Source organism: Pieris rapae, chromosome 22, assembly GCF_905147795.1.
Source record: "Pieris rapae chromosome 22, ilPieRapa1.1, whole genome shotgun sequence".
Classification (NCBI taxonomy): Eukaryota; Metazoa; Arthropoda; class Insecta; order Lepidoptera; family Pieridae; genus Pieris; species Pieris rapae.
In genome coordinates, this window is record NC_059530.1 from 7,414,154 (window position 1) to 7,484,272 (window position 70,119).

The 70,119-nt window shown below is 37.3% G+C and overlaps 8 protein-coding genes across 17 annotated transcripts in view; 4 read left to right on the forward strand and 4 right to left on the reverse strand.

Moving 5' to 3' along the window:
* Positions 1–2,926: 2,926 nt before the first annotated feature.
* LOC110992868 (G1/S-specific cyclin-D3) lies at positions 2,927–15,644 on the forward strand. The gene is made up of 5 exons (XM_022258844.2): positions 2,927–3,295; positions 4,955–5,176; positions 9,777–9,942; positions 13,246–13,367; positions 13,445–15,644. The coding sequence occupies exons 1-5, from the start codon at positions 3,074–3,076 to the stop codon at positions 13,622–13,624; spliced, it is 912 nt and encodes a 303-aa protein (XP_022114536.1). The 5' UTR covers positions 2,927–3,073; the 3' UTR covers positions 13,625–15,644.
* Positions 15,645–20,750: 5,106 nt separating this feature from the next.
* LOC110992844 (COP1-interactive protein 1) lies at positions 20,751–31,857 on the reverse strand. 2 transcript variants are annotated; one of them, XM_022258815.2, is made up of 10 exons: positions 31,534–31,857; positions 31,092–31,215; positions 30,344–30,457; positions 30,080–30,234; positions 29,718–29,913; positions 28,407–29,546; positions 28,202–28,309; positions 21,767–28,109; positions 21,545–21,699; positions 20,751–21,433 (listed from the first exon to the last, which is right to left on the reverse strand). In XM_022258815.2, the coding sequence occupies exons 1-10, from the start codon at positions 31,657–31,659 to the stop codon at positions 21,354–21,356; spliced, it is 8,541 nt and encodes a 2,846-aa protein (XP_022114507.2). In that variant the 5' UTR covers positions 31,660–31,857; the 3' UTR covers positions 20,751–21,353. The 2 variants fall into 2 exon arrangements, with proteins under 2 accessions (XP_022114507.2, XP_022114509.2); XM_022258817.2 differs by lacking the exons at positions 30,080–30,234; positions 30,344–30,457; positions 31,092–31,215; positions 31,534–31,857 and having other exon boundaries at positions 28,407–29,548; positions 29,719–29,848.
* Positions 31,858–31,942: 85 nt separating this feature from the next.
* On the forward strand, positions 31,943–33,364 carry LOC110992877 (39S ribosomal protein L28, mitochondrial). The gene is made up of 5 exons (XM_022258856.2): positions 31,943–32,103; positions 32,220–32,487; positions 32,564–32,883; positions 32,952–33,130; positions 33,225–33,364. The coding sequence occupies exons 1-5, from the start codon at positions 32,083–32,085 to the stop codon at positions 33,280–33,282; spliced, it is 846 nt and encodes a 281-aa protein (XP_022114548.1). The 5' UTR covers positions 31,943–32,082; the 3' UTR covers positions 33,283–33,364.
* A 38-nt stretch (positions 33,365–33,402) lies between these two features.
* LOC110992879 (probable phosphorylase b kinase regulatory subunit alpha) lies at positions 33,403–43,024 on the reverse strand. 6 transcript variants are annotated; one of them, XM_045633269.1, is made up of 19 exons: positions 42,622–43,024; positions 41,550–42,535; positions 40,722–40,935; positions 40,350–40,459; positions 40,128–40,275; positions 38,910–39,074; positions 38,408–38,572; positions 37,854–37,977; positions 37,586–37,668; positions 37,331–37,507; positions 36,990–37,246; positions 36,872–36,904; positions 36,612–36,740; positions 36,402–36,540; positions 36,132–36,173; positions 35,527–35,625; positions 35,049–35,164; positions 34,403–34,660; positions 33,403–34,288 (listed from the first exon to the last, which is right to left on the reverse strand). In XM_045633269.1, exons 1-19 carry the CDS (start codon positions 42,878–42,880, stop codon positions 34,073–34,075), a joined length of 3,720 nt encoding a protein of 1,239 aa, XP_045489225.1. In that variant the 5' UTR covers positions 42,881–43,024; the 3' UTR covers positions 33,403–34,072. The 6 variants fall into 6 exon arrangements, with proteins under 6 accessions (XP_045489225.1, XP_045489223.1, XP_045489224.1 ...); XM_045633267.1 differs by lacking the exon at positions 40,128–40,275 and adding an exon at positions 39,435–39,582 and having other exon boundaries at positions 37,839–37,977; positions 42,622–43,023; XM_045633268.1 differs by having other exon boundaries at positions 37,839–37,977; positions 42,622–43,023.
* Positions 43,025–43,237: 213 nt separating this feature from the next.
* Positions 43,238–44,498, forward strand: LOC110992878. Its single transcript, XM_022258857.2, has one exon. It carries the CDS (start codon positions 43,398–43,400, stop codon positions 44,073–44,075), a length of 678 nt encoding a protein of 225 aa, XP_022114549.2. The 5' UTR covers positions 43,238–43,397; the 3' UTR covers positions 44,076–44,498.
* Positions 44,499–52,543: 8,045 nt separating this feature from the next.
* LOC123690134 lies at positions 52,544–54,074 on the reverse strand. Its single transcript, XM_045633004.1, has 2 exons — positions 52,709–54,074; positions 52,544–52,629 (listed from the first exon to the last, which is right to left on the reverse strand). Exon 1 carries the CDS (start codon positions 53,979–53,981, stop codon positions 52,941–52,943), a length of 1,041 nt encoding a protein of 346 aa, XP_045488960.1. The 5' UTR covers positions 53,982–54,074; the 3' UTR covers positions 52,544–52,629; positions 52,709–52,940.
* A 1,610-nt stretch (positions 54,075–55,684) lies between these two features.
* On the forward strand, positions 55,685–67,458 carry LOC110992828 (adenylate cyclase type 9). 4 transcript variants are annotated; one of them, XM_045633002.1, is made up of 8 exons: positions 55,685–55,977; positions 56,389–56,757; positions 56,849–57,855; positions 58,152–58,406; positions 58,474–58,836; positions 62,334–62,689; positions 63,010–63,213; positions 63,932–67,458. In XM_045633002.1, the coding sequence occupies exons 2-8, from the start codon at positions 56,471–56,473 to the stop codon at positions 65,747–65,749; spliced, it is 4,290 nt and encodes a 1,429-aa protein (XP_045488958.1). In that variant the 5' UTR covers positions 55,685–55,977; positions 56,389–56,470; the 3' UTR covers positions 65,750–67,458. The 4 variants fall into 4 exon arrangements, with proteins under 4 accessions (XP_045488958.1, XP_022114487.2, XP_045488959.1 ...); XM_022258795.2 differs by having other exon boundaries at positions 56,400–56,757; XM_045633003.1 differs by having other exon boundaries at positions 56,400–56,757; positions 58,495–58,836.
* Positions 67,459–67,524: 66 nt separating this feature from the next.
* The window catches only part of LOC110992841 (gamma-aminobutyric acid receptor alpha-like), a 7,918-nt gene continuing 5,323 nt past the window's right edge, over positions 67,525–70,119 (reverse strand). The window contains exons 6-10 of the mRNA XM_022258810.2: positions 69,625–69,752; positions 69,326–69,511; positions 68,824–68,952; positions 68,523–68,715; positions 67,525–68,074 (exon numbers count right to left, since the gene is read on the reverse strand). Coding sequence (XP_022114502.2) covers positions 67,917–68,074; positions 68,523–68,715; positions 68,824–68,952; positions 69,326–69,511; positions 69,625–69,752 — 794 coding nt within the window. The 3' untranslated portion in view covers positions 67,525–67,916. The remainder of the gene's footprint in view (positions 68,075–68,522; positions 68,716–68,823; positions 68,953–69,325; positions 69,512–69,624; positions 69,753–70,119) is intronic.

A 70,119-nucleotide genomic window follows, 5' to 3' on the forward strand; every position in this document is an offset into this window, starting at 1 on the left:
TACTGTAATTATGTGCACTATCAAATCAAAAGTGAGCTTCGAGAAGAACACCATTACACCAACTTATCTAGCTTTCGATTTGATCATGGTGATAACTAAAATTACACTATGTGATGACATTGCCCTGCGTTCAAGAGTTTATGTATTTATTTATTCACACTTCTTCACATCTATACAGAAACAAATAACATAATACAAAATAAGTATAGAGATGCAACAGGCGGTCTTAAAAATTAAAAAATAAAGAAATATAAGTTGGGCAAAGGGCAAGAAGTGCATAACCAAATCTTATAAAAAAAATATTTCAATTGTAATACAAAAGAATAAGATAAAAAGCATGTTTAAGAAATGTTAGACAGTAAACGATGTAATGGAGGTAGCCAATGGTATGGAGTCGGGCAGCCTATTCCACAACCTAATGGGCGAGATCCTAAATTGATCGAACTGCCTGAGGATGAGCTGTGAGTTTAGGTCATCAAAAGGGTCCTTTAGGCCTGGTGTGGCGTCATAGTTGACCACGTAATGAATTGAAACAAAGTCTGTTGTATGGTACCTATATCATGTAATAACTTTATTAATTCTGATCTTATCATTAGATTTTGGACGGGTTACGGAACATTTATGGCTCATTAACTGAATACAAAAAATTATAAGATTTATATGTTGAATTTAATCAAATATTGAAGAAAAAGTGCAATAATTGGGTGACACAGCTGTTTGGCAATAAAACGATCGTGTTTATGATAAGTTCTACAACAATATCATTTAGACGTGGTGCACGAATTCTAGAAATGAAGGTATGTATAACGTTGACCCAGTGGTTTATCGACTCTCAATTGTTGTGTTTCCAACCGTCTCTTTCATACAATTTTTTTATAGTGACTTTAAATAAATTTTAAAAACAAAGCAGACAGCAACGTGCTTTATATTTAAATTCTATAAGTTTAGGTGTTTCATATGATAAATGTTTTCTGAAATCTTTAAAAGGTGTGTAATAATAGAGCAGTAATGTTGGTAAATTATTCTTTAAATGTCTAAAATCTTGTAATCGTTAACAATATAATAAGCACTTATGATTTTAATTAAAATATTTTTATATTTAAACTAACGCTACTAATAGCTAATCCTTCCAATCACTCTCACTCTTCTACGCATTTGTCTTTCTCCAATCCTCACAACTTCCTCTCATTTTATATATGTATAGATTTGTATAGATTACTTTCATTATTTTTATTGAATAAACTAAATTTTTCCCAAATTCAATGAATTCCTCTAAACACGTACAACCTGACTCATGTTAGGAATATATGTTTAGATATGTCTTCTATTGATTACAAAAGGCCATCATTAATGCCTTCGGAAGCATCAACATGTCTTTCACTGCCCTACGCTCACTAAATCTAAGCGATCAGGCAAAAAAGTTCATACCTGGTTCGCAGATTATATAGTTATAAAATTATCAAAATAATCTAACGTCAAATATAATTACTATTATTCAATTGAAAACAGCATGAATCGACAAGTTATAAATACAAATTTGTTAATTCATTAATTAGAATGATCGTTACATAATAATAATAAAAGAAAGAATTGAAAAATGCTCAGAGTGAAACAAGGATTAAACTCAATCACTATTCCAAAAGTCTGTACACGAAATGGCTTCTGCGAAAAACAGTTTGGGACCGACAACGGGGCGTATAAAATAAGCAGTAGTTTCTCCTTTTGGTTAGTAAACATAAAATCAATTTTTTACTTCCTCTTCTCAGTTACCAAAGTGCAATTAATGAAATTGTCTCCTTAAATATTTGTGCGAACTGCGATTGCTATTTAGGAGAAAACTTTTACACAACACTGAGAATACAAAATGTAAAAACATGTTTTGGTAGGTAACTAATACCTTTTCTATTACTCTTACAGAGTAAACACATACTAAAGTAATTCTTTTACTTTTCGGGTTGGTTCATATATATATAATCAATTAGCAACTATTAATTTTACGGTCTAGCCGTTGACTTGCGTGGCAACAATTAGGCAAAAATTTTGTCTCTAACGCAACATCTATTCAGGTTTTGAGTGAAATGCGATGTAATTTATTCAAAGCAGTAAGCACTTCAGATGAATTTTGAATAGTAATCAAGGTAGGTTATGATAGGATTCTAGAAAAACTGTTAGAATGCCGTTACGTTGTCACCATGGTGAGTTTCAGTTTAATTACTACGCATTTGCACTGCCGTTGATGATGATGTTTAATGAAAATCATCGCCCCATTGCCTAAAAGAGATTTTTGCTATTGCAATTTTTAATTGGTTTACATACAAATACATAAATTTGTAATACGAAAAATCTAGATGATTAGGTCTAGAATGTAGGCTGCATTTTATTGATGTCAAGGACTTTTAAATATTTTAACTAGTCAAGCAACTTATAACCGTAATGACTAACGTAGTGTAATTTATAGTAAAAAGGCTTTGATGTATGCGTATTAACCCCCGCAATCAAGTAACTCTTTCTGGGAACCCCAGAAAGAATGATTCAAAAAACTTAGTCGTTAGTTAGTTTTAAGAATTTTGTTACGATAAATGATTATTCGATCGAATTTTCTGTCGCCTTACATTATGTAGGTAAGTAACTATAAATACTATGAGGTAAATATGTACATATAATAAAATATTAATAGTGCTTTTAAAGTTACGTCGGATATTTTATCAGCTCGTGGAATTCATTTCATTTTGTAAATAATAGAACGAGAAGCAAGAGTCGGGATAGAATACGAGAGAGCAAGAAAACGTGTTATGTTTTATTATTCGAGCGTCGAATCGGGAGAAACCTGCGTGCGGGCCTCACGGGCCGGGCGGCGCCCCTCCCCTCCCCACCCGCCCCTCGCCCCGCCGATCATATGTTCGGCGGCCGGTCGGTCGCTCCGCCGGCGGCCACTCATTGTGACTCGGGTTGTCGCCGTCGTCGCACCGCAACTCGCACGCCTCCACTCGCGCACTCGATCAGCTGTTCACGATCAATCGACACGACTCCGCGAGGAAACTCGAGCCCTAGATAAGCCGCTGTGCGGTGTAGCATGGAGCTGTTGTGCGCGGAACGCGTGAGCCCCGGCAGCGAGCGGGCGAAGGCCGGCCCGACGCCCGCCGCCGCCGCCGACCCCGTGCTGCTGCGCCGGCGCGTGTTGGACAACCTGTTGCGCACCGAGGAGCGTTACGCCGTCACCGCCAATTACTTCGGCACCGTGCAGACCGAGATCACCCCTCATATGCGCCGAGTGGTCGCCGAGTGGATGTTAGAGGTGAGCTCAGGGCCCACTCGTTCGCCATCTTGTCGATCTTCTAACCACTCGGCCACGTGTAGGTACCTCGGTGTCTGCGTGAGCGCTCATCTGCCACCGGTGCCCGACGATACGTCTAGCTGTATGCCAATATTATGATCCGTTAACCGAGTGTATGATAGAAGCGAGGTCTACAAAATCTTGTGCATTTTCCTCTGGGTAAGGTCAAGCTCAACATGCCATAAGCACTATGGTAATAACTACCTATTTGAAATATGCTAGCGATTATAACATCAGTATCGTCAGTGTTTACATGATCAGCTGATCATGTTTGTAACGTTCGAATTGGAATCTGCTTAGAATCTCAATTCAAAATATCGAAAGAAATATTTAACTTATGTTGGCATTGGTAGAATTATGTTATAACACAAAGTAGTGATTCGGAATGTGGTGCTTAGTGTCTGTTGATTGCGCGAGGGGCCCTGCCGGCCGGCGGGGCGGAACGCCGCGGTCGCCGACCGATGCGAGCGCTCGTTCTATTTGAATAATCAGCTGATTTTGACACGCACACAGCTGACGCCGGACGCGCTTTTATCTATCGCTAGGAAACTTTACAATTCCCATACATTAACAAATTGTAACATGATATTTAATTGTTAATTGCACAATATTCTATTTCCATTGATTTAATAAGCGGAATTTACCTATGCGCTGAAATGAGGGTTTATAAAGATAGGTTCTGCTTTGAAAGATAATGCATCCAGGATAATGTTAGTCAAACCGTATGAGATCAGTCAGCTGTAAATGCGAGCTCGGCCACGTGGGAGCGGCGCGGGCGCTGACGTCACCCTGCGTTGCCGACGCATGCGCCTCGTTGCCACTTTACCAAGTTTGCCGACACATTATGCCCACCATTTATACGTTAAACCTGTCGCATACCAAATTACAAGAAACCCTGCCGAAAAACACCACCTAAAAGGGCAATGACATTTCATAGTCTCTAGTCGCCTTTACAGCGTGGTGCAAATTAAACAATTTTTTAGGTAGATTTCATCATAACATACCTAAATAGAATTATAATGAAATATATTTTCCTGCTGTAGTAAGGTATACGAATTGTTTCTATACGTATTATATACAATGTGATTAACAAACGCCACAAAAACTAACAACGTAATAACGTTGAAGTATTCGCACCCAGTAATCTTGTAACAGAACAATGGCCCGTTCTGCTGAGCTATGAGTTAATCAGCTGACAGAGTCGAGCGTGGGATCATCAGCTGAGCTCCTGCCAGTCCCACTGTGGTTGCATCCGTGTTTCGGATTACACCGTGCGAAACTATGCGCGACCAACTCGAGTCTCTCGTGACATTCTCTATTTACTAAGTAGATCACTGCACTTCGCTTTACTCTCTCCTTTTAAGTACAACCGACTCAACTAGGCAGTATTAGCACGACTACGGAAGAATTGTTTAATTACTTAATATTTAATACGCTGACCGTTACTTCTTCGGAAAGCAACAAGGGTACCCGCCTCGATAAGAGCACAAGTAGGAAAGCACAATTGTATGGAATATGTGTATAGAATATAGGTTATCAGGAATTCTGTGTGATAAAGGCGAGGTGCGGCGCCACGATGCCGACTAAATTAAATGTACTGAACCGTATCGTCTGTTTCAGGTTTGCGAAGATCAGAACTGCCAGGAAGAAGTGTTTACGCTGGCGATGTCCTACCTAGATCGGTTCCTTAGCACCTGCACGGTTGGGAAAAGTCAGCTTCAACTACTGGGTACGGCCTGTTTGCTGCTAGCCTCCAAGCTGCGGGAACCGAGTTCGCGAGGCCTCCCCGCAGATTTACTGGTCTTCTACACGGCAAACAGCATTACGATTTCGGATTTATGCGTAAGTTTTATCATTGAATACTGGACAAAATATTGCGATATGACCTCATCTTATCATAAATAACCGAATGCAATTCAGATTGTATTAAAAATGATATGACGTTCGAGTTGTTTCAAAACTTATCACATTCGTAAGTAATTTTAATTGTAGTTGGCTTTCTGCAGCGGAAGTTGTGTTATCAATCTAGTTATTATACACATAAGAGTTAGGGCGAGGCAAGTTACGTGATTAAGTCACATGTAACATTTTAACGAAGTACCTACTTTTCTTAGTAATGGTTAAAGTACATTTTTTTGTCAATTTCGAGTTATAATAGATGGTTAAATTATGCGGTCATTGCCCACTAACGATTACTTTTTGATCGTAGATTTAGTATTAATTTTATGTAAAGTAAATAAATTAATCATTAGTTTGCTTTGCGTGTTAAATCTTTTTTTAGAAGCTAATCTCTGGCTCGTAAATATTAATTAAAATTTAACTTACTTTTAAAACTAAATGTTTTTATAATATTTTTGATTACATAACTCTCATTTTATAGCACAATACTACATTTTACACTGTGACTAGGAATATATTCAATTAATAAAAACTGTTCTACTACGCGTAATAGTTTAGCGTAAAAAAGCATTTTTACCATAAAGGTTTTAGTAGTACAAACACGTTCCTTAAATAATATTAGAACATTTAGAACTAAAATAATCATAATAAGCGAATGATAAGTCTAAAAATAATAAAATGGCACTACATAATATATAATATGTTAAAAATATGACGTGTGATATGCAATTCGGGCGTCGCGGCCACCCGCCGGAGCCCCGTCCTCCCGTAGATAATAAGTGCACGCCGCATCTTTTAGCGTCATACAATCGAGTTCGTTTGTTTTTAACGCATTCCTCACTTATTTAGCGTAATACCTGGCGATGTTTCTACTTCTCGCATTAGTTTCTACTTGCACTATAACATAAAAATTGAAATACACCAATCCGCCGGTCGCGGTCGATGGAAAAAGTTAGGCCCAAAATTGGAGGAATGCGGCGTGAGGTCTGGGAGGAGGGGTCAGCGGACAGCGTCCCCTAACGAGCCGGCAGCCTTCTTGGAACCGCCGAACGAGAGCCGCGTTTCAATCAGACCAATTACAGACGAAGCATGCCGCTTGTTTTTTCTCACGGCGCGGCTGCTTACTTGCCTTGTCTGACGAACCTACGAGCTGTTTCCCAAAGGTTTTCTGTATGCGAATGATAATCGTTAATTCTAAACGACCTTGAAGTATTAAAATACTTTGCTGACGTACTTTGCTATTTCTCTAAGCATAGCTTAGAATCTACTATTTGTTTTGTTATTTAAAGTTTCCTTATATCTAATCATTTATTCAATACGTTGTGAATGTTGTTATTTGAACAGTTACCTACCAATTACCCAATTGAAATAAATGCTTTATCAAATAAACACGGTTATGGAATTGTAAACAGAATTGATAAGTTTTATATATACACACAAATACATTACAAAAGCGTTAATTAAATTGAGTTTTAATTGTTGAAGCCTTAGTCGTTAGGTGCGTAGCATATTCGTAGAACAACTACGACATTTCGTAGAGCCTAAGGTGAAGATAAAACTGATAATTGATATAATTATTTTTAAGCTTGCATTTGAAACAATTAAATATATTTAGTTGTTAGTTTTAAATGATACAAATATGATTATAAATGTAGGTAATCTAATATTCATATATCAGTTAAAGGCGGTACCCGTCACACTGGTTGAATATAAAATTATGCTCGTTTACAATGGATTATCCAAGTGAAACGAATGGCGGGTGTCTAGAACAGCGGATGCGCCGGCAATTAATATTAAACATCACTATTATGGAAATTCTCAGTCTACCCAGAAAACGATTAACATAAATCGAAGCATTATGAGTTAAACTTATTGATTATCAGAAAGATTATATGGATTTTACTTAACGCAATATTAATTTTCAAGCCGTGGATTAGATACATGGAGCGGTTTCTCTTGTACTGGTTATCGAGCCCGTCAAGGTAGGTGAGCGTAGCACAAGCAAAAAGAGCGACCGAGACAGCTTTAATGCAGGGCTCTCGAATCACAGGCGCCCGCGCCGCCTCGGCACGATCATAAAACCTGCGCGTTCTCACATCCACTGTAAACGCTTATTATAATTGAAGAATAAGGCCGTAGCCTTGATTGAATTTTCTTTTTAGGCACCGCTCAAAGAAAATCCAATGACTCGTTCCCGTCTGTATTGAATGATCATATTTTTTTCATTTTATCGATAGCAGTATTAATTAACACGAGTTATAAAAGCTTAGATTTTCGGGAAGGAGAAAAGCACACTTATTTGCAGATCACACGGCTCGGTTAAGCTTGTTTTCCCGACTAATGAGCATTGCTAAGACAAGCTATGTGCGTAGGCTATACGATGCAATTTTAAATCAATATTTAAAGGTATGTTAGGTGTTATCAAACGGGTTTCCTTATTAAATTTGGCTCGTACTTTCTTACTATTGTTTCCCACGAGAGCAGTCGTTATTCTCGGGTGAGAGGGGCGAAGGGGGTTGGGCGAGTCGCATTCCAGCGCTCGGCTCCTTGCTGCTTGCCAAAGAAACCTCCACGACTGCCAGAATAACTCATATTATCACAGTACCAAACTCCGATAAATATGTAACTATCAATAATAACTTCAGTCAATATTTGATGGCGATAACTAGATTAAAGGGTCCTTTAATTGATTGCATTATTGTCTTTATATTATCGAAGAGCTTTATTAAACTATATACAAATAAAATTGATATAATACCTCCAGAAGCAACAATAATAAATAGAATTTTATTCTAAGTAAAAACCCATTCTATGCGGGCACAGACAATGGGGCAAAGACGAAGACTTTGCGAATTGCGGTTAGACTTGGTAAAACTACATCTTTGGTAAATTCATAAAGATAACATAATATGAAATATTTAGAGAATTTAGGTAGGTAGTTTCGTAAGTTCTTCGTCACAGACATGAATTAAGATTTACGATCGGACTTAACGTTCCTTTTAATGTACAAATAAGTGAAATAAGCCACACGTAATGATTTCGCAATCGCTCACCATAATTTTACAGGAATGTGCTGTGATAACGTATTACGTTAGCTTCACTGTAGCTGTGTAAAAGAATGCGTATCACGTTTTGCATACTCGAGGTAACTTTAGTATTCAACGTGTGAAGCTTCCGAGCAAAACGCCGTCCACTGCCTAGTGCCTACTCAGTTTGGTCATAGCGAAATCTCGGAATAATCATTTACTAACGAAACGAATGGTTTGGCTGGGAACAGAGTGTAGTATGGCACATATTATTTAAATGCTATAGGTTGTGTGTAGGTAGTGCTCGATGAAATCGGACGAAGCATGGGAACAGCTATGGAATTCAGCGAGTGAGGGCTGTTTGCATAGCTCGCTTTATTGGCTGTAACGTCGCTCGATAACTGCTACCGCGCAAGCTTCTAATGAACACCGACTTGGAAATTTATGAGGCGCATTCCTAACGTCTCGAGTTCTATTTGTACTTTCACACGATCGCTGAGACCCGAGCTCCGTGTTTTCGGATCTCAGTTCTTTAGCTGAAAGTCGGCACATCCGCACGGCGTATCAGGTGGTGTCTGCGGTAAATTCTTTACGAGCGTATTGTTTCCGAAGCTTTTCAATGACGGTGAGGCGAGAGACGGAATCCTTTGAGACCGCAGTCGACCCGCATACCACCATCGTTAACCACTTTCGCTCACCTGTTCTTTTTAGTTTCTAAAGCATTATAAGCCATTATTATATGCTTCATATTAACCGGATTACTTAGACCGCACGGTTAGTTGACGCACACCGAGACGAGATCACATATCGTGCGACTTCCAGTGATGATGAGCCTCATTCATTCACAAGTACTGAATATCGAGTACCAATAGGCCTCAAGTCCACTCGAACCGCAGGCAAATCTCGACTCTATCCTTATCGACATTCGGAATATATTTGTTTAGTTGAAAAAAGCAAACGTTTGTCGGCCTGGACGACCCCATCGTTTGAGTTATGTAAACATCGAGTATTATCTGTCAACGGCCATGCATCGCTGACATGTGGACGTGTGTGCGTGAGCACAAAATAATCAAGTTATTCATAAAACTGAATATTCATATCGCAAACTTGTACAAAGGTCGTCCTTATCACGGAACTTATTAATTAATGTAGGTCAGCAAAAGAAGCTAGACAAAGTTTCAGATTAAGAGTTTATTTCTAAGCAAGCCAGCAAGGCAATTAAGGAGCCTTAAATAAATAATAATCGAATAGTATATTGATTTTTATTGAGCTTTAACAATGTGTTGGGGACTACCTACGTTCCGTTCCGGGAAGTCGAGCGAAACTCGGCGTGTTTACGATTATGCAGCGGATGTAACGAGTGGAATGCAGCATTATTATACTCGACAATAAGCACTTCTTTGCGTTTGGCCGGCTTTCGAACTATTATTTTATACACAATTTTTCTGCACGCACAGATAACAAATAAAATGTTGATTTTTAGTTAGCATTCAACTAAGTGTATATTTTCTCAACAGAGCTGGGAATTGCTTGTGCTGTCGAAACTAAAATGGGATGTCGCTGGAGTGACGGCTCACGACTTTCTGCCACTCCTGATATCACGGCTGCCACTCCGTGGTGGACGTGTCACCAGTGAAATGGTGCAGAGGCACGCCCAGACCTTCATCACAGTAGCCGTGAGAGGTGAGCTTTCTTTCTTCACATAACGTCTTCTATAACAATAAATGTAGCTATTCCATATCTCGAGTTCTAAATACGGTTAGTTATTATCAGCGCAAAACCGCGAACCCTCATTAATACTTAATAGGCTGATTGGAGGATACTGTTAAAAGTAACTAAACTAATTACTTAGTTGATATGTAAATACAGTGCATTGTAGTTACGTAACTGTAACAACAATCTATACATTTTTATGTAATTTATTGCGTTATTGCAAATGTTTATTAGTGTGAACGCCTTTTTTGCAAAACCTGTATCAGTTATTATTCCAACTTACTTATGAGCAAATGCTATAAGTATTCAAAAAGCCGTTTAAGCGGCGAATCTGTAATTAGCGCCTCGTTCGCAATATCGGCGATCATGTCATGTCACGATGGTTGCGCAGTCGCCTGAATATTCACCGTTTCTAGCTCGCGGTGTCTGTCATGTGGATGTCACGTGTCACTGAACCTAACGACAAATGAATAGAGAACGAGCACTATGCCTCAAACCGGAATAAGGATCAGATGCATATTCATGTCTTACGTCAGATAGCGCGCATTCCCAATTATATTTTAACCTATTCTATGAAATGGCTCTCACGGTGAAGCCACGATGCGTTTCACGCTATCTCGGCCTAACAACAATTGCTGGAACTGATAGGCAACTGAAATAGGCCGCAGTCATGCAATTATGGGCTGTAAGTAATTTCCTTGTACTTTGTTTTTAAGGGATTTTTAAGCCAAGAATAGTACGGCTAGAACGTTGCGTGCAGATTTTTGTTGGCTTCTTTAGAAAGGTTCGGGATGCTGCCGAGATGTGAATAGGTTTGTTTACAGTGAGGGTTAGAGTGAGGGCGCGTGTGGGGCCAGCACCTCCCACGCGGCTCGCCTGTTCGCCTGATCGCATTCCAGCACGCCTCGGGACTGCCCGCGCCCCGCGCCCCTCAACCCCCTCGGCGGATCATATGTTTTTATGCAACGGTTTTTGTTGTTTGCCGCCGCCGCCGCCTTGTTTTTTTGGCGAAGTTCACGCTTCAACTCTTTTATTTTACATGCTCCTTGGGTATCATCTCGCGCTTGTCAGGCTGTAGATTATTCATACCCAATACAATGCTTTATTACCGCAAAAATATCGCTCTGTGACGTGACATTGACGCTATGAAGTACGCCATGTTAATTATGTAATCGCTAAGCTACGTTATTAATTGCCGTTTATAAACTGTTAGAAATTTGCACCGTACATAGAGAAATATTGAATTGACTTCAGTCTTATTGTACTTAGAACTTTCATTTTCAAATGCATTCAAGGTCCATGGTATATTTATAGCACAGGAGGTTAAGTGGCGGCGGCTGCCCTGCACGAGTGGTAGTTAGTAGTTACACTCCAGGGTATCGAGCGAGCCCGCATTACGTATCATTATTCGAATGGTACAATTTACTCAGCGCAGTCATAACTTGCCGGGATATTAAATTTGAAATGGATTATTTTAGTGCTGATACACACAGACATTAACAAAACGAGTTACTTTTATTCGTTTCATCTTAGCTACAGAATTAATAGTCCTCAATGCATTCATTGACCATAACAAACATCATATTACCTGGATCATTTAGAAGCTTAATTTTAATTAGTCTCACAGCATGGCTAGATTTCGTTATTCGTCCAAGGTGGAGACGGTCAAAAGCGGTGTTGGACGTGAAATATTAATTTCTTAAGTGAGGCACAACGCTCTGGCTCTACAAATCTATATTGTTCTCGTTCTCCTACTACGGCCTCGCGCGAACGTTCACCTCTCAAACACTTCGACATTGAACATCAGAACCGAACGATGTCTCTCGGTATCGCCATACATGTACAAAGGATATCGGTCGATTATGTCATAGGCAAAAATCGTTAACCGCTTGGGTTTCGACTCGTTGCCAAATTTGCTTAGCGAACTTGGGTACTTCAATGTCATGACTCTCGGTTGGATTTCAATATTATCGATAACAAGACTCCGTAAGGTCCCTCAAGTTGGAGCTATCTGGTCGTGAGACCGGTCCGCGGGTCGAACTGCGAAGCGGTAGGGCTTCAATGTTTGATTAACATCAGATTATGCAAATGCTTCGAGTAAGCGGCCGCTCTCGTTGTTTGGTATCTTCGTTTTGTTCCTTCCTTCGAAGCCTTTATCTCGGCTCCGCCGCCACACGAATTAAAAACCCCTTTAAATGAAGCTGAAAGAGTGTTCGGTAACCATACGTCGTTCGACATAAAGGAATATACTTAATCATGAATGGAGAGCTCTCGGATGCTGTCTGTATTGTCTACGTTCCCATACTTTTCAGAATTTGAGATTACGGTGCGCCGCGGATCTTCAATGCCCAATAGAGGCTTTTTAACTTTTTTTGGTGACCGATTTTTAATAATCCCGCTGCGAACTATGGAAGACTGTTCTTTTTATTTATGTCGTGTGTTTTGAGAGGCAGTATTTGACGAATCGCTGAAGGTCAAATAAGTTTTCCTCTTGTTTTATTATATGTACTATTAATTGCGTCTGAGGAAATGATAATAAATACGATGTAACAAGTATGTTCTAATTATATTAAATTTGCCTCATTATATGTTTTACCAACTAAAGCGTGTGGTAACATATAACCTGATCTATTCACTTGGGAGTTGTCAGCCCGAATTGGTCGATGATGCCTTTTAAGGTGGAAATATTGTAGATATAATAATATTATGCCAGGCAAGCTCGTGAGAAATATTCCAGTAAATCGGTTGCGCAGGTACAGCGGAGGAATGCGGCCGCGAGGGCGGTTGCCGGCTCCTTTGAGACTGTACTCTCCAGACAGAGACCAACAACCTGCGGGAACGAAAGAGACGTATTTCATTAGTCGTTACCCCTTTCCTTTGTGCCACCAACTCAACAACAACTACTCGGCAACTTCGCTAATATGCTGACTTTGTGGCCGACCACCACACAGCTGGGAAACCCGCAAAATACGCATTCATAATTATTATTTATGACAAGTTCTTGACGCTCGTTAAATATAAACTAACTTTGTTCCACATCCGCTTTTAGGTACCTACATTTACTGTGTAAGCATTCTGACCCGGTTCTATACTGATATCGCTCGGTGAAGTGCTCGTTCGTTACTTCAATCATAAGCAGCAATTTAAGTACTTTAATAATGCGCCATTTTGTCTACGCCAGATTTTATCAAACTGAAACTTACGAACCATTTGTATCCTGCAAATGTCAAAATGTAAAACGTATTTAAATATGAATAATATTTGTTGTTTCAGATTATGAGTTCACGTTATACTCGGCCAGCACTCTTGCGGCGTGCAGCATTGCGGCTGCTTTGCGAGGCCTGGAATTAGACGGCCACCTGCCTCGATTACATGAACTGACAGGCATAGACTTGGTAAGTTAATCTCCACCACACAACTTCACATAACTAAATCACGATTGGATATTTTCTAACGATGTCGCTTTTAACAGGACTGCTTACAAACGTGCCTGGAGCAAATCGAGGAGCTCGTGCAGGGCCTGATTGAACGTGTAGTGTCTGTCCCAAACGGACAGAGCCGGGAGGCGTCGGGCTGGACGCCTCCTCCGACGCAAGACAAGCCCCACAATAACGCTGCCACACCCACCGACGTCAGAGATGTCCACTTCTGAAACTGTGGTCCCGATTAAATAGAAACGTGGGCCGTCGCTTTAACTTCGGTGCAGTACGAAAATACTTTAAACTAGAACATTTGAACGGTGTACCCGTGATCGAGGACTGATACCAAGACTGACAATGTGTCTAACATAAGTACCTACTACTTATCGTGTATAATTTTTAATTTAAGAACGAAGTTTATCTTAATAGTTGACGTCGTTTTGCCCTTTGTGCTTCTTGTAAAATAGCGCCTAGCCTTAACATTTCTTCCACACGAGCGAGGCGCGTTATATAACGATATAGGAAATGAATCACCGATAGAATTTTCTCTTAGTTCATAATAGGTATCTTGAAATTACGATCTACCTCTTTATTTATAGGAAACAATTTTCATTATCGCCTGAAACGATAATATTATACATTTATTATTTTATATAAGGTTTCGATATGAGATAATCGAAATATCTAATCTAACTAACAATTATACGAAATTGCTACATCATAACTCACGGGACCAAAGTTAATTCCTAGCAGCGAAAACGTACGAGATCCTCTTACTGAAGTTCATCGTATTGCAGTACGTATATAATTATTTTCTTCCCAAATAACTGAAATATTTTCTATTATCGTTTTAAAATATGTATTCTATGGATCACAGTAAAAGTAAAAGTTTTCGGGGGAAGGCAATATATTACGCTTGAATGTTGCAACTTTAAATATTATATTCAAGTTTTAAAATACGTTTAACAGAAATATGATGGTATTACACCATACAGACACTAGCTAAACACAGTATATATATATATAGAGTATTTGATATATGTTAGTAGAAGGACAAGGGCTACATGAAAGTTAAATTATTTATAAGACGACAAAATAAAGATAAAAAAGGTAGTTTTAAGTGCCTAATACATAATGTGATAGTTTAACTAACAGTTTAAACTTGATTTCATAGTCACTTCCAGTCATAATATGTTAAAGTAGGAGTACTATGTTATGTTGTAAGGTAATATAAGCAAAATCTGAAATAAAAGAATTGTGATTCAATTATTATTAATAGAATATATTAAATATGTATAATAGTTTCCATACAATATTGTTCCTAATACTTTGACTTTTGGAAATAGGTAAATTACACACGCCAATAGATATTAGAACTAGGTTTTCGTACTTAATGGTTCTATTCTGTTGTAGATAGTTATAAGTTTAACTTTAAAATGTGATAGTTTCCACAGATATTATAATAGGTGTGTAATTGTAAGTACGGGTGGCGCAGTTAGCTAACTTTAAGATTGCTATAAGTCGTGTGCATTTAAAAGAATTAGTTATTTTAAATAATTTAGTCCAACGTCTTCCATATAGTAAGCTTCGAATGTAGCCGCAGTACGGCTCATATATTTTTGTTAGGTTTCTTCTTTAATTTTTCTATTTTATTGGGTAACTTTGTAAATATGAAACTGTACATATAAAGTATATTTGCTCTAAGCATTTGGTGCCATAAGTAAAATGACTAAAAAGTATTCCTTATGATCGATATTAATGAGCGACCTAACCTTTAAAAATTTATCTGCAGTTTATTTAGTTTCGTTTAACGGATGAGGATTGTAAATATGTCGGTTGTGGTGAACACACAAATATATCGTTTCACAGAATAACATCTTTATATCTTAGTATTATCTCGTTTGTGAAACTGGGGAAACGATTCGCTTAGTCTTGACCTAGATTTATTTTTGCTTTTGGCTTTGGATAGGCTTTAAGCTTTTAGTTTAGATTATAAGTTCGAGAAATATATTAAGACATAAGTACTGAACCCGGAAGTAGGCCGTTCGCCCTTCTCACAACTGACGTGATCTTCAAATTTTGCGCACATGCATAGGTCGGAAACGGAAGATCAAAAATATTTTTAAGCTAAATGTGGTTTGACACTGATTTGATTTTGTGATGTATTTTTAAGTATATTATCTGTAATAAAAGTTCGTTGACTTTATTATGTTGTAGATAATCAAAATCTGCAATAAAAATGTTCAAAATTAATTCTCTTTTATTTTTCTTATCGTGTAGTGAATTTCTGTGGAGTCTAATAACTTTCCACCTAACTCTAGAATCCCTTGCATTTTCTTGACAAACCCAACAGATCCACTCTTACGGATTTTTAATTATATGTAAATATCACTGTCAGCGCAGGTGTTAACTTTTGTGTTCTTCATAATAAATTCAATTTTCAACCGTGGTGGAAGGTAGTCCATAGCCGTGTTAAAAGTATTATTAGCCGTGTTATAAGTGTTATTATTCAATTTTTAACAATAGTGTTAGCTTTTATAAGTCAAATTTGAAGTAATACAGAATACGTAAAATCAGTGAAGTGAATAATAGTGAATCTAATCAAGCTATGAAGTGCCATGGCTGTAATAACGTATTAAATGTCGATCATTTTTTAAAGTGTAATAATTGCAAACGCAAGTTTTGTTATGAATGCCTTGATGTTGCTGCCGGGTCGACTAAGCAGCTCAGTGCTGAGCAATTGGCATCACTTAATTGTCCTCTGTGTCAGAATGTAACTCGGCGTAAAAACAATGACGATAATACTCCTGTCCGGCGGGGTCGCAATAACCAATCACCAAGCGCCTCCTCATATATAACGACGTGTAAAGAGCCGGAGTGTGATTTTGCTACGAAAACTTCTGCAGGCGCTGACTTTTCTAAGCAGCCGGTTACGTTGGACAGTATTAGCAAACTTATAGACTTGAAACTGTCCCCTGACTCATCGTTTATGCTAAATCTACGGTCCGCGCTTAGAAAGGACTTGAAGGACATGGTGACCGACGAGGTTAGCCGAGCTGTTGAGTTGGTAAAGGCTGACTTCACGACGACAACGGATTTTATCATCTTAGAACAAAATGATTTGAAGTCAAATATTGCAGACAAAGACAATCGAATCAGGGTACTCGAGACTGAACTTACGAAATCTCAAAACACGTTATCAAAACTCCAGAGTCGTTTATTTACAGTTGAAAAGATTTCACGTGACTTAAACCTCGAGATTCACGAGGTACCCGAAAGCAAGACTGAGAATCTGATGGAGTTATTCAAAAAACTCTGTGAGTGTTTAAATGTTGTGGTATCTGAGAGTGATGTTAAAGCATGTCGTCGTGTAGCTAAGATGGACTCAAACTCCAAAAGGCCGCGAAACATACTAGTTACCCTCTCAACGCAGCGTCAGCGTGATACACTCTTGTCTGCGTTGACTCGCTTCAATAAGTCCCACCCTGACACCAAACTATCTACTACCGATATTGGTATTGGCGGCTCGTCGTCGAGCAGGATATACTTGTCTGAACATTTGTCTCCTGAAGCTAAAGAGTTACACCGTGCGGCACGTAAATTTTCTACTGACAAGAACTACAGGTTTGTTTGGGTGCGATATGGCCAAATTTATGTTCGTAAGGATGAATCAAGCCCGGCCATTCTAATTAAAAGTCATGATTCCTTCACTAAATTGTCTTAATTGTTATTACTACTACTAATTTGTTTGTTTATCATTGCTTAGTAAGTTACTTGATCAATTTTTGTTTTTATATACTGAATCACACGTTATTTCCACAATGATTAATATATTTTATCAAAATGTAAACAGAATTCGTAGCAAGTTAACTCAATTTTCTTTAAATCTGTTAAATTCTAACTTCGATATTATATGCTTGACGGAAACGAACTTAAATATGAGTGTTTTCGATGGCGAAGTTGTTGACGCCCGTTACAATCTCTTCAGACGAGATCGTGCGGATTCCTCCTGTGCTAAAACCGAGGGAGGTGGAGTTTTACTCGCCGTCCATAAAAAATACCAGGTCATCCGTCAAGCATCGTGGGATAGTGATATGGAGGATGTCTGGGTTACTCTTATTCCTGAAGCACGTGACACTTCTCGCATAAATTTATGTGTTTGCTATTTGCCTCCTGATATTAGAATTAACAAGCTTGAACTCTTTTATAGCCATTGCCAAAATTTACTTCTTAATCGTTTCCCTTTGGATAATTTCTTATTAATTGGTGATTTTAACACACCTGATTACTCTGATTCGATTAATCCCTCTCTGTCAATTTCCCCTAACCCGAGTAAGAAGCTCCTTCTACTAAATGAATTAATGTCACTGTGTAATCTAAAACAGCATAACTTTATCACAAATGCAAACGCTCGCTTGTTGGATTTGGTGCTTTCTAATATAGATTGTATAAGTGTCAATGAAACACTTGCATTAAGTTTGTTAGATAAAAATCATCCCGCAATTTTGATTACTCTTTCTCCGATTCAGATTTCTAAAGGGCTTCAACGCGCTAACATTAAACGGCTTAATTTTGCTAAATGTAATTTTGAAAACATTAAATCTGAACTCCAGTCTGTGAACTGGTCCGAAATCTTATCGTCCCCTTGTATTGATGAGTGCACCGAAGCTTTTTATGAGCTTTTATTTGAAATAATATCAAGAAATACACCAAGTTGTTGTAGCAAATTCTCATCTTATCCAGTCTGGTACAGCAAATCCTTAATTAAATGTAATAAAGAAAAAAACTTATATCATAAACGGTTTAAGAGGTTTGGGAATCCCCGCGATTACGACGTTTTCTCTTTGCTGAGGGAGAGATGCAAATTTCTTACCAAGATTTGTTACGACAAGTATATCGCATCCATCGAGGACTCGTTGGCCAAGGACATAAAATCATTTTGGAGATTTGTGAATAATCGTAAAGGCCATATTTCAGTGCCTCACACCATGACACTTGAAAATACTTCTGAGACAGACGGTCAGGGGATATGTGACCTTTTTTCGCGATACTTTGGTTCAGTTTTTGACGATAAAACTAATAAAACTATATACACTGACCAATCTGGTGCTGTAAATAACACGTATTTTAATATATTATCTGGCTTTTCTATTACGGTAACAGATATCAAACGTAAAATAGATAGTTTGGATATTAACAAAGGGGCGGGTCCTGACCTTCTGCCTCCTATTTTCATAAAAAGTTGCGGAAAGGAGTTGTCCATTCCATTATGTGTTCTCTTTAATAAATCGTTAACTAGTGGTGTGTTTCCTAAGCGCTGGAAAACTGCCCACATAATACCTATTTATAAAAGTGGTGATAAGTCCAATTGTAAAAACTATAGACCGATAAGTATTTTATCTTGCGCTGCTAAATTATTTGAGTCAGTGATGTATACTCATCTGTTCAGCCATTTTAAGCCTGTTCTTTCAGACAAGCAACATGGTTTTGTTAGAAACAGGTCTACGGTCACTAACCTTCTGGAATACAAAAACTATCTCTGTCAAGTGTTTGCCACAGGTGGCCAAGTTGACTCTGTTTACACTGACTTCTCTAAGGCTTTTGACAAAGTAAATCACCATCTGCTCTGTCATAAGTTAGCGTCACATGGTATCCACGGCAGTTTATATAGATGGATCTGCTCATACCTAGACTCTAGAACTCAGTTGGTTGCGTTAAAGGGCTTCATCTCTGCACCTATCGCAGTTACATCGGGAGTACCTCAGGGTTCCCACTTAGGGCCATTATTCTTCGTAGTTTTTATTAATGACCTTATTCAACAACTGTCCTGCAATTGTCTCTTATATGCAGATGACTTAAAAATATTTACTTCTATTACTAATTTAGATGACTGCTTAACATTACAGCGTGATATCAATACCGTATCACTATGGTGCAAGACGAACTACATGTATTTAAATATAGACAAGTGTTTTGTCATATCGTTTACTAATAAACGAAACAAAATCGTATGGAACTACGTCATAGATGGTCAATTAGTTAACAGATCAGATGTTGCAAAAGACCTAGGTATCCTGTTCGATGACAAGCTTTCATTCCGTGCCCACTATAGTCACATCACGTCTAAAGCAAACCATCTACTGGGTTTTATTCTTAGATCCACAAAAGGTTTTAAAAATCCTCGTAGCACCTTGTACTTATACTTCAGCCTCGTAAGAAGTATATTAGAATACGGTAGTCCAATATGGTCGCCGAATTATAAGGTGCACATTGACGATATTGAACGAATTCAGAGGAAATTTCTCAGAATTTTATGTTATCGTATAAAACCTGGCCGGTCTAACTTAAATTATTGCGATAGACTCCTGAAATTTAAAGTTCAACCATTAGAATCCAGACGCATAGTCTTCGACTTAGTTTACCTTTACAAAATCACCCACTCCATTATAGACTCTCCCGAACTACTAGCTCACATTAGCCTTAACATTAGATTTAGTGCCCGTAGAGCTAACGAAGTCAATTTATTTTCCCTTCAAACTTATAAGAATAACATCTCTTTTTACAACCCTTTGACCAGGATGGCTCGTCAATATAACGAGATGGCAAAGAGCAACCACTTACTTGTGGACATATTCTGTCGCAACATCAATAAATTCATTAGTGTCGTTAAAGACATCCTCCATCGTAGGTTAAGTGCTGACCCTTGTGGTCCTGGTTAACGTTACGTTAAATTGGTGTCGAGGAACTTATTATTATTATTATTATTGTTTTTTTTTTTACTATGTTACCTTTGTTAGTTATGAGCCTTTTATTGATGTAACATTAATTTTGCAGTGTGCACATGGTTTTACATTAGAATCCTGTTCATAACTATTAGTTTTAAGTTTATTTTTGTAAAGATTATAATGTGTTTTGTGCACCAAATAAATAAAAATAAAAAATAAAAAAATAAAATAAAGAAGACATCACGCGAGAAGAAATAACAAAGCAAAAAAAAATACCGGGCGCCTACTCTAGTAATTGCATAAGTGCACAGGTTACGCTTGGTCGCGGGACGGTGTCCAAAAATTCAATTGTTATAATAGTTTTTATGTTACTCTTTCATCCACCATCCACCATGAAGTAATTTCAAGCAAGAGCCTACCAATTCTTAAAAGGCCGGCAACGCACTCGCGAGCCCTCTGGCATTGAGTGCCCATGGGCGGCGGTATCACTTAACATCAGGTGAGCCTCCTGCCCGTTTGCCCTCTGTTCTATAAAAAAAACAAAGTATTGCGCGTGTGTGAAATCTTGGGAGGAATCCATAACAAAGTAGCAACACTAGTAATGGTTTGGGTTGTTCTTAAATAAAAAAGTGTATTTAAATTATAATTTATTCAGAATATTTTACAATTAAATATACAAATGCTGCAGATTCACATTAGTGACCATACAATGTGGTAAATATATATATATATATATATACATAAACATGGCAGCGTAACGTGGAAGCTCCCAATACATCAAATTATAGAAATTTATATAACTTACAAAAAAATCGTAACATTTCTTAGCAGTCAATGAAAAGCACCATTTTAAATTTTGGTCAAATGATGCATTTATAATACATACGAGGTCGTTCGTTCGTGATATTTGCATATATTATAATATTGCGTTTTATAATTAGAAATAACAGCTGAAGTAAAATAGCACGATTTAAAATGTTGTGGTTAAAATTATTCTCTAAGAAGACGTGTCGTTACAATTTTACGTTTCGGTGGCAAGTGATCCACAATGAAAAGTTTGTCTCGCAAACTCAATCGAATTGTGCCGAGTGCAAGTGCAACAATTTCTAAACAGCTATTCAAAATAATCATGAATTTGGATTTTTGCAGGAAATAACACAATATTTGGTGAAATTGTATTTTGATTAATGTCATTCGGATCGCTTCTATGTTTGCCTACAAACTACATAACATTCCCTTACATATGAACAACTTTTGGAGTGCTTTTCCCTCGGAGCCAGTTCAGAAGCACCGTGGGAGTGCTTTGAGAGTCACGGGCTGAAAATATAAAAGCGCTTTGTAAAGAATAAGAAGATACACTCAGGCCTCGGCTCAGTCGAGCCATCGTGCGAGAGAAAAGAAACCACAATGCTGCAGATAAAAACTCACAGAGGGTATGTTGAGCCTGGTTCAGTTGCTCTCTTGCCTGAGGAGGCAGATTGGCAACGTCCTGCTGCAAGAGCCTCAGACCGAGCTGCCGCTGCTCGCTTTCGTGTCGGAGGCGCACGTCGCGACTGTGCTTCACGCTGCGCAGCTCGGACAGCCTGCAATTCATTTCTCAATCACGCCAGACTGAATGGCAAAGAATACGACATTTGCGGAGGTACTTACTTGGCTTGTAGTTTCGGTTTGTCTCCGTCGGACTCACAGATACTACTACTCCTAGATGTTTGCGCACGATGTACGTCGGCGAATTGGGATTCCTTTTCTATACTAAAGCTGGGCAGTTCAGATATTGTATCTTCCCTTAGGTCGATCGAATTATCGAGGCCGACAGACCCGTGATGCGACTTGAGTTCTTCGTAAGAACGCAAACTGTCGGACAGACGCAGTTGTAATGTATCTCTTTCCTCCAACAGTTGAGTCAATTCCATCGTCAGTTCTTCGCAGCGTACGTCTCTTTGGTGAAGCATGTACAGAGCCAAATCTAACTCTGCTCTCGGGACCGCATCTAGTAACTCGTTATTCATCGTTGTTTCGCGATCGCTAGAGTCTTTAGTGTCGGAAGCAAAAGTAACGTGTTTCTCTATTCTCGTAGAGGCGGCTCGCAGTGTCGTCTTCATGCTTTCGATTTCATCTTTGAGCGTTACAATCTCTAACTCCTGACTTTCCAAGACTAGTTGAGTTTCAGCCGCTTTGTTTGCGTATTCTTCTAATATTTTATTCAAATCAACTATTCGTTTATTGAGGTTTGTGCATTCGATAATCTTTTCATTTAGCGTTTCAGATAATTTAACTTTTTCCTCATCTGATTCTGTACGTAATTTCTGATAATGTTCGGTGTTTTCGTGCATCTTCAACCTAAGAACTGCCAGTTCAGACTCCTTTTCATAAGTTAAGTCCTCAATTTTTCTTTCATATTCCAAGAGTTGTTTTCGCACAAATTCAAATTCGTTATTTCTATCAGCGAGACTAATTGTATAGTCGTGCGTTTTTTGGAAGATTTCACTTTCTTTTTGCTGAAGAGCTTTACCCAGTTCCGATATTCTTGATTCATAACTATATTTAAGTTCTTCTATGCGTTGATTCAAACTCTCGTTGACGGATCTCGTAGCCACCAACTCAATTTGAAGAGCGTTGACAGTCGTGTCTTCGTCGTGTTTCTCACTTTCGCTCCTCATGTCAGTTATGATCTTTTCGTATTCCTCTTGTTGTACTAAAAGTTTGTTTTCATGTATCATTTTTTCATCTTCCATTTCAGATCGCAATATATCCAGTTGGTGCATGACATCTTCGAATTTAATTTGTAAATTATTTAATTGTATTTCTTTCTCTTGTAATTTATTTTGTAGGGATGTAACTTGTTCTAATATTAAGATCTTATTTGTTTCCTCCTGTGTGGATGACTGTACGCTCTCAAGAAGTTGCTCGTATTTACTCTCAGAGGCATTTAATTGCATTCTCAAATCTTGTTCATTAGATTGGAATTCGCTTTCCCTTTGTGCTAAATGTTGCTTCCACAGTTCCGCTATTTCAAATCCCCTTTGATCCATAGCAGTCGATACTGACGACCGTAACTCGGTGACCGTTGATAATAGTTGATCGTTTTCTAAATTCAACTTGTCAATTTTCGATTTAAGTTCAATTATTTGACCATGATTACTCTCTGTTTTAGAGTTTTTTTCAAGTTCTATGCTTTCATTGCGACTTTTTACTTCCTCTAATTGAGCTTTTAAACTTTCGCATTCTTTTTCAATTATATCATTTCTGTCGGAAAGTGTAATATTTTTCCGTACTTGTTCCAGATTTTGTTTTTCCTGTAATAGTTCCAACTGTAAAGCTTCAAGAGTTTCTCTTAAAGACTTTATTTCCTTTAAATATTCTTGATTCTGAGATTTAAGAGCTACACTTTCAGTTTCCATAAATGTATATTTTTTTATCAAGTCTAATTTATCATTTTCGGCTTCTTTACAAGAAGCCTTTAAATCTTCGTTAATATTTACTAATTGCAGGTAACGATCTTCTGAGGCCGAAATATCACAATGTAATTTTTGAGACGTGACAGATAGATCATTATTTGTATTGATAAGATCCTCTATTTGTTTTTTAAGTAAGTCACGATCGTCATTTTCCAAACATTTTTGACGAAGCGTTATCACTTCTTTGTTCAACATAGTAATTTCACCTGACAGTTCTTCTTTTTCACTTTTAACAGCGTCAAGAAGCCCTTGCAACTCATCGTTTTCTTTCTCAAGTTTTAATATGTCCTCTTCAAGTTTTGAATCTATTTTTGAAGTCTGAACATTTTCATGCTGAACTTCAGAGTGATGTTGTTGATTTAAAGATATTTTGTCATTTGCTTGTTTAAAATTATACTTCCACAGTTCCAATTCATTGTCCATTTTCTCTTTCAACTCTATTAATCTATCATTTGCATTCTTTAGGACTTCATTCTGTTTAGTGAGCGTTTCTTTGTCTTTTTTCTCCTTATTAATAGTGTCGGTAAGTTCTTGTACTTTTTTCTCCAACATCTCAAGATTGCTAGATAACTCACTCTCAATAGCCATATCTAACATCGATGAGTTAGATATCTGTTTTGATATTTTTAATTCATTGGCCAACATATCGTTCGCATTTTTAAGTTCTTTTAATTTTTTAATAGCCCTTAATAATTTATTATTAGAGGCGTCAAGTTCTTTCTTTAACCTATCATTATTATCCTGGAGTTGTTTTATTTCCTGATTTAATTGTGTAACGCCTGGAGTAACATCGTATATCTCTTCGCTCTCTCCCAGGCCCCAGCCTTCATCTGAATTAAATGGATCCACTTCTTTACTATCGCCAGGATTGGAGCAAATGTAAGCTTTCTTTGAGACAATCAAAGGTTCTACAGAACCCTCCGATTGTTGAGTTGGCTTTTCAGAGTTAGTTGCGTCAACTTTTTTGAATGTATTGATTTCTTCATAGTTTATTTCAGCATCTGACAGTATCTGAGATTGCAGCACTGACAAAGATTTTTGTTCGCCGCTTAACTCTTCAATAGTTGACGATATTGTCATTCCTTCTGTTTTAGGTATATTCATCTCAAAAACTAATTTTTTCTTTTCAATCAACTGCTTGATTTGATCTTCTTTTTGGGTAATTAAAATATTAAGCTCACGAATGTTGCTCTTTAGCGATTCATTTTCTTGCGACAAGTCTTGCAGCTGTTGAAATGATTCTTGAAGCTTTGCAGAAAGCTGTGCGATATTGTTTTCTGCTGTGCATTTCAAAGAGTGATTATGGGCTTGCAATGTCTGTATTTTATCTATTTCTTCGGTAATTTGACTATTTTTACTATTAATGACGGAGTTTAATCTATTGATTTCACTTATATATTGTTCAGTATAATCTGGACTTTCGGGATTTTTGTTTGACGATTGTTCCTTCAGTTTTGAATTTTGTGTTGATAGTTCTTCAAGATTGATGTGTAGGTTTTCAATTGTTATCCTATAATCATGAATTTCACTTTCTAATCTTTGAATGTGCTCATTTAATTTTTCAACGTTTTCACTGAGATGTTTCTTTTCTTTTATGGCTGCTTCAATTTGGGTATTAAATTCTGCTTCCACGTCGTCCATTTCCATTTTCCTTTGAGCTAACAATTGTTGATGTTCATTGTGTAATTTTTTCAAATTAGATTCAAGATTTTCAATTTTTTGTTGGAATGAACTATTTTCAGCCTCTAATGACTCTACTTTAGCCGTTTGGTTTTCCAAATTAGAACAATACTGTTGTAACTCTGAATTATTTTTCTGCAACTTCAAGAACTCTTCATTTATGTCGTGTATTTTATATTGTAGGTTTTTATTGTCATTTTCTATTTCATGCATCTCTTTTTCAAGAACCCTATCGTGATCCATTAAAGCGGCTAAACGTGTAATCAACTCATCTTCTTGGACTGTGTAATCGCTGTAAGATTTTTGTTTTTCTTGTAATTGCATGTCCAGTTGATCCGCTTTTCTCTCTAAAGATTGTCGTCTATTTTCCATCACAGAAATACTTTCTTCAAGACGATAAATACGGTTTTTATATTTATCTAATTCAGACTGCAAATTTTCAATATACATATCTCGCTCCTGAACCTTCGCGTCAAGTCCGAATTGCAATTGATTTATGTTTTGATCCTTACTATGGAGTTCCGTGGTTAGATTGGCTATTTGCATTTGCTTTTGATCGATTTCAGACTCTAAACAGGTTATTTTAGTCAGTAGATTTGAGTTATTTTTCAGTTCTATTTCATACTCTACAAGTTTATTCGTTAGACTTTCCATGTTCAAATTTAAGGTCACATTTTCGTCTCGATTAAGTTTTGCTTCAATATTGATGGTATTTAAGGAATCGTTTAATTTTATGATTTCCTCTTGAGCATCATCATATTTTTTTTGTAAAGATGCCAATTCTGACCGCGCACTGAGAAGATTATCTTCGAGAATATTCCTTTCAGTTAAAATTCTATTGAGTTCTTCGTTTGCATACTTTAACTTGTCTTGTAATGCTGGAACAGTTTCGACTTGTATCATCGCTTGTTCGTACTGTTCAGATTTAATTTCAAGTTGTTTTTGCATATCGTTAAACTGATTCTCTAAATCGGAATACATAGCAGTTTTTTTCTTGATGCTTAAAGCAAATTTTTTCAATTTTTCGATTAATTCCTTATTTTTATTTTCTAATGCCGTTAAGTCACTTTTAGATGTCTCTTCGTGAGAAATTATTTCTAGTTTCTTCTTTAGTTCTTCACGTTCGGTCATTAGCTCAGAGAAGTCGTGTTCTTTTTGCTGTAACATTGTTCTAAGCTTTTCATTTTCAATGGACTCTTTTCTAAGTTGCAATTTTATTTCATGGATTTCTTCATCTCGGTCTTTCGCCTGCAACATAACTTCGGCCCACTCTTCTCTATGCTTTTGTTGTTGCCGTTTTAACTCGTCAATTAATTTTTGGTTCTCATTATGAGTTTCTTTTAATTTCGAGAGCTCCGAGTCGAGCAATACATGTTTGTTCTCGAGTTTAGACTTTATAGATGCCAATTGAGCCTTTTCTTCTTCCAGAGTTCGTAACTTTTCTTCGCATTCGGACAACGCATTTTGATAAAGTAATATTTGTTGGTTTAAAGATTGAATCAGTTCCACATTTTGATCATTCGCTTTTTCCTCTTCGAAAAGTTCTATTCTCGATTTGAGTTTCTGAGAGATGTCATTTAGTTTAGTAACTTGATTGACATATTCGTTGATATCTTTATCTTTTTGCTGTAATGTATTACTGTAATTAAATATTTGTTTCTCATATTCGCCCAACAAATTCTCTAATTCCTGAACTTTTGCATCCCGAGAATTGACAGCGGCACTAAATTCTCTTTGGAGGCGTTGGATTTCCTGTTGCAAAGGCTCGATCGTGTCCTTGAGGTGTGTTTGTTCAATTTTGTCATTCATCATGGTATCATTTTGTATCTTAAGGTATTTATTTTCTTCTGACAGTTGTTTGATTTTAACTTCATATGCTGCATTACTTTGCGTTAACTCACTCTGTTTTTCTTGGCTTTCTTCTAGCGATAATATCTTCATTTGACAATCTGCTATGTCGTCCTCTCTCTCTTTAATGATATTTTTTAATTTCAATATTTCTTTTGTCAACTGTTTCACAGATTTCGCTCCTTTCGAGGCTTTGTCGCCCACGGCTTTATCGTCTTGGTGAATTTCGAGAGGATTATCAACCGTGTCTTCGGCTGCGATAAGTTTAACTTCGGCGGCTTCCTTGACTATGTCGAGCCGTTGATTTTTCAACTCTTCTATTTGAGAGTTTAATTCTTTATTCAGATCAAGAAGTTCTGCTTTTTCAAAACTTAACTGGTCGATATTTGTCTGCAAATTACGACATCGGTTTTCTAAGTCTTCGATGTTCTTATGAATTGTAATATTTTCTGTACATATAGTATTCATTTTTTCCATAACTTCTTGTCTCTCTTGCGAAAATAATTCAATTTTGCTCTTTAGTTCTTCATTTTCTTGCATAAGTTTGGCAACACTTTCTGAACCGAGTGGTGGCTCAGTAGACTCAAAATTGTTATCGTCCGCTTTCTCTGATTGAATTCCTTTATTGTATTCTTCTATTTCTAGCTTCTCTTGTGTAGTTAACGATTCGACGATCTCGATCGATTCCGCTGAGCTTACTTTTTCGGCGCTTAGTTTTTCTAATTTGTCAGTTAAATCTATATTTTCTTGGACATAATGCTCTAACTTCTGCAATAGCTCTTCCTTTTCAGTCTTAAGCGAGTCAATGTTTCTCTCTACTTGCTCTTTGTCCAGTTTCAGGTTTTCGACGACCAACTCCAGTTCTTTCTTGGCAGCGACAAGTCCATCGATTTGCTCTTCTAATTGGACCGATTTTATTTCAGAGCAGACTTGTTCGTTTTCAAGTTGACATATATCCGCAATTTTATCCTCCATTTCTGCATTTTTCTGTTGTAATATGTGTAACTCTGAAATAAATAATCACAATGAATACAACTCCACCGAAGAACACAATCAAAGAGAAGTACACTCTACGTGCGTTTTAAAAATGAAATTTTACCTTGAACTAAATCAAACTTTTGAGTCTCGAGCAAACTTATTGATTTCAACCTGGCTTCGGCTAAATTCTCCATCTCTACCATCTTCTTGTATATGTCTGTGTCGGTAACTGAAAAGTAAAAACACAGAAGTCGAATATCGAGAATCTTTTATATGGCAACAAGTGATTTACGTAAATTTTTGAAATAATAAAAATGCGAACTCACGCCTTCCGCTATCGTAATCCACCAGGTGCAATTGCAAGTTGCCTTTCTCCTCCTCCAGCTCGGCCACTTTCTGCGAGAGTTGGTGAATTTCTTCATTCAGACGGACGATCTCGGCGTTCGCATCGGACACCGAACCGAACTTGTCGATCGTCTTCTGCATTTGTTTAAGTTTTGACTTGCAATTGGCCTTAACTTTGATCATATTCTTATTTGCCGAATCTATCTCCTCAGTCAACAATGCGATTTGTTCCTGAGCCGCGTTCAATCTCTCCTCCGGGCTCCCGTCGACACGCGTCGTATCTTTAGTTTCACAGCGAAGGTCCGATTTTTCCGTTTCTATACCTACATCAACTTTTTCGAAAACTGGCTTTTTTTGTGATAAGAGCTCCGACTTCAATTCGTCGATGACGATTTCCTTACGGTCATTAGAGGAAGTCAATTCGCGAATGATCGTATCTTTTTGCGATATAATGTAGTCCTTCTCCAATAAATCCTTACTGAGCGCTTGTACGATCGTTTCTGATTTGGGAATGTCTGACTTTGTCGTCTTCTTTTCGGGATCTTGATTGAGGGCTTCCGCCGAAAGTTTACTCCAAGGCGATTTCATTTTAGAAGCAGTATTTCTGCCTTTTCGTGTCGGTACAGGACTCGCTTTTTTAGAAGGTGAAATAGTCAGGGGTGATTTTGCTTCTTTACTTATTGAAGCGAGTTGAATTTCTAGTTCTTTATTAGTCTGCCTGATTTCAAAATTCAATTGCTCCAATACTTCTATTTTTCTCGTCAGTTCTGTCATATCGGCTATTTCTATTGAGCCTTTTTCTTCCTCAGACTGTTGTACCGGTTCATCTTTGACATAGACTTTGGTCATTTCACTCAACTTGCCCTGTAATTCTAGAACCTCTTTCACCTTCGACTCGAGCTCTTCCGATAATCTTGAATTGGCCAAACTAATTTCAAATCGCGAATTTTCAAGAATAGCGTTGGCTTCTTTAAGACTTTTCAGTTGATCATCTTTGGCTTCTATGTCAGCCAACAGTTTCATCTTTTCCTCTTTCCATTCGGCTTCCATTGCAACAAAGTCATTCTGCATTTTAATCATCTGCTCTTTAGTATCGTCCAATATCTCCATTGCATCTTTTTCTGAAACATATAATATATATTGTGTGGTTAGACTTTGATCATAATTTTCTTAACATGAATAAGCATCATCATAACTCTTTTTTCCTGCTACTAATATAAAAAGAACAAAAGAGCCATGCCACTCCTCCAATTATAGATTTTTAAAGAATAGCTTTTTTAAATTTTATTTACCTTTTTTTGTTAAACTATCTGATATAATAGTAGTTGCTTTATTTTTTGCTTCAATGATCTGGTCTTTTTCATTAAGCTTTTCCTGCATGTCCAGAATAGTTGTCTCCATAGCCTTCATTTTATCTTGCACAATACTTAGAGCATTTTCTTTGTCTTTCACAATGTTCATTAATTTGTTAATTTCTTTGTCAGAACTCTGAAATGTACATACATTTTTAGTAACTTAGTTCTGAAAAGATAAGCATAGAGATATTTAATGTGGTGTGTGTGTGTTATTTGTTGTAACTATTCAAATATTGTTTTGAAAAATACTAAAAATATATTGTAAGTTAAATTTATAATTCTGATGATTATTTGTATACCTTTCTCAATTCTGAACTTTCATGAGTTAATTCCTTTTTAACAAGAGGTACCATCTTGCTCGGCCTCTTGCTTATCTCTTTGTATTGCTTGATCCTTTGCATTAATATCTCTTTTTGTTTCAAAGTGTTTGCTAAACTTTCACTTATTCCTGGAACTATATAAGCATTACATTAGGGAAGATTATGAAACAACATCTACAGCCATATGTATATATCTTTGTTTCAATGTTAATAAGAAATATATATATATAAATGTTTGCTAACTGTTAAGTGCATCTTGGACAGACAGCGTAGTGGAAGTATCTGTTGCAACAGAATATCCAGTCTTTTCACTCATGGTGGATGCCAATTCTGATTGATTGTCTGCATTATCATCTTCTGTAAAATAGAAGATAGAATCAGTGGAGGTTATTTTTAACATAATAACATCTATCTAGCTGGTATGGTAATTTACATACATATTACATATATGATTTCTGGAAGAGTTTCTAAGCAATTCTTTGTGAAACTTGTTGTTGTATACCTGGGACTAGTGTTAGACATGATGAGTAGGGTTCAAATTTAATGATGTGGAATAAGTGATACCTGTCTATCTTTTGTTCCATAATAAACATAATTTATTCTATTTATTTTAAAAACTATGGTGTTAATGAATATAGAAATGAGTCCTGGGCATAGCCAATTGATGCCAGACTTGGGCTATAAAAAGTTTAAAAAACACTAGTAGGGTGTCAAAGGAACATAGAAAAGTAGATGTGCTAGGACCTAAACTATTCAATAAGGTTTTTGACAAAATTCTTACAAAAAGCATAAGAATTAAAGACATAAATATAACTAAAATTGTAACAGACAAAAATAATAAAAAACAACAGACAAGCTTAAATCATAACAATACAGACCGCCCCTTAAATTACAAATACAAACAAGTTTGACCAAAGAAGAGGTGGACATTTGCAGAGATGTGACTCAGGATAGAGACTTCTTAAATGCATCCATTTTAATATAAACTTACCATAAGGCCGGCCCAACAGTTCAGCTGTGGCCTTTCTATGCTCTTTTATCCTTTTAGATACCAGAGCAGCATTTTCCAAACACCTTTGGGCTCTTTCAAATTTAATTTGTCTTTCTGCCGTCAGCTGGAAAGACAAAAGTTTAGCAAACAAGTTATTCATCTTACAGTTTTGTTAGTTTATTTAGATTATTCAATATTAACTTAAAACTAACAAAATTTTGTTAAAATTCTGTTTCAGTTGGATATATAAAAAAGCTACATATGATTAAGCTGTTGCCAACTAGAAATGTAGTGTCCTTAATGGATACCATTACTTTGGGTTAATATAACAATACATTACATTTATATTTAATGAAGTTTAAGCTCATAGATTTCATAATAATGAAGATTTGTCCTAATATCAAGTCACTAAATTTTATGTAATTTAATATGCAACAAATACCTTAGAATTATTAATGCTGCTTTTGCTCGTAATACTTGCCACATCACATCGAGACACTGCTAAATTTGAATCGACCTCAGATTGCTCCTTTTCGCCTGGATTGTCGATGTTTTTATTGTCCGACATATTTGAATATCTAGTGAAATCATGAATACGATAACGATTTTATAAACAGCACCCAATAACTATTTATAATGACTCGGCACTAAATTAAGGCAAATTTAAGGATTTAAAAGAGAGATACAATAAAAAATTAGGAATCAAAATATTTAGCAACCACTTGGCACTCAATCACTTGCCATTTTCTATGATGAAAGATCCACCGTCCACGTCAGCACAGATTGAATTTTCTATAGCACAGAGTAGAAAAGCACAGCAACAACAATTTATATTTTGTACATTGGCATTTGTCATCCTTAAATAACATACTTGACGTTTGTACTGACTAGTGGTTATCGCAAAGTGCAAATTTTATTAAAAAATATTTAGTATTTTGCAGATAGGATTTTAAGTAAATTATTGTTGTTGTTACATGATTCGTTAACTGAAATGGCCACTTCCCGTATTCAGGTATTTTAACACTAGGTTTTGTAAACAAGTTTTATATTATTGTTGCATCACGTCGTCTGTGTTGTCAATGGAACGTGTGACCTTATCAGAATTTATTCATCTTTTTATACTTTTAGGCGACAGCACGCCAGTTGTCGAAGACATTTAAGAAGAAAAACAGATTTGACATAGGTATAGCTGCTGAGCTGCCTGTTGCGTATAAAAAGTTTTGGCGTGAATGGAAGGTTCTGAAACCAGCAGCTGTGCATTTTATCCCTCAGGATAGCAAATGGAAGCGTGATGATCTTACTGGTGAAACCCTGCCAGTGCAAAATATACCTCTTCCCTTGAAACAGCCTCATCAAATTCATGAAGGAATTTGGGGTGGTGAGGCAGTAATTAAAGGTAAGTAGCCTGTTTTTCCCTATTATATATGTCACTTGTTTTAATGTGTGTTGAAAGTTTCTTTTTATTTTTGTAGGATTTCAAAAGCGTGATCCTCAAAAACGAAGAGTTCCTCACTACTGGGTACCTGTGCTTAAAAGGACTGTTGTTAAATCAGATGTCTTAAACACGCACCTGTCTGTCACAGTTACTGACAGAGCAATAAAGCTTATTAATGATCATTATGGATTTGATCATTACTTACTGAAAACACCAGCATGTGATCTGGCTTCAATGTTAGCCCTAAAACTAAAAAAACAAATCCTTATTGAATTAATGAATGGCTGTCCAAGACATGCCTATGACCCAGCCAAGCAAAAACAGATCTATGATGAATATAAAACATATTTGTCATCTGTAAGTAAAAATAGTTATGTGTAATATTATTTTCTAGTTAATATGTTACTGAAATATACATTTTTTAGTATACCCCAGAAGAAATCGAATGGTATGGCTTAACTTGGTACGAGGCTTTGTGTAAAGTTGCAAAAATAAAAGAAGCAGCAAACAAACCAATTCCTCTGAAAAATGTTTATAGAAAAAATTTAGTTGAAAAACTTAAGGCAGCAGGAAATGATGCAAAGTCATCAACGGAAGACATCACGTAAGTTATTTTGTAATATATAACAAGGATGACATTTTCATACTTTTAATTATTCTTACTATTAAAATTTAAAATACAAATGACAATGTTTCAGGTCAACAACATCCTGGCTTTCTAAGATGAATCCATTTGGAAAGAAAGATGAAGCTTAGTATTTTAGAGAAGACAGACATTATCACATGAAAATTGCTGTGTTGTAGAAAATTATATGGAAATAAATAGTTATTAAATTGATACTTGATTTTAATTACTATCAAAGTTAAAACAACAAATAATACAACACATCTTTTATATTTAATTTTCAAAGGATATTAAATAAGTCAAAAAAGAACAATTATGTGAAATTCATTGAAAAAATCAAGGTAAACTATCTCTTAACATTTTTATAAAAGCTCTTACAACAAAGCTTGATATTAACAGTATATTGAATATTAACAGTTTCATGTCTTTTTTTTCATATTAGTTCTACATCTACAGAAGATAACTCAAGGGTCAAGTAAATGTTTGCTAAATATAACATAAGCAGTGTTCAGAACATTTTTATACAGCTAATAAAAGTTTATTCTAAGTGTAACTTAAATTTCAAAGAATATGTTATGAATACATAAACATCATGGAGAAAACTTTGATCACAAAAGTTGGGTTCACATTTGAGTTAATTTGCCAAATTAAAAATATTTTCTATTGCCTTGCCTTGATAAAAAACTCAATTTTTGCTAAATTATAATTTTTAGTAAATCAAGCGACTCTGGGAAATAGGACTTAGATTCATCAATTAAAAAAGCCTTTTCTAAAAACGACACTAAAGTGTGATCGTAGACATATCTAGTAAGTTAATTATCTGCTGTTTATATGAAACAATACTACATTTTTAATAAATAAAATATTCGTAACTGCCGGCACTGTTATAAAAATGAAATTAAGTTGAAATAGTGTTGCCAGTCACGTGATGGTGCACTCGATGGGCGTGTCGGGCGGCATCCTGTCGGCCAGCAGGGTCGCCACGCTGCGGGCCAGGTACGTCATGGTGCCGTAGCTGCCGCTGGGCGCGCTGTCGTACAGCAGCTGGCACACCCCCGCCGCCCCGCCGCACACCTCCGCCCCTCCCCCCCACTCGGCCTTCGCACAGCACAGAGTGGCGTCGCCGTTGCAACGCATCTGCAATTGTTCCGCTGTTAGCGCCATTCGGTCAATAGAAATAAAACTTCTTACTTTACTACGATTTCGATCTCCTGTTAATGAGTGCTACGACCCACGTTATCTCGGTCTCACCTGATCTTCCAGAAATATCTGATTCGCCTTGTGCACCAAGTGCTCCACCGTGATCGTTCCTCCCAAGTTGTCGATGGTTTTGTATTCTACGATAAGAGTCAGGACCATGAGAGCCTCCACCACCAACTGCCGATACTCGGGCTGAGGGATCGAATTGAGCACCGTCTCGACGGCCAACGCGAACTTCAACTCTCCGGGGGTCATCTCCTGGGTCAAGTTGGGTTGAAGTGTTTTTCCCTGGATCACCAGACCTTGGCACTGGCAAGAAACACCGGTGTCGGTAAAAAGTTCACTTTTGCCATTTAATAAATCACTAGCACGCCCACCATTATTTACATTATAATCATGTACACATATTATATATTTTAAAATACCGTTTATGAAAATGACGGCTCGTAACATTGTAATGTTTATAAGAAACTCTTAAAATTTTATTTCTATTAAATTATCAATTAAATTTATTTAGATTGACTGTTCTTAAACGTATTTATACAATGGCAATAAGATTACTAACTTTTTTATTGCATTTTAGATAATGTGCACAAAATAACATGCAATTTGACTGATTGATGGGTGAAAACATAAAACCTGACTTGTAAAAAGATTAAAGATCTCTTTATTATAACAAAAAGAATGGCGAACATACTTTTTCTAAGACACCCCACACTCTCGGATAGAAATCTCTGGGAACTCGATTGAGAGCTCCGTCCAAGCGCCGACGTCTCAACCACTGCCCTTGGCGGTCCGGCTCCACGGCCGGAGCTGCGATATCCAATTCAATACGTCAGACATTATGTCTTAAAAGAACACGATGTCATTTATTTCATCAGAATATCACAAGATATCATAAGTCGATTTGTCAGTAATGCGTAGAATAGACCGGCTCTTTGATCGGACGTGCGCAGTGGCTGTGTTTAAATATTAAATAAATTCGGACGATAACAGTGACACCAATCTGCGACATACGTTTCCTTCGAATACTTAATTCAACCCCTGAGCAGATAAGCGTTCGTTACGAATCCCCACCGTGCTTTGGATATTTAATCGTCGACAGAAGGTCTGAGAAGATAAATAATGAAAAAACTTAATTTCCCTATTCCTATTTATCTGCTCGCTACACTCACCATCTTCAATGCCTTGAAGAGTTTGTCCGTCGAGTACGATTTGTGACTTCTTGCCGTACCGAGTCGATTTGTTGCTCACAATGGAGAAATTACCACGACCTGTGGAAAGACAAGGCTTGAGTCTACAGAAGAAGATGAGAGTTGAAGACTTGTTGTTTCCAGTTTTATTAGAACATTATTTTCATTGGCATTGGTCACTTTCTTCGTTTGAATGTATACCTACTAAGACAAATAAACGATGACAATAATTGACTCTATTGAGACAGGTCATTAGGAAATTATCAGTTAAGGCATAATTTTATCAGACAAAAATGACTCTGAAGCACAGACAGAGTTTAACTGATATGCTTTATTGTTGATGGTCGTCGCGGTCTGTGCTAATGCAATTTATTGTTTCTTTAATCTATGGGTTAAGCTTCGTCCATATTAATTCAATAGAACGTTACTTTGGAACTTGAACGATTCAACTTAACACGGGACGAAGCCGAGATGTTTGGATTATGGAAAAATCTTGTTAAAAATATTAAATATCTAAATAACCGGGACACAGTTAAGACAAACAGGGAAATGTGCAAACACGGACAACACAAAAAGGGAAAACTCGCCTTCCTTCCTAAACTTTAGCGGAATACCGAACACTGAGTTTGCTGAAAAGAAAATACTTTTATATATTTATTTTTAGTATGCTATTACTATAATATATCTTTAGCGAGAGAGAGTTATGAGAAATAAAATTGATTTATCATTCAAATTGAAGCCGCTAATTCGATATTTCTTTAGAATCAGACATCTTTGGCCCCGAGACATTTGGTCTATATTGGTGCATAATTAATTTAGTTAATCTAATTCACTCTAAAAATAGTTCCCAAACTTACCGCTATTAATCGCAAACTCCTTCCCGCTCAGAATGTGATAGAGAAGATTCTTCATCTCGAACGGCGACAGGTTGAGGAGGTGTTCCGACGCCTCTTCGCCGTCGCAGGAGAGGGTCCGGGATAATTCCGTCGCCATCACCTTAAAGAATTATATCAAATCTAGTTTCGATCGTTTGGTGAGTCTCCAAATGACCGTATCCGAAGTCACACCTGAATGATGAGCCCCACCCTCAGCCGCAACATCTCCAGGAACAGCTGCGGCTCCGTCCGGATGAACATGGCCAAGTACACGAGCAGCTCTTGCGTCAACATGGCCGTGCTCTCGTCGTCGCCGTAAGCCTGGCCACATTGGGAACAAACTGTTAAATACTTTAGTCTCAGGGTCGAGTCGAGCCTTCGTGACATGCATCTCTGGAAAATATTTACTATTCCCTTCGTCATCTGCGCTCGAGAGCGAGCCTACCGATTACCTTTCGATCTCCCCCGGGGCTTCGGCGGAATGACTGCATGAAATGGAATTAATTTCCTTAATAAAAAGTACAAATCGATATTTTGAAGCTCAGAACTCAAATAGACCGAAGCACTCACGCAGTGGATGAGCTGCCGCAGCTCGTTCTCGGGGAGCGGCGCGGTGATGGTGTACTCGTTGTTGGGCGGCATCCCCACCGTTATCTGCTTCTGCCGCACCAGCAGATCCGTGACGGCCTTGGCCAGGTCCTCCACCCGCTTGCCCAACATCCCCGCCGAGTGCCGCACCAGGCCCCACAGCTTTTGCGAACAGGCCTTCTCGTACAAGATCTTCAGGAGGTCCTTCACCGTCACGCTTTTGCCGTTTTCGAGAACCCCTTTCATATAAATACACGTATTCGATCACTCCCGCATACTATGAGGCAAATACACAATCGGCAGAGCTGCGCGTGCGCACTCACCGGTCCCGAAGTCCAGGCCGTGAGTGTCGACCAGGTACTGCAGAATGTCCCCTTGCTCGTCCAAGCTCTCGGTCTCCCGCAGCATGCCGATGAGCTCGTCCGTCTCTTGTTCCGCGTAAACCAAGTTCTGGTTTTCGGAGGCTGTGCGGTTGCGCACCACCACGTTCTTGTTGGTGGCTGAAATGGCAAAGTTCTGGTGTATTCCATATGGTTTAGTGAAAATGGATTCGGTTACGAATAAAGGGAAGAAAATACCTTCGTCTTTTGGTGGCGAAGGAGAATTCTCTTTGGTGATCTCGATGGTGGGAGTCACCGCCAAGCTGGTTGTGGACGTGCCTCTGAAATTTGTCGATTATATACTTCATTTTAATCATTTGCAATTAAAATATCAATTAATTCCATGTTATCACAAATAAAAAAAAAACAGGGCGAATTGGTCGATGTGAAGTTCCAATCATTTTCATTGTCATTTTCTCATCTCAAATACTAAAATAAAAGAAATCTTCACTTGGAAAAGGCTCGCCTCTTGGGGTCCTCCGGTGAGGGGCTGCGACCGAACATGGGGTCCACTTCCAGCCACGAAGGTTTCCGTTCGAGAATTCCTTGTTGCGGGCCGACGTTTTCTCCTTCCATTCCCAAAGTCTCCGCTGAAATAAATAGTATTTCTTTTATAATTTAAAAATGAACAATGTGTGTTATAAGATAACCAGTGGCGTTACAACCGTTTCGGTATTTGTTTAACACACATTGTTTTCCGCAGTGAGACATCCGGCCCGCCCCTGCGCTGTTTGACCGGACCTTAAGGCGAGCCGCTTTCATCACGACGTTTTGCTTCACAACTCGAACGAATGTTAAATGCGCACACAGAAACACTATTGTATGTAGAAATGCCGAGGATCGAACCTACGACCTCAGGGATGGGAGTCGCACGCTGAAGCTGCCAGGGATAACAGTAGCTAACAGTAATCATTTAAACGTTATAATACAAAAATATTGATTCGAATTAAAATAAATCGACTGTAAAACTGTTCGCCTACTCGTCAAAACAACTCGTAAAACAAACAAATATCTACTTACAGTCCACATTAATAGACCTCGTCTTCTTGATGGCACCCCTGACCGACATCCGCCTCCTCAGAGTGCGACCTCGTGGTGCAGTGGGTTTCGACAAGAAGTTGAACTTATTGCTGAAGGACTTCAGAAGGTGTTCCTCCAAGTAGCTCTGTACTTGCGGGTTCAGTTCTGTAAGGTGCGAAGTGACAAATTGTTTAAATTTAACACAAAGGAAAAACCTTAGTGTAAAGGAACATTTTGCCTCAAAGTTATTCCAATTGAATTGATAATTTTACTGAAGTATCTAAAAATTCGGTTTCAGTGGTTCACAGTTAAATAGCTTTCGTGTTGAAGGCTATGTCAGTTTATCCTTTACATATTTATAAAGAATAATGTTTAAGTTCATGATCATAATTAAAAAATGGGGCAAAAGTTTGACATCAAAGAGTAAAAGTATAATAAGTGATATTTACATTCACATATCACTTATACCTGAATGTAATATGTTTACAAGTTTATCACATACTATCAGGATACCCGTCCTCCTGGCTTCCCAGAAAACTCAAATTTGTGATGGCCGAAGTGCTCAAGAAGTCTCCGAGGTTTCCGAGAGTCACTCTCGTACCGTTAATATAACCGGATTTCAACTTCTTCATCGTTGTTATCATGGCCATTGGAATTTTACCATGGTCTGAAATTTTTGTTCAAATTTTTATTAAAGTTATTCGATTATTAGATTATGTTTTAGAAAAAGTTAGCGGAAGTTTTAGTTACAAAGCACAATGTATTCGACCACTCAAAGCTCCGTATAGACCAAGATGTTTGAATAAGGGGCTAGGGCCGAAAGCAACCTTTGCCTTTTAGTTAATTGCAACACATACATGCACATTTTTTTAATTTATGTACCTAGATCGATATTGCTTTTGTTCTTAATACATATCTGCGTGTAGCGAGAGAAGTGAATTAATTTGTAATGCCATCTCAATCCTGATCGTTACACTTAAAGTGACAGTATAAATTAAAATAACATCAACTTATTATAATAAAATACCTAATAAATACTGTGTGGCAAGTAACGTAATTGTCGGCCTTCCCAACATTTGTTTCCAACTCATGCCAAGGAAAGCCACGTTCGCCGTAAACGTGCTGGCGAGCAACGCCGGGTCGCGAGTCATGTAGTACTCCTCGTAGTCAAAGTTCTGGGGCATTTCATGCGGGTGTTATGACAACAAGGGACAGGGGAACACGACATTATATGTATTGTATGTAATCTTTGACAATGACTATTTTTATCCTAAAAGTGCAGTCACCAATAATAGTGGAGCAGTTTCATTATGTTGTTGATATGAATTCAATTGCATTATCAAATATTAGAAATATTATTTAAGTTTATATACGTAAGTAATAGACGAATCGCGTATCATTGATTCGTTATCGTCCTCGCGTGTAACGTTTAATTCATTTGTAAAGGTGAAGCCGATTTTCGTTACTAAGGTAAAACTTCTCCATTATCATTGTCGTAACATACAAAAGTCAGGCGGCAGATGATTATTTCCTAGTTGCACACCTACAATTGTTGTAAAACATGTTCGTGATCCAATGTGTTCATAGTATTTTTTCTAGCGCGGGTAAATGCAACTTAAAGCCTGGTCTGCATGTAACCTCATATAAAAAGCCGACAAAAGTGTTAAGTAGTTCAAACGGGGCACAAAGTAAGCAAACAAAAAAAATTTGGAATAAATACCTAAATTCATTTGATTCAAAGTTAATACAATAAGAGGTCTTCCCAGTAGATTTTGCCACGAGGACTTCAAGAAATAAATTTCTGATTTGAGCATGTCTACCATCAGTTCATAGTCAGACGCTATGTAGAAACGCTTCATATCAGAGAACTAACAAACAAAACAATGTCGCTTATTATTTTAACATTAGAAAACATCTTTTCAAAACTATTTACGCGACTTACCTGAGGTGTGAATGCAAAAATTCTATCGTTTAATGAATAAAGCTTGCTCGTACTTAATATTCCCACGTCCCTCGACTTTCTTCCCGACAAACCTAATTTTTTGTTTCTACCTAAAAACAAAGACATTATTACAACTGTCGTTTTAATGTGTTTCGCATTTACGATAAGTGTGAAAGACATTGAAAAAGTTTAAAGGCAGGCAACCTATCATTGAGTTAAGAAGATGATTCTTAACGTCTTTCTTATAATAAAATACAAAACCTCCTTACCAGCGGCCACATTCTTTCTGCCTTTGAATGCAACATTCCAGTAGACCCGAATCATTCAACTGGCTACGAGGGTTAGAATGACTAAAATATTTAAAAGCAATACCTAGGTAAGTATAAAGATGACTCAGCACTCTGGCCGGCTGAACTTCAATCGGAGCTACTTCATTAATGGTTTGAACATGCAGGTCATACTCCATTAATTTGTCTCTGATCTCATTATCCTCAGCCAATATAACTATTTGCACTACGACATCTGGTTTTTTTTCAGAACATAACCTTCTGTTCAATGGATCTAACTCACCGACAGCAAGAAAACCCTGCAAGTAACGAAAGCAGTTTATATTATACGAGTATATTATTTAAAAGAAAATACGACAAAATCGCCCACTGCGGAAATAACCTAGGTTAATCCGCTCCCCGGGAACTTCACAAATGTCAGGGGGCTCAATTTCCTTACTAGTTAGAGAATGCGAAGCCAGCCTTTGTCTTATTACCGAGACTCGGATATTCTCCTCGGCTTCCGGCTTCGGTACTTCCTACCTTTCTTACCCATGGTACAAATAAGAACATTTATTTGTGGCGCGGGCGGACGTTTTCGTTTCGTATTCTGTTTTGACGTCCGATAAGTCAACCTCGACACCTTTAATGTCCGCTATTTCATAACGCGGAAGCAGTTTTTGACACCACCACTTCCACAGTAGGACCAGCTTCCCGCTGATGTATTTGGAACCAATTCAACTAAGGGTCCTTTAAGAAAAGAGTGTGCCTATACTTGAAAAGCTGACACTTGCGGCTTTGACTGCGTCATTAGAGCCTTCTGGCAATGTGAGTGCCCATAGGCCTTCTGCCCATTATTTAAAAAAAAAACAGAAACTCAAAACAACTATTATGATAAATTTAATATATAAACAACACCAAGGAATATACTCACTTCCTGTAACAGTTTTCCAAGAATATATAACGATTGAGCCCAAATGAAAGGACACCTCCCAAGAGGAATCCTTTCCTGACTGCCAGGCTCACTTTGTTCTAAATGTGCCTTATCTGCCGGCACAGAATACAACTCTGGCACCAGCTTCATGCCTTCATCTTTTCTAATCATAATCATTTCTAACTTTTGCATGTATTCAGAAACATTATTTTTATCGCCTTGGAAGCAATAGTCCATTATTAAATAACAGAAAAACAATGGCCATTCACACTCAATGTTTTCAAACATTCTTAATTCCCAAGGCTCATAGTAAAGTCTATTTGGATCTTCTCTAGGTGTTTTATGGCCATCTCTCAGAAACCTTTTGCAGCCATATTTTCCTTGCAACTTAGTTACAATAGTTTCCCTCGTTTTTGCTATTAAATATGGGTCATCAACAGCAAACGCTGGATAACTTATAATGGAGAGAAGCCCTGAATCTAATTCTTTACTATTAGATTCTCTAGGCAGCATGGATTGCAAGACTGCCTGACATTTTTGAGCTTCATCTGCTAAAACATGAATCACACTTGATGGACCACCTCTAGCTCCAAACAAATCCAACTCATTCATTGCCTCCAATGCTGCTTTAGCCATTCCAATTGAACTAGCATTGAGTTCAGGAAGACCATGATTTGTCTTATCACCTCTTTCCCAAATTCCATAATCAGGCGTACAATAAGCTGATTCAATGTAAAAAACTAAATTTTGAATGAAGGCTACTTCATCAAGTGAAAATACAATTTGCAACCCAGATGCTGTCATTTGAGCTAAGACAAGGAGGTAAAGGGAAATGGCATCTATTTGCAAATGACCCCATTCTGTGTCTGTTACAACTGTACGACCCGTGATTGAAGAATATTTAGCATGAAGAGAATCTAATGGATTTTGAGTACTTTTAAATTTCTCAACTTTTTCTTTTTGTTGCATCATAGCCATAAGAAGTCCTAAAAATAAAATATATATTAGAAAATAATGTCATAATAATAACTTAGCAATAATTTTAAAAAAGGATGATTTGTTTTGTGCTTGCCTCTCATAAGCTTTACGCAGCTTTGTTCCAATTCATAAGTTTTGGCCCGATCTTCATCTTGATCTGCTATTTTCTTGAAGGCCATAGAAAGACCCCATACTGCTAAAATGCAATACAAATTGTCTCTTATCCAAGCGTGATCGTTATGAGGGCTAGCTGGAAACAAGCCCGTCACAGGCTGCTGGTGATCAAGAATTAACTTATGTACAATTCTCTGATAGTAATCTAAACGTACACCAGAATTACTTCGAGTGCGCATGGTAAAAAATTAATGATAGACTACTGAATTTAAATCTCTACTTCATGATTTAACATCTCACAACGTTCCTATAATAAAATATAATTCATAATGAAAATCTCAAGAATGATGAAACGCAAAACCGTAATAATATTTTTATTATTAGATATGTCATTTGAAAGTCATATCTGTCAAGGTTTACTTCATAGTTCATACATTAATATCAATAAGCGTCATATGCCAATTCCTATAAAGTAGCTGCCAGTGTGCCAAGTATTGAGTTATGACTTATCAGCTCTGACGTCTGACTGCTGACAACGTCGAGCCTTGGTATTGTTGACACGTCCTTTAACTTACATATTTAACATTACCGTCAAAATCAAATGTCAATTGTTGTGATGTAGTAGGTAAACAGCAAATTTTTTATTTTTACAATAATTATTTTCTTTTGTAGCTTTTTCTGTTAATTTTAATCAGTTTTTAATTTTTTTATTGTGTAGTGATAGTACTTTTTGTTTTATAAAAGCCAAAGATAAAGATGACTCTTATTGGAATATTTTCTGGCGTATTTTTGTTTCTGCCCTTTTCAAACATTGTGTACTCCGAAAAAATTGTAACTACTTCAAAAGATATTAAATTACTTCCCACCTTACCACAGCAATTGAACAAAACATTATTAATTGCGAGTGAGGGTGGCCCTCTAACAAACACAACAGTGACATTACCAAAAGAAAATAACTCTATGGTAATAAATTTAGATACAGATCTAGTGAAAAATAAAACCAATTCGGTAGTTCCACGAAAAGGTGTAAAATACCACCTAACAAGTAATGAACAAGATTCACTTTCTAGTGGTGATATGATCACGCTAGATGAAAGTTCCAATTTAACAAATACTCTTAAACCTATTTCAAACAATAGTGGGTTGCAAATAGAAGAAAAGAATAATAAAAGTATAGTACATAAGCCAACTGTACTTTCATCACAAATTTTGGACAAGTTGAGTGAAAACCTTGAATTCCAACCAGATGCCAAAGTAAAAAAGATGCATGATAATAGTCACCCTGATCTTGTTATGCCTATTGTAATAACTATATTAGTTGTACCAATGTTTGCTGTTGTTGGATACATGGCTCTAAAAAGAGGTCAAGAAGCCTGGAAAAACCGACATTATAAAAGAATGGATTTTCTATTGGATGGAATGTACAATGATTAATATCTAAGGATCCATCCATTTTTTTTATTTATGTTAAAATGAAATTGATTGTGATTTTAGTGATTATTTTGGGGAGTGACCTACTCTACAAGTTGTGTTACTATTATAGTTAATAATAATGAATGTCTCTGTGTAATATGATATTGCATTTTGTGACTAATGAAAAAAATTATACAGATTTAAGGTATAAGCAATAAATGGTGCTGTATTTGTAAAATATATTGTGATAAAAGAATTTTTATGATGTCTGTGTTCAGATTTCTGTTGAACATTGACCAACTGCTGACATGGCTCTTATACATACACCAGCAGCAATAAATTAAAATACACATTTTACAGTCCACTGGCAGCCTGTTTATATTGTACACATATTTTGTTTGTCTTCCAATATATTTGTATTCATAACTTTACTAAGGATTATGTAATATACTAATATTAATTTTTTAAATTAATTAATTTAAAAAATTGCTTTATTTTATAGATCATGTTATTTTATTTTTTTTAACTTATAAACCAATTTATAACACAACCACTAAGCCACTAGCTATATTATACATATAAAGAAGTATATTTGAAATTATAAATTGAATCCTAATCATTTTATCACCAAATTGCAAATACTATATTGCTATTAGTAGAAACTGAAGAAATATAATTAGAGTTTAGATTTTGTCATATTTAAATAGATACAGGTGTTTGAGGTTTCTTGTAAAGAAATATTTTTCATATATCTCATTGATTTTGATAACTGACATTCAGGTTGCAGGTAAAAAATATATATAAAATATTCTCGCCTGTCGCTCAAGCTGTAGCGAATTTGTTTTTTTTTTAAATTATGGTTCCGAGTAAAAAGTTAGTTAATTTTGTGTTATTACTTTTTAATTGATATAATATTTCAAGCAGCGTGTATTTCAGAAAATGTGAAACGAAACGCAAACTGACACTTATTTTGATAGCAATTACAATTTACACTGACAGATTCATGACGTTACTTTCAAGTTACCGTAAGCAACCTACGTGAATAAGTTTCTGCTTTTATTTGAATTTTATTGAAAGGAAATTGCATAGTAAAATCTGAAGTTCCTAGCAATACAGGAACGTCTTTCGAAAGTATTGTAGCGTATCGTTGATACGCACTAAAAATGAACACACTATATGGTGTAGTATTTTCTATACGATTTTGATGTATGTGGCATCATAAATACAGGACACTCAGAAGAGACTTTTAAGACGAGTGAGCATGTATTTTTTCCTATGAACTTTTCTATAAGAATATAAATTAATTACCGTTGTTTGTGAATAAATATATCAATTTAACAAAGATAAAAATGGGTTGTGATTTATAAAAATATAGAACATTCCATAAATGGTGACCCCGACGTGATATTTTTTCTAGATGTGATTTTTTTTTTTCGGAAGTGAATTTTCCGACGTGATGAACAACGAAGAGCTCTTATCCCAAGTGGAAGCTTTAAAACTACAAGTTTCGAACCTAACACAGCCTTCAACAATAGGGGCTGTTAAAGTCAAGCTAAGAAAAGCTAAGTAGACAAATGATAGTATGTAACAATAAAATAAAAGGTACTTAAAAAATTACACAACAAAAATTTTACATTACAAAGTCGCTCCAGGTAGCTCTAAATACGAAGCGTCGTTTGTTGCCATGTCGCGATGCTGGTGTTGATTGTACTTTAGCCATTTTCCGTCGAAGAGGTACAACGAAATCAGCCTGGTTTTCCATTGCGAAAGTTGGCTGTTCATCTGGGACAAGGAGTTGTCCTGGTAGACGTAATGTCATTTCTGCAACTGAGCAGTTCAGGATTTCCTTAAGGGCTGACCGCATACACAGCAACGCTCTAGTCCACGTGTCATCGTGGCAAGTTAGGGCGGCTTTTAGTTGCCGGTGAACTCGCTCAGTCATGCCGTTTGCGCAGGGATTATAAGAAGTGGTTCTTTTACGCCTTGTGGCAAACCTTAACATCAGACGATAGAAGTGATCCGAGTCGAACTGCGTGCCCTGGTCGGTTGTCAAAACTAGGACACCGAAGCGTGGAATCCATTCACGGGTGAACGTTTCAGCTACTTCCTCAGCGGTGATAAAATGCATAGGCCAAGCTTCAGCCTACCTGGTCACTATCTATAGCTGTGAGGAGGTAAAGGTAACCGTTACTGAAAGGTGGAGGTCCAACGATGTCAATGTGTACATGCAAAAATCGACCAGATGGCAATTTAAATTCTCCTGTTGGCGCCGAAACGTGTCGCGTAATTTCAAGTTGTGAAACTAGTCAAAAACAGCGCGGCGAACAGGAGGTGTTAAATAGGGACGCGTTTTTTCAGTTGATATGTCACAAATAATAGAGATATGTGTTGCAGGAATATTAACCTTAGAAAGTTGAAACTAAGATGGTAGAGAGCTCTGGATCAGACTCTTTGGACTTTAAAAGAGTTTCTTAATCTTTTTCAATCGATATTGTCTCTATGCGTGACATCGCGTCAACAACTACATCTTCTTTTCCATTTACGTGTCTGATCTCAGTAGTGAATTGAGAAATAAATGAAAGCTGATTGAGTTGTACCGGGGTAAGTTTTTCTTGGCGCTGGCAAAAATGCATAAATCAACGGCTTATGGTCCGTATAAATAGTGGCAGATTATGCTTCGAGAATGTCGAAAATGTTGGATCGCTTCATTCTGTGAACAGTCCTCCTTGCTGCCAAATATGCACTTCGACGAATTAACGACGATGCGAAATTCTGAAAATCTTCGGAACAATGAGCGAAGGTGCTCAGCATGCTCCTCAGGAATTTTGGAAAAGACACCAGCATCATCCTGTTTGTCGGGGTCACCATTTATGGGTGTTTTATATTTTTATAAATCACAACCCATTTTTATCTTTGTTAAATTGATATATTTCTTCACAAACAACGGTAATTAATTTATATTCTTATAGAAAAGTTCATAGGAAAAAATACATGCTCACTCGTCTTAAAAGTCGCTTCTGAGTGACGTCTGTTTTCTTCTTTTCTAAGTGTCCTGTATTTATGATGCCACATACATTAAAATCGTATAGAAAATACTACACCATATAGTATGTACATTTTTAGTGCGTATCAACGATACGCTACAGTATTAAAATATTGTTATACGTGGGGAACACTGAAAATGTCTAGTTAGAACTGTTCTAAACACTTTCAGATTTATCCACGTATTTACTACAATATGTTATCTGTTACATTAATATTTATCTAAATTTTTTACTACGTCAAGAACGTCGATCTATACCTCGACCTGGTACTCCCTACTATAACCCAATGGATGAAGATGACATCCACACAACACTTCGACAAAACCAAACACCATGCCAACCCGTTATTTCGTAAAACCATTTTCAAAATCAATTATCCCTTCCCAAATAGGCGGGGGCCGGGGTTCTATACTACCGCTACGTACTTTGATCACTCCACTCTCCAGTGAGCTTCCGTCCTGCTCTTCAGGCGATTGACTACTAAATAAATTTACTCCTGAAAACATCTATACATCTAGATTCCCCCTAAATTTGAGGGCAAAACCCCAAAATTGGTATCACTAGACTGGTACTCCATTTTTAACCGACTTAAATAAAATGAAGGAGAAGATAGAGGTAGATAGAATGCGTAAACTGCTCGTGATAGAAATAGTATAACATTACAAAACCATTAAACTTTTTTTATGGCTTTTAATTGTGCCATCTGGGCACAAGGTACTTCGCCAGTCTCTATCTAACATATAAATATGTTGAGTTTTTCATGTTTTAACATAATTTGCTTGCTTTCAAACACAGAGTTGACAAATTACACATGTTCTGAAACCAATTAAGTGAGGGCCAGCGGTGAATCACAAAATACTACTTAAATTAAATTTCTACAATAATTAATAACTTAACTAAATATGACAATTAAGTCGGCCCTATACTAGGTGCACGACAATAAAGTGAATAATTATCAGCTATATCATACTTAACACTAGGTACTTGAGATTTGACCGGTCCGATGTTAGGTATGCGTAATGCGATCAAAGCTATGAGGTCTATGTTGTCCATCTCTTTTTATTACTTGTCAGTATTGTACAAATGTTTAAACTATAACTATACTATACAGGGTTAAGGTTTACAATTCAATACCTCGATTTTGAGGTCGGGGGAGGGTATACTTATCACCCCCAACCAATTTCAAGTACTAGAAACAGTTATAACAGTACAAAAATAATAATAAACCAAAACATACATATATAATACCTAACATTAACTGGGCCCATCGTCCTCAAAGTCATCCACATAAGCCGGTCGTTTACCAAGCAAAATTCACCAAGTTTAAAAAAAGACAAATAAAAGCACGCACATTGACGAGAAAACAACAGAAATGTAAAAAGTAACGGCTTTTTAACGAATAATCTGCACTGTAACACTAACACACTGTTCTGGCGGATTGTTTACAAATTTCTAATATTGCACAAAACATCGAAAAAAAAAATTAATTAGCTTAAATTACAACTCAAGCAGCATAAATTACTCCAAATCTCACAGAGGTTTTCGAATCAAGGTCCCCCGAGACTCCTACATACTCAGTATAATCAAATTCAAGGTATTGAATATAAGATCCAACCCCTATACAGGGTGTCCCAAAAGTCGACGTCAAGTCGAAATTTTCTGATAGGTAATGCCACACCAGTTATCAGAAAAATGAAAAAAAAATAAGTCATGTATTTTTGAAGTTATGGAAATTTTACTTTTATTCCAGAAAATGTAGACCATGTATGTGACAGTTTTTTGATTCCTGTTGTTACAAATATTTACTATTTGCCAATTTTTTTTTCTCTTACGTCATCCCGAATAGTGCTTTATGTAACCTATTGCGATGAATTCTCTCTATTCGATTCTCGGTGTATAATAATAAACGCCTGCTTTGTTACAACAATAACTAAGTATATTTCCAACACTTCTTATCCTTAAACAACCACACATCTTACAATTTAACGTCCGTCTTGGTCAAGCGGATCGGTCCGACTGACCCCCGCTTCTTTTTGATCGTCTAAAGACGACTCGTCATTTTGTTCGTGAATGTTGGTATCGAGTCAATCGACTTACTTACATCGAGTAAAACATATTTAACAAATACAATAATCAAATAATCTATACTCTAAATTATAAATAATAATTTTAAGCATAATAAAATTGTAAAATAATAATAAGTTATCATAAATTCATTACATTCGGCCGTCCGACTACGTGCGATCTCCTGACGCACGGTATATAATCATGGGAAGGTTTTATAAATTCAAATAACTTACACTAACAAAATATTTTAGTTTCATGTGAACTAATTGAAACCTATCTATACATTTGGTTTTTATCATAAATTCATTACATTTACATCATTATTACAATCATTACATTCGGCTATTATTTGGATTCAGATTGATTGTGTGATAGTTTATTTGTCACTTTTGTTACTTTCGCTATCAGACGTACTACTGCTGCTAGCTACTGCATCTAAATTATCATTATGTTCGGACACATTTATATTGATCCACGGGCAAATCCTGTCTACCGCAACCACACTATCGAATTTATTTTTGCGTTTACTAAAGCCAGGTATTTCGACAATTTTATACCTATCATTGCCCAAAACTTTTGCTATTTTGAAGGGGCTTTATAAGTCGGGGCAGGAACTCTGTTTTGATCGCAGTTATGTTTTTGTTTAATTTGACTAGACTCAATTTGTACGAACTTCTTGCCTCACTTCTGTAAGGTTTGAATTAGGCTCGTTATTTATATCTAACATATTACTTAGGCTATCTTTCAATCTGGTTCCAAATAATGCTTCCGTAGCTGTCTTTTGAGTGGTGGAGTTTGTTGCATTATTAATTCCCCACTGAATTTTTCCTACACACATGTCCCAGTTCCGTTCGTCCTCACCGTCAGAATACTTTGCAAGTGAATTTAATATCGTTTGGTTATATCTTTCGGCTTGGCCGTTGGCTCTGGGACACGCAACAGCATTCAAAACATGTTTAATACCATGGGTATCACAAAAATATTTAAAAGCTGCTGAAGTAAAAGAAGTACCTCGATCTGATATAATTCGGGATGGTAAACCGAAGTCATAAAAAATATTTTGTAATACTTTAACAGTTGTTTTAGTCTTTGTATCCTTAACAGCTCTTACAAACAAATACTTGGTAAATCCATCCACTATGGTGAGAATGTAAACATTGCCTTTCTTGCTTTTGACAAATGGACCAAAGTGGTCAGTGAATGGTGTGGAACGGGATGTTAACCTTCTCTATCGGATACAACTGACCATTCTTATGTCGAGACGTATTATCCTTATTATAAGCACACTTAATACAAGACTTAACATACTTTTTTACAAATCTACGTAACTTAGGAAACCAGAAAACAGATTGAATTTTCTCGGTAGTCTTTGATATTCCTAGATGACCTGCGTCATCGTGGTTAGATTTACATATTTGCCATCGAGCACTGCAAGGAATTACTAAACAGAGCTTATCATCAACTCTCCTATATACTCTATTGTTCTTAATTAAATAGTTTCTCTTAATATCTTTAGCTTCTTCATCACACTCAGGCTTAAGAATTTTATATATTCGGGATATCTCAGGATCTGACATTTGTAAAGTCAAGAGCTAGTTATCAGTGTCGATACTGTAGACTGTAACTGCAGAGTTATCGATAACCTCGGGTTTTAATTTTGTGTTACGGCTCAGTGCGTCCACATGAGTCATGCGGATGCCTGGCCGGTATTCTATACTAAAATTGAACTCACTTATTAAAAACCACCACCTAGCTATTCGGGGTATTAAATCGCGTTTCGTTAATGTAGTTCGAATAGCGTTACAGTCTGTTACAATTTTGAACTCAATCCCCAACAAATATACCCTAAATTTCTTTAACGAACAAACAATTGCAAGGGTCTCGAGTTCATAAGAGTGCAAGTGACGCTCTTCCGGGGTGGTTTGCCGGCTAAAGTAAGCAATTGGCTTGAGAGCACGCGACTCCAGCTGCCATTGCATCAATATCCCACCCACGCCTAGAGAACTTGCATCCGTATGCAACTCAGTTTCAAAATTAGCATTGTATAGAGCTAAAACTGGTCGGTCAATTAACTTATCTTTTAAGGTATTAAACGAATGAAATTCTTTATCTGTCCATTTAAAAACATTACCCTTCTTGAGTAAGTTGGTAAGAGGCCTGGCTATCTCACCGAAACTTTTGATAAATTTTCTAAAATATCCTGCTAGTCCCAAAACTGACGGACTTCATGTACGTTCTGAGGAACAGGAAACTCTTTAACAGCTAGAATCTTACTTTCGTTAGGACGTATGCCTTCTGCAGAAATCTCATAGCCTAAATAGTCCAGGGTAGGTATTATTGAAGAATCGGCATTTAGATAATTTTAAAGTGAGCCCATTTTGCCGTAACAATTTCAAAACATTCTCTACCCTCTAATCCCTCCTCCAGGGTTACCGATGGCACAAGAATGTCATCCAAATAAGCCAACGCTAACTCATCACGTTTATTACCCAGCATTGTATTCATTGATCTCTGAAATACAGCTGGAGCATTCGCGAGACCAAATGGCATCCTTTTAAATTCATAATGACCATCTGGCGTCACGAACGCAGTCAATGGACGACTCTCTTCCGCCACCGGCACCTGATAATACCCAGAAATCAGATCTAACGATGTAAAGAATCTATTGCCACTAAGGTTAGTTAATTGATCATCGATTATCGGCAAAGAGAAACAATCCTTCCTCGTTTTACTATTGAGAGCCCTATAATCAACGCATAAACGCTGTTCTCCTGTTTTCTTCCTTACCAATAAAATAGGACTGGCATAATTTGAATTAGACTCTTGTATAATATCATTTTGCAACAAGTCATTTATTATCTCCTTAACCTGACCTCTTTCCGAAAAGGATAATCTATACGGTCGGTAAACTACAGGTTTGTCATCCAATAAGTCTATTTTCATTTTAGTTGAGCTGATAAAACCTATTTCTCCTAAATTAAATGCAAAGCAATCTCGATAATTGAGTAAAAGCGAATGAAGTCTAACTAATGCCTCTTTGTTAACTTGGGGACCAACATTTATGTCAGATATTAGTAAAGGCTCATATTCCGAATTATTTTTGGTTACTTTATTTACATAGGTACTATCTTTTTCAACAAAACAAGTTCCTTTAGCAATAGGGCATTTCTTGGATAATGTGAGATTTTGACCAGATAAATTTGTCACGGGCAAATAGCACTTTCCATCAACAACCCTATAAATTCCCTGGTGCAAATAATGCTCTTTCCTAGGCTCACCATTACAATAACCTTCAATATAAATATCTCCACAGAAGTCAGCGTCAGTTGCGGTAGCTTCAACTAACCGTGATAATGAAATGTCGGTATCGTTATCAAAATTTAACTTCAAACATTTTACCGGCTCTGGTATGGTATCGATATCAGGGCTCTGGTAAAAAGTTAACTGACGACTATTCTTAAATACTGTAACACAAGGAAGTTCAGTAACATTTTGACCAATAAGTAAAGCCGACTGAAGGAAATGATTGCTAACCACCAGTACCTCTACATTAACCTCAACTTCATCTAATTTCAAATCGACGTTGGTCCTATATACTGGAAATACTTTAGAGTTCCCGAACCCTTTGATTACTGGCAACTCCGTTGAGTTTTTAGTTAAATTCAGACTTTGAGCATCAGATTCCCTGATTAAACTACATTCACTGCCGAAATCAATAAATGCAGTTAAAGACTTATCGTTTACCTTAACCGTTTTGTAAAATTTGTCGCTGTTGTTACTGAGGGTAGATATAGTTAAAAATTTGTTTAGGCTCATTTCGCAAGATCAACGGCTCTAGTTTACAATTATCGCTGTTGTGGCCTACCTGATGGCATTTTACACATTTCGTAAGAGGTTTAGGGCATCGAAGGTAAGGGTGTCCCTTTGAGCGGCAATTGAAACAAGTTAACAAACTTTCGCCTGAGGATGATGCAGTGTTACCCGTTCGAACTATCGTATTATCGCTACGTTTCCTATTGAATGTTTTATTTTCTAACATAGGACGTTGGGAGCTTAGAAAATTCAACAAGTCTTCCGGTTCGCGACAAGTCAGTGCCTGTGCACTGCTTCTAATAGATGTATCTAGTATTCCGTGGATAATACAATCGACGGCCTTTTTGCCTCTTATTTCACATCTGTTCAACAACGTTAACTTATCGTAGAAGTACTCACGTAAACTTTCGTTACTACGAGTACTGCGAGATAACATTTCTTCGAGAAGCCGACCATAATTTTGCTCATTTGGGAAAGCTCTTGTAAGTTTGTCCTGCCACTCTGACCAATTGAAAACAACGCTAGGAAGGGCTTCGAACCACTTCTTTGGCAAGCCAGACAGTTTCTGCAGAGCAAAATGTATGGTCTGCTTCTCGTCCCATTCATAGATTAAAGCACATTCATTTACTTTCCTAACCCAACAGTCGATATTCTGAGTTTTACTTGACGGATCAAATTCTGGTATTACATTGTTGAGAAGATTATTATTTAAATTACTTATCTTGCACTTATGCCCTTGAAGGGTATTAAATATATCCAGTACCTGTTCAGTAGACCAACTACCTTTTTCCTTGGATCGTCTCTTACTTGCACACCGTGAACTACGGGGTGACTCACTGTTGGAGGAGGAGGAGCTGGAAGACTCTTTGCGTTTCTTCTTTGATCGCTTTTTGCCTCTCTTAGACTTAGCTGCTGCCTTGGAGGAAGACCGTGAACGCTTTCTCTGAAATTCATCATTACGAGAAGGCGAGCCTTCGGGAGTCATCGCTTCATCAATATCCATACCTCAAAAATAAAATATCATTTTATTATGTTAGTATATCAATTCATTGTCTAGACGTACTAAAACTATAAGGATATATGTTTTTTTAAACATTTCAAAATTAAGTATTTAAAGAAATAAACTTCATTTATTTGAAATTAATCCTTGACTGAAAACAAAATACAATAATGATTTCGTTAACGTTGACACGCTCTAAGGGATACATTTTATAGGCATACTTAGCTTCCTATTTTTTTTTTTTAGTTTTGCTTCTTCTAGGTACACATGACCTCTACTCTAACTTACTACACGCTCACAGATCAGGAGGCATACATAGCCTCGAGTATCTAAAGCACACTTGACTTCCTATTGTAGGCACACATAACCTCTAACGACTAAGCACACATGGCTCGATAGGCATACATAGCCTCTAGCAGCTGAAGCACACTTGGCTTCCTATTGTAGGCACACATAACCTCTAACGACTAAGCACACATGGCTCGGTAGGCATACATAGCCTCTAGTATCTGAAGCACACTTGGCTTCCTATTGTAGGCACACATAACCTCTAACGACTAAGCACACATGGCTCGGTAGGCATACATAGCCTCTAGTATCTGAAGCACACTTGGCTTCCTATTGTAGGCACACATAACCTCTAAGGACTAAGCACACATGGCTCGGTAGGCATACATAGCCTCTAGTAGCTGAAGCACACTTGGCTTCCTATTGTAGGCACACATAACCTCTAACTACTAAGCACACTTGGCTTCCTATTGTAGGTACGCATAACCTATAACTAATTAGCACACATGTCTCGATTGACGTACATAATCTCTAGTAGCCAAAGCGCACGTGGGGCGTTCGATTTCTAATCATTTATAGAAATAACATTAATAGTCGTATAAAACACTTGTACGCACCTTAGATTGGGTCTTGTCCCGCTTCTGAATTGCGATGAATTCTCTCTATTCGATTCTCGGTGTATAATAATAAACGCCTGCTTTGTTACAACAATAACTAAGTATATTTCCAACACTTCTTATCCTTAAACAACCACACATCTTACAATTTAACGTCCGTCTTGGTCAAGCGGATCGGTCCGACTGACCCCCGCTTCTTTTTGATCGTCTAAAGACGACTCGTCATTTTGTTCGTGAATGTTGGTATCGAGTCAATCGACTTACTTACATCGAGTAAAACATATTTAACAAATACAATCATCAAATAATCTATACTCTAAATTATAAATAATAATTTTAAGCATAATAAAATTGTAAAATAATAATAAGTTATCATAAATTCATTACACTATGATCCTAAACCCTGTGCCGATCACTCCAACTTGTAGGAAAATGTCATTTTATACCGTACCAAGTTTTCAAAATTAATTTTTCGCACTAGTTCAACTGATCGACCTGAAAAAAAATGTACTACTCCAGTTTGGCACATGGTGTGCATTTTCTGGAATACCAAAAAAATATCCATAACTTCAAAAATACATGACTAATTTTTTTTTTAATTTTTCTAATAACTGGTGTGGCATTAACTATGAGAAAATTTCGACTTGACGTCGACTTTTGGGACACCTGTATATTACAACATACCGAGCGTTCTTCTATCAAACAACACAATTATAATCTGTAATCTGAAGCAAAATTTAGCTTCTTTTATTTTGCCTGTGTGACAGAAGCTAGTTTCGTCATTCGGTCTTTTGACTTGTAGTCAGTTATCAGTTTGTCAGCTTATCTGACACGGTTAGCGTTTGCGGAGAACGAGATGTGAAATATGAAATTAATATCGCGAGTGTATTAGTGATGATAAATGATAATAATCGCTTGCCCAGCCGTTTTCAGTTTTTACTTGGGTCTTGTTACATTTATTAAAAATACTGACATATTCTAAATGTTTTTAAATTATTACAAACTATAATTATATTGTGAATTTTCTACTTTATCATACACACAGTTGCAAAAGTGATTTGTTATACAAAAACTTTAACCTTGGTCTTAAAATGGTGAGTCTATGCACAGCAGCAATTGCTATCTAGTATTTACATCGGTATTTATTAATATTAAAATGGATCGTATAATTGTTTGTAAGCTTTATTTTTTTCGACCCTCACAGGACACATGACTTCTAAGGACATTTTATACTTGAACATAACGTTACTAAAAGTAGTTTTATAAGTATAATCAACTATACTATACTATAATTATACTCCAATATAACAAGAGTATTGATAATTTTCTAGAGAAAATATCTAATTTATTCATATATGCCATGTAAGAAAGTTAAGAAACAATAATATCTCTGTTTACAATTTTTGGTCATTAGTGATGACTCTAATGACCTAGATATCAATCATTATGATTACAATATAAGGTGTCATTACATTAATTTTTTACATTATAATTGTAGAAAAAAGTTTTTCTTTAGACAGATTCAAGATGGTTTTACTTCAGGGGTTCATATAAAAAATGGGTTGAGGAGTGAATAAATAAAACACCATGAGTGCTCACAGTGGCTGTATGAGTTGTAATGAAAGCTCAGAGCAGTTTGAATCTAAACTAGAAGCTGAATGTTCGGAAGCTGAAGATGCCCAAATCAGACTGGCCCCACATGTGCAAGCTTACTTGGCTCATAATAACTCAACTACAAATTGTTGTGGCTTTGCAATACCAATTGCCTTTGAAAGGGCTGCACCAGGAACATGGTGGAATCCAAGGTTTGACTCGCCAATACTTGAGGGCCAGTATAGAAGTAGCTCTTTTAGACAGATAAGATTAAGATTTAGGTGAGTATGTGCAGTTACCCAGTATAGTGTTTTGTTTTCCGCATTATACTTTTGCTTGGGTTAGTAATAAATTATTTCTTTTTATTTTCAGATTTGCACTTTTATACATTTTGATATTTTCCATTTCATGGTTTATCTATTTTGTGGTACTTGGTCTGAATGATGTGACTGTAAAATGGCCATTTTTATGTTTAATATTTGCTGGAGTATTGTTAATTACATCTGTAATGTTGTTTCTAACCTTTACTCAGATATATAAAATTCATACAATCAGATTGTCAATGACTATGGCCCTCGCTCTGTGTACCCTCAGCTTGTCCCTCATAGCCCTGACGACACAATTAGATCCAAATTCACTTTTGATAGCAGATATAAGTCAATCGGGTCACTTCACCATGTGCATTGAAATACTATTGATAATTTATACTTTAACCCCGTTACCCCTCTTTGCTTGTGTCTCAATAGGGCTCCTGTATTCTATAGCTTTTGAGACCCTCAACATATTCTTACATTTATCTGAACAAGAATGGCAATATCCTGGAATGTTAGTCAGAGTTTTACTTCATTTTTGTGTGCATATAATTGGTGTACATATTTACCTTATGACTTTTGTAAGAATGAGGGGTACGTTTATGAAAGTGGGTCAGAGTTTGCTAGTCAGAAGGCAGCTGGAGATGGAAAAGCAGCTGAAAGAGAAAATGATTCATTCAGTAATGCCTCCAAAGCTTGCCAGTTGGCTGATGGAGGAGCAAGTGACAGAAACAGAAACTATATCAAAAATTCATGATCCTCTTCAAGCCAGAACATCAAACCCTGGAGCTTCAGATATTAAATCACTATTCAGACCATTTAACATGAGTTCAATGGATAATGTGAGCATCCTATTTGCGGATATAGTTGGATTCACTAAAATGTCCAGTAACAAAGGTGCCGAGGAATTGGTCAACATATTGAATGACCTGTTTGAGAAGTTTGATGAGTTGTGTCTGATCCATGGCTGTGAGAAAATTTCCACTCTAGGAGATTGTTACTACTGCGTATCTGGTTGTCCAGAGCCGAGACCCGACCACGCCACTTGCTGTGTTGAAATGGGACTAGGTAAGTGAAAAATTCATAAACTATTCATTTTTCTTTGTATGGAATGATTTATCGATTGATCGATCGTAACAACGACCGATAAAATTGCTTGTTTGACCTCGATCTTTGTTACATCCATATGTTTCTTTAATACTCAATGTTATATTTACATCTTAGTGTAAACCGAATGCTCGCGGACTTTTAGCCTGACCCTCTATATATTGTGTTTGTTGATAATAAATGTACAATTTAATATCATGCTGTTTTAATGTAGAATTTTAAAACTTTAAGTTTAAATTAATACTCATATGTTACAGGAATGATAGAAGCGATTCAAGAATTCGATCGGGAAAAAGGAGAGGGTGTTAATATGAGAGTAGGCGTCCACACGGGGACCGTCTTGTGCGGCATAGTGGGAACTCGCAGGTTTAAATTCGACGTTTGGAGTAATGACGTAACGCTAGCGAATAAAATGGAGTCGACGGGAAAGCCGGGCCGTGTGCATATATCCGAGGAAACGAGCAAATTCCTCGGGGGCTCCTACGTTTTAGAAGAGGGCGAGGAAGTTTTCGGTGAGATGTTTACCTAAACATTACGTTCGCATGAGTTTCGTTTCGTTAATACCTCAAATGTGTCCAGGTCATAAAACCTACTTTATAGAGGGCCGGCAGCTGAGTTCTCCGTACGACCACGATTGCCTGACCCCCTCCAATCCGGTGAACTTGCGTCTTATCATATCTCCGGCCGTCTCCCCACAATCGGCTCTCTCTGTCAGCCATTCGCCCTTACCTACCTCCGCGAAGACCGACGACGCTTCTGGCGACGACAAAACAAAACCCGAAGACAAGTTGTCCAACTTCCTATCGCCGAGCCCGTTTAGTTTCCGTAATAAAGCCAGCTCTCTGCCGAGTATTTTGGATTCGGACGCGGAGTTAGAAGACAAAAGAGATAAGCGGTTCGTGAACGGAAACGACACCTCATCGAAAAGTCCCACCTCGATCGGTGAGTGGTTTCACATTTTTGCATCTGTTTAGTTGAAGAAATTGCATTTAGGCAGCCAGGTGATCACTCTGTTGTGCTACGAATCGAATTGAAGGCATCGTTATGCATATGATTGTTGTAAAAGTTTTAATCTCCTATGATTTAAGTGGGATGATATATTTAATATCATAATGATATTAAATATATGATGCTAAGTGAAAATTACGTAATGCGCCCCAGACTCCATTATATATTCGCCAAAACTGAATTTAAACAGTGAGATGAAACGAGACTGAACTGTTTTAGGAGACGACCCAAGCCGCTGCTTCCTTAGAATTGTTTTTGCATCCGAATCTCGATTAAATATACCTAGTCCAGCCAACAGTTATTTTACAAATGAAAATGCATATTTTGAATGAAGTAATGTATTATACTTAAAATTTACACCTACATATTTAGTAGCCAAAAAAAACAAAAATATTCTATTCAAAATGGCCACCTTTGGCTTTGATACAGGCCTTTGATTTGTTTAGCCACATACCTATAAAATAAATAGAACTCAGAGCGAACACTTAATTATTTTTCTTCAATCGTGAAGTTTTTTCATCGGCAAAGAGGATATTTCTGCGTTTTGATCACTATCTTTTTTCAAATATTGATTAAGAACATGCCCTTTATATCGACGATAAGCGCCTAGATTCAGGCGAGGGTGGATGCAGCTTTGGCGCCAGGAGTGGTCACAATCGTTGTCAAGTTAAGAACTTATACGTTTGTCATCATACAAAGTTATTATATTATTTATTTATTTATTTTTATTATATTAAATTAATTAAATATTGAAGATATGTATTTACGTATAATCTGGATGGTGGCAAAATATTGATATAAAATCATTATGTTCAATTATGACCCCCATAATCCCCCGGTCCAAGGATTCGCCCTTGCCAGCCTTGCTTGTTTTCTAGTCTACGCCAAACGAAGTGTTGTTTTTTTTTGTTGATAGTACGATATACGGTTGATACTACGCTTTTAAAGTGTCTAATATGACCGACGGCTCCTTACCCACACAAGGAAAGTTTTTATATAACAGTATTTTTTATGTCCCGACTAGTTATTTGCGGTTGAGTAAAACTTATAATTAGTTTGGGAATACTAGAATATTATGAGGTTGCAATTAATGAGCCTGTGAGACTCAAACGGTGAATTATATCGTCTATATACATATGTACGTACCCATATTAAGCTGCTAAAAATAACCTGAAGTCTTTCATGTTTGTAAACTTCATTAGGCATATTGTATAAATAAACTTATGTTTTTCTAGTTAATTGTTATCAAACCTATTTTAATAATATTGCATGTATGGGGCTGCCCTTTGCCCCTTGTTATATAAAATATATTTTCAATTAGAGTTAGGCTCTGCGATGCGATAAACCAGTGTTGTCATACACCAAAACCCTTTTCACTGCGTCCATTAATGAAAAATTATTTTCCAAGCCGGTTCATAAAGGTCTTTACTCAGGACCTTTAGATGGATGGAAGACTTCTTTTTTACCAATTTTAATGTATTTCAAGCAAATAAATGCTTGTAAATATCGACTTATTATTGGAAACACGACCACAGATTTATTTATGAAGCTTTAGTTATCATCGTAGCCCAAAGATAAGATATAATAGTCAGAAGGTGATGCTCTTTGCATCTAGATTGCGTCTTTATTGAAATCTATCGCCACCCCGACTCATTCGTAAACAATGCTAAATTATATGCAAATGCTCGGTCATCGGCAGTTACTCGTGTGTTATTAAAAGATCGCTTGTTTGTTTGTGTTAATATATGGAGACGGAAAATTTAATAATTTTACTTTCAAATTTAAATTATGTTACGCGAGGGTTGAGATTTGATTAAGATGACAACTTTGTCTCGACTCATTACCGAAGCCAAGACAAAAATGTTTTAAATTATGGCTTATTATCGATAGATTGATACACCGTTAAACATTTTATTTGAAACATGATTACCCATGAAATCGCTCGATGACGTCATTAAGCTGGCTGTTCACTAGGTCAAATGGCTCGAACCCGTGCAGGGTGCACGTGCACCGTGCTAATGGTTAGGAGCTGCGGCTAAATAACTAACTTATGTGAATATTTCCATTGGATTGTTCCGGGATAACGCGTGGCTAAGCTCTCCAGCGAAATTACGTCAATCGGTCGGTTTATTTGTGGAGAAACAAAGACTTTCACACTTACACTATTACCGTCCTTTTGCCGAAAAAGGTCAAAGTCGTATATTTTTGTACTCATCCATAAACTTACTTCGCCAGGCACAAAGTGCAGTGTTGGCTCAGTAGTCAAGCGTTACATTCTCAATCTTGAGGTCCCGCGATCGAATTGCTCGTAATGGAAAAAAGGTCATGGTCAAAATGTGTTAACGGAAATAAAGTTGATGCATCATTTTTTTGTAAAGGATCGCCGTAACGGTGCCCATGTCGCCCTTATGTGGTGCTTCTAAATTGGTAGTGTTATAGAATGAATGAACACTAACTTGCCATTAACGACCAATGAATTCATCTAGACAGAAATAGGTTATAACATTACGCCCGCAATCAGGCCACGTCACTAGGGCGTTCAATAGCATGGGAAAAATTGTGCGAATAAGCGGGTCAATTATTATAAAGGAAATCGTTATTATTTTGCGGACGTGTTCGGAAAAGCTTTGATGAGTTTCTTAGAAGCTAATTTTGCTAAAGATTTATTATTTCCCGTAACTCGTAATTCCGAGTCATGTGAAAAGTACGAAATAAAAATAGGTTTTATATCAAGAGATTTGTTGATTTCAAGTGGTGCGTAATATGTCGTAAATCTGATTCGATATAGTTAACATATCGAGTTGATTGATAAATTTCTTTTATATCACGATTCATGACGATCGGTTACGGTTAGAGATCTGCCCCAATGTATAGATAAATTAGTGCACTAAGCAAATCTTCCAAAGGTCCAAAGACCCTCCTAGTCATATTATGTACATTTAAACTAGAAATTGTTAAATTACGCCACTCGCGTTAATTCGCTCCTAGCGACATGTTAAAGAACCTAAAGCCTTTATAATTGGACATAAACAATACGATCTAGTAGTTTCCCAGATAGCGCTTGTAAAACAAGCTAAATTCAGTTTATATTTCTATCAACAGATAACTTCAGACCCGTCATAGAGTTCATGGTGAACGAAGGAATAATTTCTGACAAAACGTGGAAAATTCAGTTTTGATTGATTGATTACTCGAACAATAAATTGTTTATGGGGATTATAATAGCTTATATAAGCAATCGAAGTACTTGAAATGCGGGTGTATATGATCGATAATTACCGCAGCGTACGCTGAATACTGAGTAGATTAAGATAACTTAGACACGTGATTTATGGAGTTAAACTTTCTGTTTATATTTGTTAAAAAAACCTCGCGTAAATAATATAAGTATTAAATTTTTGAATGAATTTATAACATACACGTATTTACAGGTAGCTGTGGAAAGTACACGAACAAAATAAAACAATGGAAGGTTCCGAAGTTTTTAAGAAAGCACTCGGACACGCCGCTACATGAAATGAAGAAACAGAACTTCAGCCCCAAAGCCATACACATCGTGGAGTGTGGGGACGCGCAGACCACTAATGGCTACCGCAAAGTCCCCATTGTCATAGAATCTCATGAGAAACCAAGACAAAGTAGTAGCAAATTGAATAGCCGGACAAGTGAGACGTTCGAGAAGGAAATAATAGATATCCGCTCATATTTAAGTCAGTCTCGAAGCAATATGTCGCCCTTTGCGAGGAGTAGCAGCTACAGGTCGCAGTACGGGAGGCCTAACTTAGAGGTGAATTCCAATCGGCTTAATAAATCATAAGTCATTTAAATTGCCATTACAAGTATTGATTTAAGTACTCCCTTCCACTCTGTATTATTATGTCCAGAACTAGAAATTGTAAATATGTAGAATATACAAATAGATTTTCACGCTGAGGTTTTTAATGAAAATAAAAATCCTTCAAATTATCTACTTCTAGACAATGTATTTGATTTGTCGAATTAGGGAAATCAAGAACAAGTTCTCTCAAACCATCTTCCGAATTGGTCGTGAAACTGCTCAAGAACGATAATGATAGAATGTCGTCAAGAAGGGATTTTGATTTCCAGCCAGCGCCAGTTAGTCGCGCTCGCAGTTCCACGTTAGCCACGCAGGGTGAACTGATCAGGCCGAAGGATAGGAAATTGAATCTGCCCGTCCCGAACCATCCCGGAAGACTGCCCGATGACATTGTCAGCCTCTGCCCGTCCATCAACAGCAGAAAGGATTCAGGGATCAGAAGCACTAGCAGACGATCGAGCATACAACAGCAGGTATTCTAAACTTACGTATACTTACTAAATAAACGCAAATCTAAAAAGTAATATTATATTAGTAAATGATGATGTTGTACATTTTTGATTTTATCATATTATCAAAGAATTTCCTTCTCCAAAGTAAATATTATAAAGTTGGACCCGTATTATGGCCGTATTTAGTTTTATTAAATTCGTTTTGCGATAGCGGGTTCTATTTCATATTTATAAAGTTTTATCGTCTTGGACAAAAAATAAAATAAAACAGATTGTAGTTAATAATAAAAACCTTAAAGCATTTTATTAGATATTTTATTTAAATTATTATAATAATATAGCTATAGATTAATTTTTCCTTAAAAAAAGTTAATTAGACTTAATTCTAAGCTTTTCATTCGTATGCTTATTATGAATGGTTTCTCGGGAGTTATGTTAATATATGACAGATAATTTATAAGAAAACACAATCTGCTGTTATGCGCTAAATAATGAATAAAATGTGATAAAGCGCTGGATTGGATTAGAATGATTTTCGTGGATTTCCTGAGACTGTGCTTTAGCATTCGTTTAATTATAAACATTCCTATCAATGAAGGCGTTTCGTTTCGTTTTCATTTATAATTCATAATTTCACCATTCGAACACTATTTAGACTGAAAATTCGAACGCGGGAGCACTCCCCGCTATAAATATTTACAAAAGTTGTTTGGGTTTGAAAAATGTTGAATAATTTCAGATCTTCGTACTGAATCACGTCTCGCTGGCGACCTCCCAAGTGGATATAATGCAGCAGAGAGTCTCGGGGTACTACACTTCGAGCCAATCGTCCCTCGACGTCCCTCCCCGCTCGAAGCTCCCTCCGCCGCTCGACGAGGAGCAAGTTCGGTCTCTGCAGAAGTTGCGGAAACAATCCGACCTTCAGCTCATCCGATGCGTTCAAGACAACGCGAGATCAGGAATCAACTACTTCGTGCAGCCGCCCTTGAACGGGCTCACGCTTTTCTTCAAAACGCCGGACATGGAGAGGCACTATCGCGACAGAGCCCACAGGAGCGACGACTGCGAAGATTTCCCTCCGACCTTGACCACGTCGCGCTTCAACACCGCCCTCGACATCTTGGTGTCTTCGATAATATTCGTGATAGTCGCGGCCTCCATCATCGTCGTCTACGAGGAGTGGAGATTTTCCATCGGGTGGTTCATCGCGTTCGTGTCCATCGAAGTGGCGGCGATGTCCCTCTGCGCGTACAGGCACTACCTCAAGTGGAGGTCCAAACTGAACCCCGACGACGTCGCGCAGACCTTGCGGAGGGCCGTCAGGGTCTTTCGAAAGCTGTCGAACTGGTACCCGTGGCACTTGTCGGGCAGCCTCCTGATAAGTCTCCCCATTCTGGCGGTCCTGCTGAACTTCTCTTGCCAAATCACCACTTTGACGATACTGAAGGGGAAACAGTCGTTCTACGTGTACCTTTTGAACGTGTGCATCGTTCACTTTTGTAATTTCACCCAGATGAGTTGGCTCGTGAAGAACGCCTTGGTGACTCTGTATGCGGCTCTGTTCCTGTTTCTCTCCCTCCTGGGCTGCCGAGATCTCAATACTCAATTTCTAGAATCGATCAATATTACGTCGCCTCTGAACCTTTTCGCCCAAAACGGCACGAATATCACGGATTTACTCTTAGAGGAATCGACGGGCAGCAACGGCACGATGGCGGACACCGTTCGACACGAGATGCATCTGAAGGAGCTCTACCTGGACGTCGTGCTGCTGTTGATCCTGGTTTGGTTTCTGAACAGAGAGTTCGAGATAAGCTATCGGCTCAGTTTCTACAGCAACGTGGTCGCGAACAGAGACAAGCAGAAGGTCCAGACCATGAGGAATCAAGCCGATTGGCTGCTGCACAACATCATCCCGCGGCACGTCGCAGACCAACTGAAGAGCACCGCCAAGTACTCGGAGAACCACAGGGACGTCGGCGTGATCTTCGCGAGCATCGTCAACTTCAACGAAATGTACGACGAGTCGTATCTCAAGGGCAAGGAGTATCTGCGGGTGCTCAACGAGCTCATAGCGGACTTCGACGAACTCTTGGAGAGGCCGGAGTTTCAGCACGTCGAGAAGATAAAGACGATAGGCAGCACCTTCATGGCGGCCAGCGGCCTCGACCCCGACCTGAGGCATTCCCTGCGAGGGCCCCGCGAGCACCTCTACCAGCTCATGGATTTCGCCCTCGAGATGCAGAAGGTCGTCTACGATTTCAATCGGGACCTGTTGGAGTTCGACTTCATCCTGCGGATCGGGTACAACTTCGGCGACGTCACCGCCGGAGTCATCGGCACCTCCAAGCTGTACTACGACATCTGGGGAGACGCCGTCAACATCGCCTCGCGAATGGACTCCACGGGCGTCCCCGGGCGCATCCAGGTGGGCGAGGCCTGCGCCTCGGCTCTCTCCTCTCGGTACGACTTCGAGCCCCGGGGCAGCGTCTACGTCAAAGGCAAGGACGACATGGACGTGTTCCTCGTGATCGGCAAGAGGGAGGCCGGTCAGTAGTTCGCTCGTTTTAGGACAAGTAGAATCTGTGATTTCACTATTTATCGTTTAACGTAATTATACAAATTGTAAATGGAGCTGTTCTGAAGATTTACTTATTTGTTGGGCGCGAAGGGACGAACGAACCTTTAACGCTGCCCCAGAAAAATAGGAATATTTATTTAGCAATAAAATTATGTATACAATGAAGTCCCGCTGGGGGCGATGTTTTAAATTGTATTCAATGTTTCGGCTTTCGTGACTTCTAGTGATCTAGAAATCTAAAATGTGGTTCCCACTTGAATATACTAGCTGTTTCGTTCTAAATAAAAAACCGCATACATATTTATTATATATAGAGAAAAACAGAGATTTTTTCGTACGTAATATTACGTAAGTTAGTGAAATAAATATATATGTATGTATGTATCTTAAGTGTAAAAAATGTAAACAGTTATTCGCAAGTGCGTAATATAAACCCAGCGAATTAAAACATTTTTCAATACAAGTGATTATTTTAAGTTTATTTAATGATATTTCTGAACGACAGCTATATTTGAACCATACATTAATCAATTTGGTAACTTCTACATGTTGCCATTATTGACGAGTCATTAAAGTATACGTATAATATAGTATAATATTATGGAATTGTGATATTTTAAGTTATTCCTATTTTGTTGTATGAATGTGTTTTATTTAAATAATAACAGAAATTGAAAATGTAAAGTTAAGGGCCCATTTAACCTTCTCAAATACATATTTACAAACCCCGAGTGGCTTGCCCTAATGTAAAACGTGCACTAATCGTTCCAAAATGTATACAAAACGGTATTTTTAGCTTACGTTTTATTTTATATCATTGATATTTTTACATATGTTTTGTGAAATTATTTTACGCTGTACTTAACTCTCTCACGGCCCACTGTTAGCGTTTCGCACAGAAGAGTTATTCGCACTAAGCCTGCAAATGATTTTAATACATTTCCCATTTGTTCTTTGATTTCGGGTACATTTCCTTCGTTTATTTTGTAAGATAAAATCTAACATCTCTTGCCATACTGTTGTCCCAAAAGTCTGTATTTTATAATTGTTTGTACTTTTATACTTTCTAACCGTTGCCTAAGTGACACTTATGGATGTGCCGGGTGTCCCGAATCCGTTTTGAAAAAGGACAAATAGTGAGTTCAAAGAATAATTTCAAGTTATAAGCAATAGGTATTGGTAAAGCATATATTGCGGGATTAAAAGTGCCGTTTCAAAAGTAGATTTTGAGCACCCGGTATGATCCTGATGCGAATTTTCTATTGAACATTTTCAAAATGAAACTATTCAATAGACTTTCCACTATGCCTTCTCTATGTAGATCTTCAAACTTATGATAAAAGCCTTACATTCCACTTGTATTTCGAATGCCTTGAAAGTGTCTATTCACGATATAAATGAGTATTTCTCGAAGCAGATTTCGATTCACGGACCAAATCTGATTAGCCTTAGCTCTCTTAGTCTTCATATGACACGTTTTGATCGTAATTTGCCATTTTTAATACTATTTCAAGTAGCGTGTTCTACGATCAAAATATGTCATTCGTCCTATTTACAAGTAACCTATGTACATCGCGAAAGCTCAAAGTACTCTATGTCTTAAAACTATGTATTATACGTTTACTTCCTTAAATACAAAGGACTTTTTCGAACTCTACAGCGAATAAAATTATGTGTGAAAAGTCTAATTTATTTATTTTTCCACTTAACATTTTTTTTAAAGTTTCTTAGAAATGAATAAGGCCATTATTATAATAAGTGGACCTGTTACATATTATTTTTACACGAAATCATATGGGTACCGTGATAGCAAGTACGGTTATATTTCAATCCACGTTTAATAGTAGACCCTAAATGGCCTAAACCCTAAACATTTTTTAACGTAACTAATTACAAGTCCAGCATATGCGTGTCAAATTCCTATTACGCAATTTGTTTGTTTGCCAATATCGATCTAAAGAAACGACAGCTAAGTTTGGAATGCCTATCCTTTACTTCTCGTTAAACTTTTAAACAACTGTAGTTGATATCTGAATATGAACGACACACAAGTTAATCATCACACAAATCAATCACACATTTCGGAATTAACTTTTACCAATTGTTGGCCTAGGGGTATAAGGGTTGCAAAAACCAGAGGTTTTTACACTCTATTAATAGGGTTATCGCTCCAAGCGAAGTCATCGTCGGTGAAGGCGTATATCATCCAATAGAATAAATTAAGTAAAGCAAATGATGCGGGGAATAACACCCGAGCGGCTTTGTCGATGTGAGATACGCTGTTGATGTGACCACGGTTTCCTAAAATTAAATTTAAAAGTTAGCTAACTCCTATGACCCAATTAGGTAAAAAATGTTCCGAGCGCTTTAACAATAAAATATTCAATGGCTATTAAGGAATAAGGCTTCGAAGACGTTCCTCTTTTTAGGGATGAACTAAGCCAGGCTATTCTATTCGTAAAATGTTACTCAGTTTCTTTGAAAAAGATTTAGACTTATACTAAAATCCTAATATATTTAAATTAGTAAGTAATTCACTTATTGAGTTATTTCTCACATTTAAAACATACAATTCAATGATTCTTCAGGAGATTATCTTGTATTATGTATATATTATCTTAATAGCTCTAAGAGACATTTAATTTTTCAAGGAAGTTTAACAATAAGGTCCTTGTTAACTAGCACGGTTAAATAAAGCCATGGAGAGGCTAAGATAATCCGAGAGGGCAAATCATTATAGATAGTTTACCAGCTTCTCGCTGCCTTTGACGTCTATACTGGTCATCACCAACGAGGCAGTACAACAGCTGACGCCATCGAGGAACCCTGTTCTCAGTCTGAGTGGTCCGTTCCATGGTGAGACGGACGCATGGATGTTCTTCTTGAGCTTGATGAAGATCGCTATCAGCAGAACTATTACTTTGGGCGGGTAATGAGGGACTCTGAAAAACGGTAAATCATATTATTGACGATGCGGTACGATGTGGTATGTAAATATAATCAAGTTTAAACAACAAAATAAAAATATGCACACTCAATACTTAACTTACATAATTATTTTCAGATCTCGCCGAACTCCTTCTAGCAGCGAGCTGCCGAGCTGCGTACGCGTCACCTCCGACTTCCTCAATCAATTCCTCCCACTCAGAATCATCAATTACTATTTCACCTGATCCTACCTAGAAATTAATTTCAACTTGCACATTCAAAGTTCGTTGGATTCGTTTAGCCTGAGGGTAAAATTTGTATAAAAAAACACAGACATTATCTTAATAGTTTTAAATATAATTTATTAACTACTTCAGTTTTTCTTAAAACGCGGAAATGTAATGTAGTTTTAACTGATCAGTTTATGAATTGGTTGTAAGACCATGCTATGTTCTCGGTATACCTGAAAAATTTCCGTAAGGGTATAAACGATCATGCTATTATGTCAAATAAATATTTTGTACTTTGTATTATATCAACTTTCCACGAATAATAGCAGGTTATAAAAATAAATGATTGATAAGGAAGTACAACGATAACACAAATGTCTGTCAATTTATTTACCTTAGTGAAATAATGAACTCCCGCAAACTCGAGCAAGGTTGCAATACAATAGAAGAAGCTCATCAATAAGAACCAGTCGAGGGCAGTTGCGTAACGGACTTTAGGGAGGTCGGTCCTCGAGTCTAGGCTTATTGTGGACAGAGTCAACACTGTCGTGATGCCCAGGCCCACACGGTCCGACGTTGCCTGGAATTTATGAATAATATAAATATATAAATAGCTTCTTTGCATTCCCTTTCAATTACATTCAGAGATACGGTTGGAGCTTAAGCAAATGTTTATGATCACAATAATCTCACCTCTCGATGTATCCAAAACGACACCCAAGAGAGAACAACGATCAGTATGCAGGGCACGTAGACTTGAATTAGAAAATAGCCCGTGTGCCGTTGCAGATTAAACGATACTTGTAGCACCGAGAAATCACCTGCACGTCATAAGCTTATTAAAACATTTCATTCAATAATTCTTCTTCTTTTCCGGTACACTCTTGACAGAGCGGTCGTGATCGCTATGTACTAGTTCACGGCGTTCCGCCATCGTTGCCTATTAGAGGTCATCCTGCTGCACTGATTCAGTGATTCAGTGCAGCAGGATGAGTGAGTAGGTGACCTACCGCGTGGTCTAGTGCCTTCAACCTTCCTCTGGACGACAAGGCGTTCTATGGACTGATCACCTCGTCGAGATACGTGTCCGAACAATGTAAGGATGCGAGATTGTACTTGTTCTTGAAGTATAGAGACGTTTGTACGAAACTCGGTCCACGAAATTATTAAGTAATAAAAGTACCTATT

Bases quoted from the DNA above. Each gene is read 5' to 3' on its own strand.
- LOC110992868 (XM_022258844.2), top strand. From the start codon at position 3,074: ATGGAGCTGTTGTGCGCGGAACGCGTGAGCCCCGGCAGCGAGCGGGCG. The intron at 3,296-4,954 runs GTGAGCTCAGGG...CGTCTGTTTCAG, and splicing joins TCGCCGAGTGGATGTTAGAG to GTTTGCGAAGATCAGAACTG. The intron at 13,368-13,444 runs GTAAGTTAATCT...CGCTTTTAACAG, and splicing joins AACTGACAGGCATAGACTTG to GACTGCTTACAAACGTGCCT.
- LOC110992844 (XM_022258815.2), bottom strand. From the start codon at position 31,659: ATGTCGGACAATAAAAACATCGACAATCCAGGCGAAAAGGAGCAATCT. The intron at 29,914-30,079 runs GTATACAAATAA...TGTACATTTCAG, and splicing joins AAAGTTCAGAATTGAGAAAG to AGTTCTGACAAAGAAATTAA. The intron at 28,110-28,201 runs GTAAAATTTCAT...TATTTATTTCAG, and splicing joins AAAGTTTGATTTAGTTCAAG to AGTTACACATATTACAACAG.
- LOC110992877 (XM_022258856.2), top strand. From the start codon at position 32,083: ATGGCCACTTCCCGTATTCAG. The intron at 32,104-32,219 runs GTATTTTAACAC...TTATACTTTTAG, and splicing joins TGGCCACTTCCCGTATTCAG to GCGACAGCACGCCAGTTGTC. The intron at 32,884-32,951 runs GTAAGTAAAAAT...TACATTTTTTAG, and splicing joins ATAAAACATATTTGTCATCT to TATACCCCAGAAGAAATCGA.
- LOC110992879 (XM_045633267.1), bottom strand. From the start codon at position 42,880: ATGCGCACTCGAAGTAATTCTGGTGTACGTTTAGATTACTATCAGAGA. The intron at 40,460-40,721 runs GTATTGCTTTTA...CTTTGTTTTTAG, and splicing joins TCATCTTTATACTTACCTAG to GTAGAAACAAAAAATTAGGT. The intron at 36,541-36,611 runs GTGTGACTTCGG...TAATTCTTTAAG, and splicing joins GGGTGGGGCTCATCATTCAG to GTGATGGCGACGGAATTATC.
- LOC110992878 (XM_022258857.2), top strand. From the start codon at position 43,398: ATGACTCTTATTGGAATATTTTCTGGCGTATTTTTGTTTCTGCCCTTT.
- LOC123690134 (XM_045633004.1), bottom strand. From the start codon at position 53,981: ATGGATATTGATGAAGCGATGACTCCCGAAGGCTCGCCTTCTCGTAAT.
- LOC110992828 (XM_045633002.1), top strand. From the start codon at position 56,471: ATGAGTGCTCACAGTGGCTGTATGAGTTGTAATGAAAGCTCAGAGCAG. The intron at 62,690-63,009 runs GTGAATTCCAAT...TTTGATTTCCAG, and splicing joins ACGGGAGGCCTAACTTAGAG to CCAGCGCCAGTTAGTCGCGC. The intron at 63,214-63,931 runs GTATTCTAAACT...GAATAATTTCAG, and splicing joins GATCGAGCATACAACAGCAG to ATCTTCGTACTGAATCACGT.